The following is a 61438-nucleotide window of genomic DNA, read 5'->3' as shown; positions in this document are numbered from 1 at the left end:
AAGTAACTTTCCCACCAATTATTAAGGGAATCACTTTCCATTGCTTGTAAGAAAGTAACTACCATGGAAATGTTACATTCGAAGGAAAGTAAATTAAAATTTTCATACTAAACGCTAGAATCACATTCTAACCAATTAAATTCCTTGGAAAATGATAACTTTCCACCATACCAAACGCCCTCTTAGTAAATGTATAGGAGTGAGACTGTAACTTAGTGAGTAAGTTCAACTTAAATAATAACTTGTACAGTTGATTCGAAATGAATTACTCTCTATGCAATACCTCATAAATGTAAAAAAGGGTTTGAACTACGTAACCAATTATTCTTTTCATCTCTATAATTTACTATTTCAATTGTATCTTAAGTTGGAACTTAAAGTAATGACTTAGATGCTCCTCTATTAGGGTACCCAACGTGGTTAGGTGAGACAAAACTTTTTGAGAAATCTCATAAAGTAGTGGAGTTTAAACCTTCGAAGTCCTTTTGTAATTGAAGTCCTTTTGTAATTGAGAAATCTCATAAAATAGTGGAGTTTAAACCTTTGAAGTCCTTTTGTAATTGAATTTATGCTACGTTTGGTAAGAGTATTATTTTTTAATCTGTTTTAGAATATAAATTAGCAATAACCAATTCAATTGGTAATATTTAGCTACTCTCGTAACTTATTTATAACAAAGAGAAGAAAATTTTTCTTTTCTATTTTGAAGAGATTTTATTTTTTACAATATTTTTTACTTATTTTTCTAATTTCAATTTTAAATTTGTACTAAGGGCCAATTTATCTCAAAAGTATTTTTTGTCTCAAGAATACTTAGAAGCAATGCTAAACTAATCTTAACTATTCTTTATTTTATATCACCATTATAATACATGTAGTGGGCCAATTTAGCCTGGGGCCCAGTAAGACCCAACACCCAAAGTCAAAATGTAATGGCCCAAATTTGAGGTTATCGGAACAGTGGTTTCGGGACCACAAATCCGATGAGAAAAATTTTATTTTTCTTATATTTTTATGGTCTACAATTTCACAAAATTATTTTTTGAAAATTTCGTTCGAAAATTTCGACGTTTGGGCACTCAATTTAGTCAAAAGGACTAAATTGTAAAAAGTGCAAAAGTTGAGTTCTACATGTTAGAGGTGTCCAATTGTTATGAAACTTTAAATTGGAGGTCCTTATATGCTAATTATACCATTGGTAACTTGGTAGACAAAAATGGACATGAGATAAGTGAAATAGAAAATTTTTAAGTTAGGGGCAATTTGGTAATCTAGTAATTAAAATGAATTAAAAGGGAAAAAGATGGCAAAAATCATCATCTTCTTCCTATGAACGAAATCAGCAAGGGGGGAAGCCATAGTTAGGGTTTTCAAGCTTCCAAGCTCCATAGTAAGTGATCCCAAGCCCCGTTTTTAATGTTCTTTACGTTTTTGAGATCCCGGTAGCTTAATTTAGCTTATTTTAGCAATAATTTAACCTAGGGTTTATATTTGGAAAAATATCCATAGGTGAAAAGTGTTTATTTTGATGTTTTATGATATAATATGAAGCTAGAAATTATGTTAAACAACTTTTGCTAAGCGATTTTAAGTGAAAACGAGTAAAACGACATAATCGGTAAAAATACCTAATGTTCATAAGTACATGTTAGAGTGGGAATTTGATGTTGCCATAGAAGGGAAAAATGTTCAGAATGTTATAAAACATAAGAATAAGAGATGAAGTTTAATTTCCGAGCCTTGGGGCAAAAATGTAATTATGTAAAAGTTTAGGGGCAAAATTGTAATTTTGAAAAAGTTAGAGTCGAGGGCTGTTTTGATGAATGTGATTATTAAATAAGTTAAATTTACTATTTTAGATCAAGAAGTACGAAACTCGAGGTTAGACAAAGGGAAGAATAAAGTTGAAGACTAAGTTGGTGAATTTGGCTATAATTGGTACCGAGGTAAGTTTACGGTAAATAAATGCAATATTTCAATATTTATTATCAATGCTGTTATTTTTCAGCAACTATGAATTTATTTTATGAATTTATTTGATGATGATCTAAGCATGAAATGATAGAGAATTAAAATTAAAAAGTCCCGTTGATACATAAGGATGGTACTGGATACGAATGTCATGACATTTGGGTAAAGAGGTCCCATGTAAGACCATGTCTGGGACATGGCATTGGCACCGAGATGAGAGGTCCCATGTAAGACCATGTTTGGGACATGGCGTTGGCACCGAGATGAGAGGTCCCATGTAAGACCATGTCTGGGACATGGCATTGGCACCGAGATGAGAGGTCCCATGTAAGACCATGTCTGGGACATGGCGTTGGCACCGAGATGAGAGGTCCCCTATAAGACCATGTCTGGGACATGGCATGGGCACCAACATGAGAACATCCCATGTAAGACTATGTCTGGGACATGGCTTTGGCATGTTATTATCAGAAGAGACCCGAGTATCCTTATTATTCTAATGTAGCTCAACGGGCTTGTAAACGAATCATGTTCATGAAAGTTCAGTTTAAAGTATAAATGGCAAGCTCAGGTAAGTTGTAAGACTTAAGAACTTATTATACTATCAATTGATGTTCAACGATGCAGCAAGGATTGAGTAAGTTATGCACACAAGTATTCTAAGTAAACAAGTAAGAGAACTAGTATGAGATTAACTAAAGAGTAAACTAGAGATATAGACATTGAGTTTAATTATTTAAGTTAAATATTGTTATTTATTTGCTAGTAAACTTACTAAGTTTTATGCTTACTTCTTTTATTTCTCTTTCTCTTATAGTATTGCAAAGCTACTTCAAGGATCCTAAAGAAGTCGGAGATCGTCCACACTATCAACTACAACTGCTCGGTATTTTATATCGAAACACGTTTGAGTTATGGCATGTATAGGGATTTAGTTATTTTGTATGTTTGTAATGATGATTTTGCTAATGAGTGATGTGTAAGTATTTGATGATGTATGGTTATTAAAATGATTAAGGATGAAGGTGTTTGTTGTTATGAAAGATTAGGTGATAAATTATGCATGGAAATCATGAAAGGATAAAATTTTGCAAAGAAACAGAATTCAGGCAGCACAGTGACGTGAATTTGAAAAATCACCCAAGATAGTATAAAATGAATTAGAGGGTGAATGGTATATGGAATTAAAGCTTGTTGAGTCTATTTTCATGGAAAAATAACGGTGTAGAAAAAGGAAATTTATATTTTAAGATATGTGAATTTTAGTAAGATAGGGTCAGAACTGTTTTTGGAGTCCCCTGTTCTGAGTTTAGAAAATAATTACAAATTGTACAAAAATGGTTATGAGTTGAAATTTACATGCTTAGATTTCTTAATGAGTCTATTTTCTGTAGAAACAAGTAAGAACTTCACATGAAAATCCTACAGTGAGAAAACTTATTTTTAGTGACTAGAGGTCAGGGCAGTCAGGTGGTGAAACAGGGGAGACTTTAACTAATAAACTGTACTAATTTGCTGAACCAAAAATTCTAAAAATTTTATGGTGAGTAGATATATGAGTCTAGTTTCAAGGAAAATTTACGGAATTAAATTTCGAGTTCTGTAGCTCAAGTTATAATTAATTTAGTAACTACTGCGCGATTGGACAGATTTGCTGCGAATAATGAAATAAATTTTCAAACCTAGTTTTTATGCTCCGAATTGGTAAGATAAGCTAAGTAATGCCTCGTGCTCGACTCCGGAAACGGTCTCGGGTAAGGGGTGTTACATTTTATTGGTATCAAAGCAGGTTTAGTCGGTTCTCGGAAATACTCAATAAGAATAAGAGTCTACCTATACATGCCATACTTATATATTTTGATAGTGTGACGACTCCTGACGATTTTAAAATGTTTTCTTTTATAGTTATGGATCCTGAACGAGCTAGTACAGATGAAGTAGAGAGTAATGCGCCTATTCCCGCAGAAGGGACGGTGCCATCAAATGTTAATGTTAGTGAAAGACCTGCATCAGATAGACAGGGGGGAGGAGCTAGAGAAGCCTTCTTCCAAGCCATGACTGATTGGTTTGCCGAGTTCGTTCGTACGAATCCGGCTGTAAGACCTCCACCCCCTCAAGATTCACAGGTTCCCTATGTAGCTTCCCCAGCTGCAGGTATATTTATCAGGGAGAGACCACCTGTTGATAAGATTAGGAAGCAAGGGGCTGAAGAATTTCGGGCTACCAAAGATGACGATGCAGAAAAAGCAGAATTCTGGCTTGAGAATACCATCAGGGTTTTTGAAGAATTATCTTGTACACCGGAAGAATGTATGAAGTGTGTGGTCTCACTTCTCAGAGATTCCGCTTATCATTGGTGGAAGACTCTCGTGTCTATCGTACCGAGTGAGAGGGTTACTTGGGATTTCTTTCAGGAGGAGTTTCGAAAGAAGTACATCAGCCAGAGATTTACAGAGCAGAAAAGGAAGGAGTTTCTTGAGCTAAAACAAGGTAAGATGTCCGTGACTGAATATGAACGCGAATTTGTCAGACTTAGTAAGTATGCTCGGGAATTTGTATCCACCGAAGCCAACATGTGCAAGAGATTTGAAGATGGGCTTAATGATGACATCCGACTATCAGTGGGTGTATTGGAAATCAGAGAGTTTGTTGTTCTGGTAGAAAGAGCTTGTAAAGTAGAAGACTTGTTAAAAGAAAAAGAGAAGAGCAAAGCTGAAGCTGGAGCGCAGGATACAAAGAAGAGGCAAATGAGTAAATCATTTCAGTCTACATCTAAGAGGCCTAGGGAGCTCTCTAGCGGATCACATTTTCCACATATATATTCTGGCCGAAGCAGAAGTAGAAGATTCGAGGGTTTTAGAGCTCAAACCACTACAGTTGCAAGTACTGGCAGTACTCGACCTCCTAGACCGGAATGTCCTCAATGTGGGAGACGCCACCCCGGAGAGTGTAGAGCAGGTGAAAATGTTTGTTTCAGATGTGGAGCATCCGATCACTTTATTCGGGATTGTCCTGAAACAACTAGAAGAGAAGAAATAACGAGTGCGAGATCAGGTAATGCTCCTACCAGAGGTAGACCGCAGAGAAACCCAGGAGTGGGGGCAAGTAATAGGGGTGCATTCAAAGATTCAGCGGTTAGGTCAGATGTTAGAGCACCTGCAAGATCATATGCTATTCGAGCTCGTGAAGAGGCGTCCTCTCCTGATGTAATTGCGGGTACATTTTCTCTCTATGATACTACTGTTATTGCATTAATTGATCCTGGCTCTACACATTCATATATATGCACAAAATTAGCATTTGTTAAAAATTTGTCTGTTGAACCTACTGAATTTATGGTTAAAGTCTCGAACCCCCTGGGCCAGTTTGTGATAGTGGATAAAGTTTGTAAAAATTGTCCACTGATGGTAAAAGGTATTTGTTTCCCGGTTGACTTGATGTTATTGCCTTTTGATGAGTTTGATGTGATATTGGGCATGGATTGGTTAACTCAGCATGATGCAGTAGTAAACTGTAGACAAAAATATGTTGTGTTGAAATGCCAGAATGGAGAATTACTTTGGGTTAAATCTAATCAGACAGAGGGATTATCCGATATGATTTCAGTTATGACTGTAACACCCCGAACCCGAGACCGACACCGGAGTCGGACACGAGATGTTAACAAACTTTGAAAATTATTCCAGACACTGCCCAGTCTGAGTACTAGTCGCTTCAAAAATCATATCTTGAGTTTCACAACTCGAAAATCAGTTTTGTGATTTTTCCCTGAAACTAGACTCATGTCCCCACCTATGTATTTTTTTCTAGAATTTTTGGTCGGGCCAATTAGTACAGTTTATTAGTCAAAGTCTCCCATGTTACAGGGGTCGACTACACTGACCTTTTCCCATTACGACTGGGATATCTCTCTGCACAGAGCTTCAATACTGATGCCGTTTGTTTCTATGGAAACTAGACTCAGAGAGGAATCCATACATATATGGTATGACCCCTAATTATCTCTGGTCAATTTATAGTGAATTTCCAAAGGCGGAACAGGGAATCCAGAAACTGTTCTGGCCCTGTTCCACAAGAACCCGAATATCTCTTACTGTACTGTTCCTATAATTGTTTCGTTACTTCCATATGAAAGTAGATTCATCAAGGTTCGATTGCATAATTTATTCACTATTTAATTCCACTCCTACGAATTCTTGTGATTTTTCCAATCCACACCACTGCTGCTATCAGCTTCTGTTTTCGAAGTGAACCTTACCTAATTTGGGGTTTCATGGACCAACTAGGGCCTTGTCATACATAAGCCCACATATGATCATACTTAGCCATTCTAGTGGCTGATCATTTGCTCAACACTTCCATTCCAACTATAGTTACATCATGAAACCATCTATACATTCATAAATACGAATGGTCTAATGCCATACTCCACTTCTACAAGCCATTTTCGCATGGCTGTACACTTATACATTTCATAAAGTACTCGAAAGACAACAATGGGTAGTCCTATACATGCCATAACAAAATTCAACCAAAATAGTACCCAAAAGAGCCTTTGATAGTGTGGGCGACTTCGACTTCAAGATCCCGAGTCCGATAGCTGGAGAACCAAAAATCTATAAAACAGAGGAGCAATGTAACGAGTAAGCAATTTATGCTTAGTAAGTTTGAGCAAGGAATTCCAGCATAAACAAAGAATATCACACATTTAGCTAAACGGAATATTTCATAAAACGCAATTTATCGATATTAAACTTGCTTCACAACATTAACAACCCTTATGCACATACACAATAGACTAACTTAGCCGAAGGCCGATAGCTTGTTTATCAACTGAGCGAACATTTATTTGTAAGGGCTCGATTAAATTCAACACATACGTAACATATCCCCATATTGGGATGTTTTTCGAGTATTCGCTGGAATTTTACAGCAAGCTCATTCATTACCAAATCACGTACCTTCGGGATTTAACCGGATATAGCTCCTCGTTCAAATGCCTTCGGGACATAGCCCGGTTTTAGTAACTCACACAATGCCTTCGGGACGTAACCCGGATTTAACAACTCGCACGAATGCCTTCGGGACTTAACCCGGCTTTAATAACTCGCACGAATGCCTTCGGGACTTAACCCGGATTTAACAACTCGCACGAATGCCTTCGGGACTTAACCCGTCTTTAATAACTCGCACGAATGCCTTCGGGACTTAACCCGGATTTAGTATCTCGCACAAAGGCCTTCGGATCTTAGTCCGGATATATTCGCTTAGCACAAAGCCTTCGGGACTTAGCCCGGACAGCATTCAATTAATCATGCACATCTAACAATAATTCATGGTACATTCATATTTCATTTTCGTTTACGAAACTCAAACACAAGGCACATATTGTCCTTGCACATTCGGCTCAATAGCCACACATAGAGCATGATTTAATCACATCGAAATTTAAGCTCTCTTACTCAAGAACTTACCTCGGGTGTTGTCGAACGATTCCGCTAGCTATTCAACCACTTTTTCCTTCCCTTTATCGGTTTTATTTCCCCTTTGCTCTTGAGCTTAATCAAACAAATAAATTGATTTCATCATTTAGGCATCAAAAGATGAACAAAAGGCACTTAGCCCATATTTATACATTAGACATTAAAGTCTCATACATGCAAAAATCATGCATCAACACAACATATTAGCTAATTTCTTTGCCCTTGGCCGAATATGCATGTCCATTTTTGGGGTCGATTTCAACACTTAATACACACATATACACACTAGTAAAGCATCCTCCCCCTTTTCATCAATTTAACACATGCATTGCTCATTAACATGCAAAGTTACATTCGGCCTTAGCACACATCTTGCTAGCCGATTCTTCTCCATTTAGCAACCAATGCACATATGTGCTCACACAAAAAAAAATGCTAAAAAGGAGGTTCAAGAATCATCAAGCCATCATCACATGCATCATTAACAAGCTTCATATTTTGCATGCAATGGCATTAACACAACCTCCACCTAGGCCGAATCTTAACTCATCCTCATGCCTCATCACCACAACATCAACATCAACCAAGAATGATGCATCCATGGTCAAGTGCCATTTCCATCACATAGCAAGATTTAGACCATGGGTTAGGTAGAACTCAAGCTAACAACTAAAACATGCATGCCTCTCATGGAACATCATCAAACATACCTTAGCCTAGCTACATGCATGGCCGAATCTCTTCACCTTTCTTCTTCTTTCCCCCTTAAAATTTTTGGCCAAGGATGAACCAAAGGATGAGAAAATTTTTCTTTGTTTTTCTTTCTAGTTTTGGCAAGCATGAAGATGAGAAAAGGATGAACAAAATTCCCCCTTTCTCTTCTTTAGCTCACGGCAATGGGGGGACAAACCCTACACACACATTTTTTTTTCTTTTGTTTTCCATTTCTTTATTACCCATACTCCTTATTTTATTCTTCCACTAACAAAACATGTTTCATGACATGTTTTGCCCATCATTCCTTGTCATGGCCGGCCACTACTCATTAGGGGGGGAAATTTGACATGCAAGTCCCCCTCTTTGTCCACATGCACTAATAGGTCCTCACACATTGACCTATCACATTTTAGAATTTTCTCACATAAGTCCTATTAACTAAATTCACATGAAATCAACCAAATTGAAGCTTGAAATTTTCACACATTCATTATTACATATTCTAGACAATAAGTATCACATTCAAACATTTTAGTGACTCGGTTTAGCGGTCCCGAAACCACTTCCCGACTAGGGTCAACTTTGGGCTGTCACAACTCTCCCCCACTTAAGAAATTTTCGTCCCCGAAAATCTTACCGGTAAATAGGTTTGGGTATCGTTCTTTCATCGAGCTCTCGGTCTCCCAAGTTGCTTCCTCGATCCCGTGTTTGAGCCATAACACCTTTACTAGCGGAACTCTTTTGTTTCGCAACTCCTTCACTTCACGAGCTAGGATACGCATCGGTTCTTCTTCATAGCTCATGTCGACTTGAATTTCAACCTCTGATGGGCTAATTATATGCGATGGATCAGATCGATAGCGTCGAAGCATCGAAACATGAAAGACGTCATGAATCTTTTCAAGCTCCGGGGGCAAAATCAATCTATACGCAACCGGACCAACTCGTTCGGAGATTTCGTATGGCCCAATGAATCTTGGGCTCAACTTGCCCTTACGGCCGAACCTGAGTATCTTTTTCCAAGGTGAAACCTTAAGGAACACTTTGTCTCCCACCTGATACTCAATGTCTTTTCGTTTCAAATCTGCGTACGATTTCTGACGATCCGTGGCTACCTTCAGACTTTCACGGATTACCTTTACTTTCTGTTCAGCATCTCTAATCAAATCAACTCCGAAAATTTTGCTTTCACCGAGCTCGGTCCAAAACAATGGTATACGGCATTTACGACCGTACAAAGCCTCGTAAGGTGCCATCTTAATACTTGATTGAAAACTATTGTTGTAAGCGAATTCAATCAAAGGTAAATACCGTTCCCATGAACTACTGAACTCGAGGATGCAACATCTCAACATATCCTCAAGTATCTGAATTATCCTCTCGGATTGACCATCGGTTTGAGGGTGAAAAGCAGTGCTAAAATGCAGCTTGGTACCCAGAGCTTTTTGCAATTTCTTCCAAAATCGTGAGGTGAATCTCGGATCTCTATCCGACACGATAGAAACAGGTACCCCGTGTAATCTCACAATTTGATAAACGTACAATTCAGCTAGTTTATCCAATGAAAAATCCGTGCGTACGGGGATGAAATGAGCCGACTTAGTTAGTCTATCAACAATAACCCATATCGCATCCTTCTTACTTGCTGACAAAGGCAGTCCGGACACAAAGTCCATTGTGACTCGATCCCATTTCCACTCGGGTATCATGATCGGCTGGAGTAATCCTGAAGGCACTTGATGTTCCGCTTTCACTTGTTGACATATTAAACATCTCGAAACAAAGTCAGAGATGTCCCGTTTCATACCATGCCACCAAAATTGACGTTTCAAATCGTTGTACATTTTTGTACTCCCCGGGTGAATTGACATTCGGCTACAATGGGCTTCGTTCAGAATCATCGAAATGAGTTCCGAATTCCTTGGAACACACAAACGATTTCTGAACCTCAAACAATCATCATCATCAATTTGAAACTCCGATTCCTCGTTCGGAAAACACTTAGCCCGTTTTGCAACCAATTCATCATCGACTTTCTGAGCTTCACGAATTTGGTGAGTCAATAATGGTTTAGCTTTTAATTCAGCTACTAACACACTGTCTGGTAGAACAGACAAATGCACGTTCACCGCTCGTAAAGTAAACAATGACTTCCGGCTTAAGGCGTCCGCAACCACGTTAGCCTTTCCTGGGTGGTAATCAATGACAGGCTCGTAATCTTTCAACAACTCAAGCCAACGTCTTTGTCGCAGATTCAAGTCTCGTTGAGTCATCAAATATTTGAGACTTTTGTGATCCGAAAATACATGGCACTTCTCACCAAACAGATAATGTCGCCATATTTTTAAAGCAAACACGATGGCAGCTAGTTCGAGATCATGGGTCGGATAATTCCTCTCGTGTGGCTTCAATTGTCTCGACGCATAGGCCACGACTCGACCTTCTTGCATCAATACGCAACCCAACCCAAGTAGGGATGCGTCACTATAAATGACAAACTCTTTACCTGATTCGGGTTGCACCAAAATTGGAGCTTCGGTCAAATGAGTTTTCAGTTGGTCGAAACTTTTCTGACATTTCTCCATCCACTCGAACTTAACATCCTTTTGAAGTAGCTTCGTCATTGGTGTGGCTATCATCGAGAAACCTTTCACAAATCGTCGGTAATAACCGGCGAGCCCCAAAAAGCTCCGAACTTCAGTAACATTTCTCGGAGGTTTCCAGTCAAGTATGGCTGAAATTTTGTTCGGGTCAACTCGAATACCCGACGCGGATACCACATGACCCAAGAAGCTAACCTCTCTTAACCAGAACTCACACTTACTGAACTTAGCATATAACTGCTTATCCCGCAAAATTTGCAGCACTAGCCTCAGATGCTCAGCATGTTCGGTCTCGTCTCTTGAATAGACCAAAATGTCATCAATGAACACCACTACGAACCGATCCAAATACGGTCTGAAGATCCGATTCATCAAATCCATAAATACTGCAGGGGCATTAGTGAGCCCAAACGGCATCACTAAGAATTCGTAGTGACCATATCTCGTTCTGAAGGCAGTTTTGGGAATATCTGAATCTCGAATTCGCAACTGATAATAGCCCGATCTCAAATCTATTTTTGAGAACACTGAGGCTCCCTTCAGTTGGTCGAACAAATCATCGATGCGCGGCAACGGATATTTGTTCTTTATCGTCACTTTATTCAGCTGACGATAGTCAATGCACAACCTCATGGTTCCGTCCTTCTTTTTCACGAACAATACTGGTGCACCCCAAGGTGAGAAACTTGGTCGAGCGAAACCTCTATCCGTCAGTTCTTGCAACTGAGCTTTCAACTCCTTTAACTCGGTTGGTGCCATACGATACGGAGCTATCGAAATCGGCGTAGTCCCAGGTACAAGCTCAATACCAAACTCTACCTCCCGAACAGGTGGTAAACCCGGTAATTCTTCCGGAAAAACATCCGGGTATTCACAAACCACCGGCACAGATTCGGGTTTCTTTTCTAATTCTTTGTCACCAAGTACATACGCAAGGTATGCTTCGCACCCTTTTCTTACATATTTCTGTGCCAACATTGCTGATATTACAGCTGGCATCCCCTCTAAGTCCGCAGACTCAATTCGGACTACTTCGTTATTTGCGCATCTCAAATCAATAGTCTTGCTCTTGCAATTCACAATCGCATCATGCGCGGTCAACCAATCCAAACCAAGGATAACATCAAATTCATCAAACGGCAAGAGCATCAAGTTCGCCGGGAAACAGGAACCTCGAATTTCCAGGGGGCATTTCTTACACACTTTGTCGACAAGCACGTAACGACCCAAGGGATTTGACACCCGAATTACGAACTCAGTAGACTCAATAGGTAAAGTCTTACTGGATGCTAAGGTTTCACATAAGTAAGAATGAGTAGAACCGGGGTCAATCAAAGCAATTACATTAATATCAAAGAGGGTGAATGTACCGGTAATAACATCAGGCGAAGAAGCATCCTCGCGGGCACGTATAGCATAAGCTCTAGCAGGCGCACGGGCTTCGGATCTGGTTATATCATCTCTAGATCCTCTCTGACCACCACCAGCATTGCCCATATTTCCAGATGGTCTACCTCGAGCAGTGGTAGCACCCGGTCTCCCACTCTGATTTGCATTCTGTCCCGACAACCTCGGGCAATCCTTAATGAAGTGGTCCACTGATCCGCATTTGTAACAGGAGCGGTCAGGAAATCTACAACTCCCCGAATGCCATTTACCGCAATATCAGCATTTCGTCCTGTCTCGACGTTCATTCCCAACACTGGCGACCGAAGTGCCTCGTGTACCCACAGGGGGTCGATCACGATCTCGTCTAAAAAGGCCCGAAGTGCCTCTAAACTGGCCCGCATCATCTCGAAATCTCTTCGATGTCTGTTGAAGAGACCTCCCCGAGGATCTTTTACGAAACTCTCCAGTTCCTTCATCAACTCTTTGCTTTTCTTTTCTAAGCTCTTCGGCTTTACAAGCTCGTTCAACAAGTACCACGAACTCTTGTATTTCAAGAACGCCAACGAACATTTTTATATCTTCATTCAGCCCATCCTCGAAGCGTCTACACATAATAGTTTCGGACGAAACACATTCCCGAGCGTATTTGCTAAGTCTAACAAATTTTCGCTCGTAATCAGTAACCGACATGGAGCCTTGCTTAAGCTCAAGAAATTCCTTCCGTTTTTGATCAACAAATCTCTGACTGATATACTTTTTCCGAAACTCAGTTTGGAAAAACTCCGAAGTTACTTGCTCTCGGGGCACAATAGAAGTCAGAGTACTCCACCAATAGTAGGCAGAATCACGTAGCAAGGAGATAGCACACTTTAGGCATTCTTCGGGTGTACAAGATAGCTCATCGAGTACCCGGATAGTGTTGTCCAGCCAAAATTCAGCTTGCTCGGCATCATCGCTATCCATAGCCTTAAATTCAGTAGCCCCATGTTTTCGGATTCTATCAACTGGGGGCTTATTTGACCTTATTTGGTCCGTTACCGGTGGTATTGTAGGTGCGGGGGTAGTATTTGTCGGGAATGGAGGTTGTGGAACAGCCCTATTAGTTCGAATGTATTGGTTAAACCAATCATTCATCACGCTATAGAATGCTTGTCTAGCTTCATCATTCGGATTACTAGCATTAGGTTGAGAGTCTGCCGGCACTGTCCCTTGTGCGGGAGCAGGCGCTACACTCTCAAGATCATCAGCTACCTCTCGGTCACGATCGGGATCCATTACTATAAATAAACACATTTACAATTGTCAGAAATCACCACACTATCAAGTAATCACATAAAATGGCATGTATAGCTAGACCCAAAACATTACGGTAGTCCTAGAATCGACTAAACCGTAGCTCTGATACCAATAAAATGTAACACCCCGAACCCGAGACCGACACCGGAGTCGGACACGAGATGTTAACAAACTTTGAAAATTATTCCAGACACTGCCCAGTCTGAGTACTAGTCGCTTCAAAAATCATATCTTGAGTTTCACAACTCGAAAATCAGTTTTGTGATTTTTCCCTGAAACTAGACTCATGTCCCCACCTATGTATTTTTTTCTAGAATTTTTGGTCGGGCCAATTAGTACAGTTTATTAGTCAAAGTCTCCCATGTTACAGGGGTCGACTACACTGACCTTTTCCCATTACGACTGGGATATCTCTCTGCACAGAGCTTCAATACTGATGCCGTTTGTTTCTATGGAAACTAGACTCAGAGAGGAATCCATACATATATGGTATGACCCCTAATTATCTCTGGTCAATTTATAGTGAATTTCCAAAGGCGGAACAGGGAATCCAGAAACTGTTCTGGCCCTGTTCCACAAGAACCCGAATATCTCTTACTGTACTGTTCCTATAATTGTTTCGTTACTTCCATATGAAAGTAGATTCATCAAGGTTCGATTGCATAATTTATTCACTATTTAATTCCACTCCTACGAATTCTTGTGATTTTTCCAATCCACACCACTGCTGCTATCAGCTTCTGTTTTCGAAGTGAACCTTACCTAATTTGGGGTTTCATGGACCAACTAGGGCCTTGTCATACATAAGCCCACATATGATCATACTTAGCCATTCTAGTGGCTGATCATTTGCTCAACACTTCCATTCCAACTATAGTTACATCATGAAACCATCTATACATTCATAAATACGAATGGTCTAATGCCATACTCCACTTCTACAAGCCATTTTCGCATGGCTGTACACTTATACATTTCATAAAGTACTCGAAAGACAACAATGGGTAGTCCTATACATGCCATAACAAAATTCAACTAAAATAGTACCCAAAAGAGCCTTTGATAGTGTGGGCGACTTCGACTTCAAGATCCCGAGTCCGATAGCTGGAGAACCAAAAATCTATAAAACAGAGGAGCAATGTAACGAGTAAGCAATTTATGCTTAGTAAGTTTGAGCAAGGAATTCCAGCATAAACAAAGAATATCACACATTTAGCTAAACGGAATATTTCATAAAACGCAATTTATCGATATTAAACTTGCTTCACAACATTAACAACCCTTATGCACATACACAATAGACTAACTTAGCCGAAGGCCGATAGCTCGTTTATCAACTGAGCGAACATTTATTTGTAAGGGCTCGATTAAATTCAACACATACGTAACATATCCCCATATTGGGATGTTTTTCGAGTATTCGCTGGAATTTTACAGCAAGCTCATTCATTACCAAATCACGTACCTTCGGGATTTAACCGGATATAGCTCCTCGTTCAAATGCCTTCGGGACATAGCCCGATTTTAGTAACTCACACAATGCCTTCGGGACGTAACCCGGATTTAACAACTCGCACGAATGCCTTCGGGACTTAACCCGGCTTTAATAACTCGCACGAATGCCTTCGGGACTTAACCCGGATTTAACAACTCGCACGAATGCCTTCGGGACTTAACCCGGCTTTAATAACTCGCACGAATGCCTTCGGGACTTAACCCGGATTTAGTATCTCGCACAAAGGCCTTCGGATCTTAGTCCGGATATATTCGCTTAGCACAAAGCCTTCGGGACTTAGCCCGGACAGCATTCAATTAATCCTGCACATCTAACAATAATTCATGGTACATCCATATTTCATTTTCGTTTACGAAACTCAAACACAAGGCACATATTGTCCTTGCACATTCGGCTCAATAGCCACACATAGAGCATGATTTAATCACATCGAAATTTAAGCTCTCTTACTCAAGAACTTACCTCGGGTGTTGTCGAACGATTCCGCTAGCTATTCAACCACTTTTTCCTTCCCTTTATCGGTTTTATTTCCCCTTTGCTCTTGAGCTTAATCAAACAAATAAATTGATTTCATCATTTAGGCATCAAAAGATGAACACAAGGCACTTAGCCCATATTTATACATTAGACATTAAAGTCTCATACATGCAAAAATCATGCATCAACACAACATATTAGCTAATTTCTTTGCCCTTGGCCGAATATGCATGTCCATTTTTGGGGTCGATTTCAACACTTAATACACACATATACACACTAGTAAAGCATCCTCCCCCTTTTCATCAATTTAACACATGCATTGCTCATTAACATGCAAAGTTACATTCGGCCTTAGCACACATCTTGCTAGCCGATTCTTCTCCATTTAGCAACCAATGCACATATGTGCTCACACAAAAAAAAATGCTAAAAAGGAGGTTCAAGAATCATCAAGCCATCATCACATGCATCATTAACAAGCTTCATATTTTGCATGCAATGGCATTAACACAACCTCCACCTAGGCCGAATCTTAACTCATCCTCATGCCTCATCACCACAACATCAACATCAACCAAGAATGATGCATCCATGGTCAAGTGCCATTTCCATCACATAGCAAGATTTAGACCATGGGTTAGGTAGAACTCAAGCTAACAACTAAAACATGCATGCCTCTCATGGAACATCATCAAACATACCTTAGCCTAGCTACATGCATGGCCGAATCTCTTCACCTTTCTTCTTCTTTCCCCCTTAAAATTTTTGGCCAAGGATGAACCAAAGGATGAGAAAATTTTTCTTTGTTTTTCTTTCTAGTTTTGGCAAGCATGAAGATGAGAAAAGGATGAACAAAATTCCCCCTTTCTCTTCTTTAGCTCACGGCAATGGGGGGACAAACCCTACACACACATTTTTTTCTTTTGTTTTCCATTTCTTTATTACCCATACTCCTTATTTTATTCTTCCACTAACAAAACATGTTTCATGACATGTTTTGCCCATCATTCCTTGTCATGGCCGGCCACTACTCATTAGGGGGGGAAATTTGACATGCAAGTCCCCCCTTTGTCCACATGCACTAATAGGTCCTCACACATTGACCTATCACATTTTAAAATTTTCTCACATAAGTCCTATTAACTAAATTCACATGAAATCAACCAAATTGAAGCTTGAAATTTTCACACATTCATTATTACATATTCTAGACAATAAGTATCACATTCAAACATTTTAGTGACTCGGTTTAGCGGTCCCGAAACCACTTCCCGACTAGGGTCAACTTTGGGCTGTCACAATGACAGCTCAGAGGTGTGTTAGAAAAGGGTATGATGTTTATTTGGCGTATGTGTTGGATACTAAGGTATCTGAGTCAAAGATACAGGCAGTGCCAGTTGTATGTGAATTTTCTGATGTATTTCCAAAGGAGTTACCAGGGTTGCCACCAGAAAGAGAAGTGGAATTTTCTATAGATCTGATTCCGGGAACTGCCCCAATTTCCATAGCTCCGTATCGTATGGCTCCTACAGAATTAAAAGAGTTAAAGGCACAGTTACAGGAACTTGTTGACAGAGGTTTTGTTCGTCCGAGTCATTCACCTTGGGGTGCTCCAGTTCTGTTTGTGAAAAAGAAAGACGGGTCTTTGAGATTGTGTATTGACTATCGGCAGCTTAATAAGGTAACTATAAAGAATAAGTACCCATTGCCTCGAATTAATGACTTATTTGATCAACTGAAAGGTGCCACAGTATTTTCAAAGATTGATCTCCGATCGGGTTATTATCAGTTACGGGTAAAAGAGCCAGATGTGCCAAAGACAGCTTTCAGAACCAGGTATGGGCATTATGAGTTTCTGGTTATGCCGTTTGGGTTGACTAATGCACCTGCAGTATTCATGGATTTGATGAACCGGATATTCAGACCGTATCTAGATAGGTTTGTAGTAGTTTTTATTGATGACATTTTAGTTTATTCTCGGGATGAAACTGAGCATGCAGAACATTTGAAAATAGTGTTGCAAATTCTGCGTGAAAAGAAACTTTATGCTAAATTCAGTAAATGTGAATTTTGGCTTCGAGAGGTAGGTTTTCTCGGACATATTGTATCCGCAGAAGGCATCAGGGTAGATCCGAGTAAAATTTCAGCTATTGTCAATTGGAGTCCACCGAAGAATGTATCTGAAGTTAGAAGTTTCTTGGGTTTAGCTGGTTATTATCGGAGATTTGTATAAGGGTTTTCTATGATAGCTTCTCCAATGACCCGTTTATTACAGAAAGATGTTAAATTTGAATGGACAGAAAAATGCTAGCAAAGTTTCGACCGATTGAAGGAGTTGTTGACGAAAGCACCTGTGTTGGTACAGCCTGAATCGGGTGGCTTGAATTGATAAAGGATTATGATTTGGTTATTGATTACCATCCGGGTAAGGCTAACGTGGTAGCTGATGCTTTGAGCCGGAAATCTCTATTTGCTTTACGAGCTATGAATACCCGGTTGTCATTGTCTAATGATGGTTCAATCATAGCTGAATTGAGAGCTAAATTGACATTTCGTCAACAAATATGTGAAGCTCAGAGGAATGATGAGAAATTACAGGCTAAACGGGTGCATTGTGAGTCAGGTAATGATTCAGAATTTCAGATTGGAACTGATGGTTGTTTATTATTCAGAGGCAGAGTATGTGTACCGAAGAATTCAGAACTTGTACAGAAGATTTTACACGAAGCACACAGTGGTATTATGTCCGTACATCCGGGAGGTAATAAAATGTATAATGACTTGAAAAAGATGTATTGGTGGCCGGGTATGAAACGTGATATCTCTGAGTTTGTATCAAGATGTTTGGTATGTCAACAGGTTAAAGCTGAACATCAGGTACCTTCGGGGTTGCTTCAGCCAATTACTATACCAGAATGGAAATGGGAAAGAATTACTATGGATTTTGTGTCCGGATTACCATTGTTTCCGAAGAAGAAAGATGCCATTTGGGTGATCGTTGATCGATTAACAAAATCAGCACATTTTATCCCGGTACGTATGGATTATTCTCTAGATAAATTAGCTGAACTGTATATATCTGAGATTGTTAGACTACATGTAGTGCCTGTCTCCATTATATCAGATAGAGACCCCCGATTTACGTCTCGTTTCTGGAACAAATTGCAAGAAGCTTTGGGTACTCAGTTGCATTTCAGTACTGCATTTCATCCTCAGACAGATGGCCAATCTGAGCGTGTAATTCAGGTATTGGAAGATATGCTCCGATGTTGTGTATTAGAATTTCAAGGTAATTGGGAAAGGTATCTACCTTTAATTGAATTTGCTTATAATAACAGTTATCAGTCCAGTATTAAAATGGCTCCGTATGAAGCTTTATATGGTAGAAAATGTAGAACACCATTATATTGGACAGAGGTCAGTGAAAAGAAGATACACGGGGTTGATTTGATCCGAGAAACAGAAGAAAAAGTAAGGCTGATTCGAGATAGTTTAAAAGCAGCTTCCGATCGTCAGAAGTCATACGCCGATCTTAAACGAAGGGAGATTAAATTTCAGGTGGGTGATAAAGTATTCTTAAAAGGGTCTCCTTGGAAGAAAGTTCTCCGGTTCGGTCGAAAAGGTAAATTGAGTCCAAGATTTATCGGACCATATGAGATTATAGAAAGAATTGGACCAGTTGCTTACCGATTGGCTTTACCACCGGAACTCGACAAAATTCATAATGTATTTCATGTATCTATGCTACGACGGTATCGATCGGATCCTTCACATGTTATTACTCCAACAGAAGTAGAAATTCAGCCGGATATGACTTATAATGAAGAACCGGTTAAAGTATTAGCACGAGAAACAAAGGAGCTTAGAAACAAAAAGGTAAATCTGGTGAAAGTGCTATGGCAAAAACACGGGATTAAGGAAGCAACATGGGAACCGAAAGAGACAATGAGGAAGCAATACCCGAATCTCTTTACTGGTAAGATTTTCGAGGACGAAAATCTTAAAAAGGGGGGGAGAGTTGTAATGGCCCAAATTTGAGGTTATCGGAACAGTGGTTTCGGGACCACAAATCCGATGAGAAAAATTTTATTTTTCTTATATTTTTATGGTCTACAATTTCACAAAATGATTTTTTGAAAATTTCGTTCGAAAATTTCAACGTTTGGGCACTCAATTTAGTCAAAAGGACTAAATTGTAAAAAGTGCAAAAGTTGAGTTCTACATGTTAGAGGTGTCCAATTGTTATGAAACTTTAAATTGGAGGTCTTTATATGGTAATTATACCATTGGTAACTTGGTAGACAAAAATGGACATGAGATAAGTGAAATAGAAAATTTTTAAGTTAGGGGCAATTTGGTAATCTAGTAATTAAAATGAATTAAAAGGGAAAAAGATGGCAAAAATCATCATCTTCTTCCTATGAACGAAATCAGCAAGGGGGGAAGCCATAGTTAGGGTTTTCAAGCTTCCAAGCTCCATAGTAAGTGATCCCAAGTCCCGTTTTTAATGTTCTTTACGTTTTTGAGATCCCGGTAGCTTAATTTAGCTTATTTTAGCAATAATTTAACCTAGGGTTTATATTTGGAAAAATACCCATAGGTGAAAAGTGTTTATTTTGATGTTTTATGATAGAATATGAAGCTAGAAATTATGTTAAACAACTTTTGCTAAGCGATTTTAAGTGAAAACGAGTAAAACGACATAATCGGTAAAAATACCTAATGTTCATAAGTACATGTTAGAGTGGGAATTTGATGTTGCCATAGAAGGGAAAAATGTTCAGAATGTTATAAAACATAAGAATAAGAGATGAAGTTTAATTTCCGAGCCTTGGGGCAAAAATGTAATTATGTAAAAGTTTAGGGGCAAAATTGTAATTTTGAAAAAGTTAGAGTCGAGGGCTATTTTGATGAATGTGATTATTAAATAAGTTAAATTTACTATTTTAGATCAAGAAGTACGAAACTCGAGGTTAGACAAAGGGAAGAATAAAGTTGAAGACTAAGTTGGTGAATTTGGCTATAATTGGTACCGAGGTAAGTTTACGGTAAATAAATGCAATATTTCAATATTTATTATCAATGCTGTTATTTTTCAGCAACTATGAATTTATTTTATGAATTTATTTGATGATGATCTAAGCATGAAATGATAGAGAATTAAAATTAAAAAGTCCCGTTGATACATAAGGATGGTACTGGATACGAATGTCATGACATTTGGGTAAAGAGGTCCCATGTAAGACCATGTCTGGGACATGGCATTGGCACCGAGATGAGAGGTCCCATGTAAGACCATGTCTGGGACATGGCGTTGGCACCGAGATGAGAGGTCCCATGTAAGACCATGTCTGGGACATGGCATTGGCACCGAGATGAGGTCCCATGTAAGACCATGTCTGGGACATGGCGTTGGCACCGAGATGAGAGGTCCCCTATAAGACCATGTCTGGGACATGGCATGGGCACCAACATGAGAACATCCCATGTAAGACCATGTCTGGGACATGGCTTTGGCATGTTATTATCAGAAGAGACTCGAGTATCCTTATTATTCTAATGTAGCTCAACGGGCTTGTAAACGAATCATGTTCATGAAAGTTCAGTTTAAAGCATAAATGGCAAGCTCAGGTAAGTTGTAAGACTTAAGAACTTATTATACTATCAATTGATGTTCAACGATGCAGCAAGGATTGAGTAAGTTATGCACACAAGTATTCTAAGTAAACAAGTAAGAGAACTAGTATGAGATTAACTAAAGAGTAAACTAGAGATATAGACATTGAGTTTAATTATTTAAGTTAAATATTGTTATTTATTTGCTAGTAAACTTACTAAGCTTTATGCTTACTTCTTTTATTTCTCTTTCTCTTATAGTATTGCAAAGCTACTTCAAGGATCCTAAAGAAGTCGGAGATCGTCCACACTATCAACTACAACTGCTCGGTATTTTATATCGAAACACGTTTGAGTTATGGCATGTATAGGGATTTAGTTATTTTGTATGTTTGTAATGATGATTTTGCTAATGAGTGATGTGTAAGTATTTGATGATGTATGGTTATTAAAATGATTAAGGATGAAGGTGTTTGTTGTTATGAAAGATTAGGTGATAAATTATGCATGGAAATCATGAAAGGATAAAATTTTGCAAAGAAACAGAATTCAGGCAGCACAGTGACGTGAATTTGAAAAATCACCCAAGATAGTATAAAATGAATTAGAGGGTGAATGATATATGGAATTAAATCTTGTTGAGTCTATTTTCATGGAAAAATAACGGTGTAGAAAAAGGAAATTTATATTTTAAGATATGTGAATTTTAGTAAGATAGGGTCAGAACTGTTTTTGGAGTCCCCTGTTCTGAGTTTAGAAAATAATTACAAATTGTACAAAAATGGTTATGAGTTGAAATTTACATTCTTAGATTTCTTAATTAGTCTATTTTCTGTAGAAACAAGTAAGAACTTCACATGAAAATCCTATAGTGAGAAAACTTATTTTTAGTGACTAGAGGTCAGGGCAGTCAGGTGGTGAAACAGGGGAGACTTTAACTAATAAACTGTACTAATTTGCTGAACCAAAAATTCTAAAAATTTTATGGTGAGTACATATATGAGTCTAGTTTCAGGGAAAATTTACGGAATTAAATTTCGAGCTCTGTAGCTCAAGTTATAATTAATTTAGTAACTGCTGCGCGATTGGACAGATTTGCTGCGAATAATGAAATAAATTTTCAAACCTAGTTTTTATGCTCCGAATTGGTAAGATAAGCTAAGTAATGCCTCGTGCTCGACTCCGGAAACGGTCTCGGGTAAGGGGTGTTACACAAAATAAATAACACCCCAAAAAAAGAGATATATTAAACAGTCCAAATACTTGGCCCGAAACACCCATAATAAGCCCAATTACATGCTAGGCCTAGTACGGCCCAAGATGGCAAAACCCTAGCCCAATTCAACCCACAACCAAACAGCCCTAGTGCGCCGTACGTCCCCTCGTGCCTTTGCAGCGCACTCGACCCCCAAAGCACGACAAACACCACTGGCTTTGCACCAAAAGGGCCAAGGTTATTCTTCCAATGCCCGTTGACCTTGCCAAAGTCTGCAAACAAGAAACAAGGAAGACAGACACAGAAGTAAAAGAAAAAACAAACATAAACAGCATGTAAATCGGCTATAAAAGGCCGCATCAACCATGTATGTTTTTTACACACACATTTCGGAGAATCTAATACAAAAGAAAAAGATCAGTTCAAGGTTGATATTTTTAGTTTTTTTATTTTCACTAGTCTACTGTTTTTCTATATATATATATATATTTAGCATACGAAAGTAAATAAACAAAGAAAAAAAATTGACCTAGATTCGGGTCTTCGCTGCCGAGGACGGCCAAGGGAGCCACCTCCGATGATAGGTGGCCGGAAACCGAAATGTTTCTTGAGATTTGGGGCCTTTTGTTAATATTTTGGAGATTTTGGGGGTAGATTCGGGTTTAAGGGCTTTAAAGGAATCGGATCGGAAATTTTAGCCTTTTCCGGCGACCGCATGCGGCGGCACCGTCGCCGACGGTAGGTGGCCAACACGGTGGCCGGTGACCGGATCTGTGGCCAGACCAAGGCCGGATTGAGGGACTGGGGGAGAGAATTTTTGTTGAGACTTTCTTTTTTTGTGTGTAAAGGGTTAAAATGAATTTTTATTGGAATTTTGAGGCTTTTATAGGGTATCAAAACGGTACCGTTTTGATGTTGTCCCCAGATGCCTAAAACGGCACCGTTTTGTGCCAGTCGACCCGCGCGGTGACCCGACCCAGGGGAAGGATCCGCGTGTTTTCAATTAAGTGTTTTTGTCGTTTTCAATTGCACCACACAATTTGTTGCACTTTCAATTTGGCCCTTATCTGAACGCTGTCGTTTTGGAGGAAAGGAAAAATTATCCTTTCAGTCCCTCCATGCTACTCGCGTGTTCAGATTGGTCATTTTCTTTCTTTTTTGTTTGGATTTTGCCCCAAATCTTTGTCTTCGTCTCAAAATTAGTCCTTTTTATGTTATTTTGTTATTTTATTAATTAATTCAGTTATATTTTATTTATTTATTCCTCACTATTACGTTATTATATTATGCTATTATTTTTGTATTATTATCGTTATTATTGTTATTTTATTCATTCTAAGTTTAAATATCTTTTAATCTTGTATTATTATTATTATTATTATTATTATTATTATTATTATTATTATTGTTGTTGTTGTTGTTGTTGTTGTTGTTGTTGTTGTTGTTGTTGTTGTTGTTGTTGTTATTATCATTATTATTATTTACTCATTTATACCATTTAATTTTAGATTTAATCACATATATACATGCGTATCTTTGATTTATATATTTTTATACTTTGTAATTTATATATACATATATACATACATACATTTTTGTAATTTATACATATATATATACATAGATACGTACATATTTTTATAGCTTATATATGCACCCTTATATTTTTTATACATAGTTTATAATTTGTTTACATATCTATATATATCTATATACGTATTTCCTTTTTCACAAACACATTAATACATACTCATATACATATACTTTTTATACTTTATAATTTTAATATACATATGTATACATACCTATATATCTTTTTATGTTTTTCAATTTTATCCATTTTCTTTATTCAATTATGTATTTTACATTTTTATTGTTTTAAAGGAATGTTTTAATTTTATTTGCTTGTATACTTGTTATTTTGCATGATATTGATTTGTCCTTTTATTTATTTTATTTTGTCGCTATTACTCGCATTATTTATGCTCACGTTATCGTATTCATAATTGTCATTTATTAATGCGGCATTTATTCGTATATCAAATTTAGCATTTCATCAATTTTTACCCAAATTCATAAAAGAGAAAATTTTGAAAATAAAGGCAATACTCGTATTTGGGATCTTCGAGAGGATTGAGCTCTAACGTATTGGGTTTCAATTTCTTTCGTTGCATCTAAATAGTCGAAAATGCTCTTTAATCAAAAAAATGAATGAAAAGCTTATCATCGGGAATTCAATACGTTGTATTCTAACGCATTGGATATGACACGTTGTTTTCTCGAGATGAGGATTTTTCAAAAAAAAATAAATAAAGGCAATATTCGATGTTTAGAATTTTGAGAAATTGTGCCCTAATGTGTTGGGCTGCGATTCCTTCATCTGACTTAAACAATTGAATATCCTTTTAAATTTTATTACACGAGTTTTTTTGGACAAGCTCATTTTGAGGAGGTGAAATATCATGCCCTAACTTATTGGGTGTGACATTTTTTCTCTCCGAAATGAGAGGGTCGTAATGGATAATTTGACTTATATAAGTATTTATATACAAGGATCATATTTTTAAATTCTTTTCGAGTTTTTTAATTTTCGACACCAAGACATTAAGTAATCAACTAAGTATCAATTTTGGGCGCTACGAGGGTGCTAATCCCTCCTCGTACGTAACCAACTCCCAAACCCGTTTTCTAAATTTCGTAGACCAAAATCGTTGTTTTGATAAAATTAAATTGTTTATTAAAAACAACCATTTTCTAAGGTGACTCAATCACACCTCATCAAAAAGGATTGGTGGCGACTCTCATTTTTATTTTCATTTTTTAACATCCAAGTCAACCTCATTTTATCAAAAAAATGGTGTCAACAAAACATATTATCCTTGGCTAAGATTACTAAAAGTGTTTTTACATTAGTTTCGTATTACAATTTACAAACCAAGGCTAAGAAGTTGAGCTATGTGATAATTTGCCAGTGATTAGGCTGATGTAGGCTCCTTGGACATCTCTTTCTTGTTGGGCTTATTGAACTATTATCCTTTTTTTTTTGTTCATTGGACTGTTATTCACTTAATGGGTTATATATGATTATGCTTGCCGACTAAGGAAAAAAACATTTTCAATTTTTTTTAAAAAAAAGTGGTAAAGAAAATTTAAAATAGTGACCATCAAAGATGGAATTCTAAAAATAGTGGCTAATGGCTGAGGAAGGCAGCAGCATCAAGGCAAAGATCTAAACAACGATACGGATTTGGGATAATTATGGGAACAATAAAATCTATATGTTGGGACAGCGGTTTATAAATATTTTTAAAATTTAAAATAGAAAGATTAGCTTAGCTGTTTCGTATATTTTTGCTCTCTAAATACATGAATGAGGAGTGGTTATCAATATTTAAAAAAAAAAAAACCTGATTTTGGTTTGTAATTTAGAAGATGGGGGATGACAGCCACTTGCAATATAATACCATCATTAAAATAATAATTTCATTGAGTTGTCAAATGTTATATTCCTTACATTTCATGTAGTCTCTTGTGTGTTTTTGTTTTCCATTTTTCTCAATCACATAGAATATAATTTTATAAACACATCAAATCAAATTTGGGAAATGGTATTGTTTTAAAATTTATTATTACAACCCATTAATCACTTTTATAGTAGCAAATTACTTCGGTTGTTCTTGTGACTTTATAAAACAATATTATTCCATAAATAATAATTCATACCATTTTTAAAATAATATGATTTTCATAGTAATAAAGTTACATTATCCCGAATTGAAATTATTATTGAAATTGTCAAAAGAACACACCACAATAAATTGATTTCTTCCTCTTTAACATTCTTTTGTAACACAAATCCCTTAACAATAGCCGTTATAACACCACAGTAAATAGCAATAGTTCCTAATGCCCGATCACGAGTAAAATCCGGGATCCTGTTAACTTATAAACTTTGGGTTAGGGCCTAAGTCTTGCTTTTGACCCATCTCTTACATAGATTGTGGGGCATTTCCAGACTTGTTTGTTCTTTTTTAAGTTTGAAAGGTGAAAATGAGTTTAGGTCTGGATGCATGCAACCCTTTCCTAACGGGCACCTTTTGCTTTTACATGTATCAAAAGGTTAAGCCATTCTCTATTTAGAAAGTAGAATTATGGATGAATAAATTAATCAGAATCTTTTTGTGTTTTTGGATTATGATAGGAAGTCAACAAAACATAGGGGCACCATCCATACAATATACCAACCCAATACTCAGGACTCATAGTTGCACAATATGTTCAACATGAAAATTCGAATTATCTTTATTTGGTTGGGTACAATGAATGAAATCAGATTTGATTCTTTAAATGGATATAAATTAATACATATGAACCCAAACCATTTACGGTTTACTTTTGCAAGCATTCCATGCATGGTGTATAAAAATAATAATAATAAGCATTATCACTTGTTTCCTGCAATACATAAAAAATTAGCCTCAAGCGTTTTCTGTCATTTAGCGGTTTATCCTGTAGTTGATTCGCCACGTGATGAACGTGTATAAATAATTTTATAATCGTCAGAAGGTAAAATGTTGGTTTCCTTTTCAAAGGTTTCACACAGGGTAAAGTAACGAAACAAAAATCCCTCTTCATGCTTAACATGTTTTTTTAATAGATATGTGCGTTGAATTTCAACTTTTTCATTTTATTATAAATCTTATCATTTTGGTTTGGTGCCATTGATTATGACCCCAAAAAGCAAACACTTCGTGCATTTCATTTTTATATATAATTCAACTAAAATTTTCATTCATCATACGAGATGTCGGAAAGCATTGTTATACCATTTTTAACACATTTGGAAATATATTTAAATAATATGGTTTGTATGTTCTATAAATATAAGACTTGGATACATATATTTCCCAAAATTCAACTTATTCATTTTTATCAACAAACATTATTTTACCATAAAATAATATTAAAAGTTAATGTCAAAAATTATATGATCTCATTATAAGTTCTAATCATATATTTTTTTTTACACAATGCCTAAATAGGAGGATAATATACTTCAATGCACTTGGACTCATATCTTTTTACATTGACAAAAATACTAATGCCAATTGAATATTAGTTGACACCAAAATTTTGTTTTGCCAAATAGATAATTGCTTCCATTTAGGGGTTGATCTCATATGCTTTTGTAGTAGTGCATTTGTGGTTTTGTTGTACTAACCTTTAAATAAATTTTTTACTTTGGCTGAGAAAAAATAAATAAAAATGGTTGATGTACCAAATACCAAAACTCAAGCGGATTATTGGAACCCACCCACATTGTTTGAAAAGTCAAAAAGGGTGGGCACCGAAAGTAGAAAGTAAGATTGGTTGGCAAGTTGGGTTAAAAGTTGGCATGGGATAATTGCAATTTTGGTCCCTAATCGTATAGGGACATTGCAAGTTGATCCTTAAACCTCAACTATAAATAGGCCTAACCATTTCTTACTTTCTTCATCCCACACTTGCCATTCTCTACTTAAGGCAATTGTTCTCTCTCCCTATTTGTAAACTTTCACTTGTATTTTTGGAGTGAAATATATTTGGTAGTGCCCGAGGACGTAGGCAAAATTTGCTGAACCTCGTTAAAATTCTAGTGTTCTTTATTTTTGTTCTGCATATTTTGCAAGTGTCATTGTAGTGATTTATTGTGCTATTAAATTACGATAGAGGGATATTCTGGCTAGGAAAGATCTGGTATGTAAGCGATCCTCGTGATCCACCTCTCTTTCCTGGGAATTGAACTTAGTGTGATTTTTCAGTACAATAATTTTACTCTTTCACACGCTTCCGCGCAACAATTGGTACCAGAGCCAGGTTCGTACTTGGGGAATACGACCGTTTACGGTACTATTCACGTATACGGCACTATTCACGTATACAGTACTATTCACGTATACGGCACTATTCACGTATACGGGACTGTTCACGTATACAGTAGTTGGGACTGAGGAGAAAAATGGCAGCAGCATCGTCATCAGCAAGGACTACTGTGACAAATGCAAAATTTGAAGTAGAGAAATTTGACGGTACCAATAATTTTGGTATGTGGCAGTGTGAGATCCTGGATGTCTTATGTCAGCAAGAGCTGGATATAGCCCTTGAAGAAAAACCTGACAAGATGGATGACAAGGAGTGGGCCAAGATCAATAGACAGGCGTGTGGTACAATCCGCCTATGTTTGGCCAAAGAGCAGAAGTACTCCGTCATGAGGGAGACATCAGCGAAGAAGCTGTGGGATACATTGGAAGAAAAGTTTCTAACGAAAAGTCTTGAAAATAGGCTTTATATAAAAAGAAACTTTTTCGGTTCACGTATGCACCCGGTATGTCGATGAATGACCATGTGAACTCATTCAATAAAATTTTAGCAGACTTGCTAAATTTGGATGAGAAATTTGAAGATGAAGACAAGGCATTATTGTTGTTGAATTCCCTTCCTGATGAATATGATCATCTTACCACCACATTGCTTCATGGGAAAGATTCAATCACATTTGATGCAGTCTGTAGTGCGTTGTATAGATCTGAGACTCGAAAGAAAGATAAAAGAGATCACAGAGATACAACTGCAGAAGTCTTAACAGTAAGAGGTCGTTCACACAGCAGCAAACCTGGTAGAAGGGGTAAGTCCAAAGGGAGACCCGCCAAAGATGAATGTGCCTTTTGTCGTGAGAAAGGGCATTGGAAAAAGAATTGTCCTAAGTTACAAAAGGGCAAGTCTATTTCTAATGCATGTGTAGCGGAACATGATGAGGAGTCAGACTTTAGCTTGGTTGGCATGGCAATGGCATGTCAAACGGATGAGTGGATATTGGATTCGGGATGTACTTACCATATGTGTCCTAATAAGGACTGGTTTTCTAGTCTTGAAGAACTAGAAGGTGGAGTTGTTTTTATGGGCAATGATAGTGCCTGTAAGACAATGGGTGTAGGTACAATCAAATTGAAGAACCATGACGGCTCAATCCAAATTCTGACAGATGTTCGCTATGTACCCAGCTTGAAGAAAAATCTCATCTCATTAGGGGCCCTAGAATCTAAAGGGCTCACAATCACTTTGAGAGATGGATTACTAAAGGTAGTAGCTGGGGTATTGACGGTGATGAAAGGCACTAGAAGAAATAACTTGTACTATTTAAATGGAAGTACAGTTATTGGATCAACATCAACAGCTTCTGCGGAAGATGCAGATTCAGAGGCTACCAGGTTATGGCATAGGCGATTGGGACATGCTGGTGAAAAAGCTTTGCAGACTTTGGCGAAGCAAGGCTTGTTGAAAGGTGCAAATTCTTGCAAATTGGAATTCTGTGAACATTGTGTTCTGGGCAAGCAGACGAGGGTAAAATTTGGTTCAGCAATTCACAATACGAAAGGAATTCTGGACTATGTTCACAGTGATGTGTGGGGACCTACCAAAGTGGCTTCTTTGGGAGGTATGCACTATTTTGTCACTTTTCTTGATGATTATTCAAGAAAAGTATGGGTGTATCTAATGAAAAGAAAAAATGAAGTTTTGGATGCATTTCTGAAGTGGAAGAAGATGGTGGAGACTCAGACAGGTCGAAAGGTCAAACGACTTCGATCAGATAATGGTACTGAGTACAAAAATGATCCATTTCTACAAGTATGTCAAGATGAGGGCATTGTGCGACACTTCACTGTTCGAGATACACCACAGCAGAATGGGGTGGCAGAACGCATGAATCGGACTATACTGGAGAAAGTTCGATGTATGTTGTCCAATGCTGGATTGGGCAAGGAATTTTGGGCTGAGGCAGTTACATATGCGTGCCATCTAATTAACCGATTGCCATCAGCTGCAATAAATGGAAAAACTCCTATGGAGATGTGGACTGGTAAACCTGCTACTGATTATGATTCTTTACATGTTTTTGGTTCCACTGCATATTATCATGTAAAAGAATCTAAGTTAGACCCAAGAGCAAAGAAAGCATTATTCATGGGTATAACTGGTGGTGTAAAAGGATACCGTCTCTGGTGTCCTGATACAAGGAAGATTGTTTTCAGTAGAGATGTAACTTTTGATGAATCAACCATGATGAAGAACGAGGATTCACAAAAGGATGACAAAACCAGTAGTACTTTGCAGCAGGTGGAGTTTGAAAAGGTTAATGATGATCCAGCTAATATTGAAAGAACAAATGATGAAGAAGTTTCGACCCAAGAACTTCTACAGCAACAAGATTCAATTGCATATAGGAGGCCAAGAAGAGAGATTCGTAAGCCTGCTCGCTTTGACGATATGGTGGCCTATGCACTTCCAATTGCAGATGATGATGTTCCTTCCACTTACACAGAAGCAATAAGTAACTCTGATGGTGTAAAGTGGAAGCAAGCTATGAATGAAGAAATGCAGTCTCTTCATAAAAATAGGACTTGGGAGTTGGTGAGACTGCCCAAGGGAAAGAAGGCAATTGGATGCAAATGGGTATATGCAAAGAAGGAAGGATTTCCTGGTAAAAATGAAATTCGATACAAGGCTAGATTGGTAGCAAAGGGTTACGCTCAGAAAGAAGGAATAGACTACAATGAAGTGTTTTCTCCAGTTGTGAAGCATTCGTCTATTCGGATTTTGCTAGCCTTGGTTGCGCAATACGATCTTGAACTAGTTCAGCTTGATGTGAAGACAGCATTTTTACACGGTGATTTGGAAGAGGAAATCTATATGACTCAGCCTGATGGATTCAATGTTGCTGGAAAAGAAAATTGGGTTTGCAAACTGACAAAGTCGCTTTATGGATTGAAGCAATCTCCGAGGCAGTGGTACAAGCGATTTGATCAGTTCATGAAAGGGCAAAGGTACACAAGAAGTAAATTTGATCATTGCGTGTATTTTCAGAAGCTACAAGAAGGAACTTTCATATACTTGCTCTTATATGTTGATGATATGCTAATAGCATCTAAGAGCAAAGTTGAGATTGAAAGATTGAAGACTCAACTCAATCTCGAGTTTGAGATGAAAGATCTAGGAGAAGCTAAAAAGATTCTCGGCATGGAAATATGTAGAGATAGAGCTCATGGCAGAGTTAGCTTGTCTCAGAAGCAGTATTTGAAGAAAGTACTACAGCAGTTTGGCATGAACGAGCAGACCAAACCTGTAAGTACCCCGTTGGCTTCTCATTTCAAGCTTTCTGCACAACTATCTCCTTCGACGAATACGGAACGAGAATACATGTTGCAAGTTCCGTATTCTAATGCAGTGGGTAGCTTGATGTATGCAATGGTGTGTACAAGACCCGACATTTCACAGGCAGTTAGTATAGTGAGCAGGTATATGCATAATCCTGGAAAAGGACATTGGCAAGCTGTGAAATGGATTCTACGGTATATTCAGAAGACCGTGGATGTTGGATTACTGTTCAAGCAGGATAATACACTTGGTAAATGTGTTATTGGGTACGTTGATTCTGACTATGCCGGTGATTTGGACAAGCGAAGATCAACCACCGGTTATGTGTTTACACTTGCTGGAAGACCAATAAGTTGGAAGTCTACACTACAGTCTACAGTTGCATTGTCAACCACAGAAGCCGAGTACATGGCTGTAACAGAGACTGTAAAGGAGGCTATTTGGTTACAAGGTATGGCTAAAACCTTGGGGTTGGTTCAGGAGCATATTAACATGTATTGTGATAGTCAAAGTGCTATTCATTTAGCAAAGAATCAAGTCTATCATGCACGTACAAAACATATCGACGTACGATTCCATTTTGTGCGGGAAATTATTGAAGAGGGGAAAATTTGTCTTCAGAAGATCAAGACTGCAGATAATCCCGCAGATATGATGACCAAGGTGGTAACAGCAACCAAGTTCGTACATTGTTTGAACTTGATTAATATCCTGCAAGTTTAACAGTTGAAGAAGGCACTATCAAGTATTGTTGTCAAAGGCAGAAAGAATTGTGTGAAGATAAGATTATCCTAATCAAATCTTCAAGGTGGAGATTATTGGAACCCACCCACATTGTTTGAAAAGTCAAAAAGGGTGGGCACCGAAAGTAGAAAGTAAGATTGGTTGGCAAGTTGGGTTAAAAGTTGGCATGGGATAATTGCAATTTTGGTCCCTAATCGTATAGGGACATTGCAAGTTGATCCTTAAACCTCAACTATAAATAGGCCTAACCATTTCTTACTTTCTTCATCCCACACTTGCCATTCTCTACTTAAGGCAATTGTTCTCTCTCCCTATTTGTAAACTTTCACTTGTATTTTTGGAGTGAAATATATTTGGTAGTGCCCGAGGACGTGGGCAAAATTTGCTGAACCTCGTTAAAATTCTAGTGTTCTTTATTTTTGTTCTGCATATTTTGCAAGTGTCATTGTAGTGATTTATTGTGCTATTAAATTACGATAGAGGGATATTCTGGCTAGGAAAGATCTGGTATGTAAGCGATCCTCGTGATCCACCTCTCTTTCCTGGGAATTGAACTTAGTGTGATTTTTCAGTACAATAATTTTACTCTTTCACACGCTTCCGCGCAACACGGATTTCTTCCCTCAAAATTTGCAATGAATAAAAAAAAAAAGAATCTTTTCTGTGTTTACTTTACTTTATTAAAATACAAGCTAAACTTCATAGAACAGCACAAAGTAGAAGATCCTCAACAAGAAATGGATTTGTACAACATTATAGTAACATGTTTCTATATTCATGACATAAACAACATAAAATTCATACAAACTTTTCTTCTCTGGTGCCGGGTCTGAGACATGAATTAAAACTAATAAATACAATGTGCTATCTTCAACCAGGAACCTTACAATAAGGATTTGGATATCCATGCCTATATATAATTTGAACTTGTGGGAAACTATATATTGATGGTTTGGACCCTTTGTCCTTATCTATAACATCAAAATCTCTTGCATGGTTTTTCATCTTAAGTTTTCTTTTCCACTTCAAATGTGTAACATACCTATATCAAATAACTGTAAGAATATGTCTGATTGGAAAGCGAAAAAGAGAAAAGATAAAAAAAGAAAAAGCAATCTAATAATATGCTGTTCTTTAGCTCAATCATTAGGTTAAAAATGTTTCCTCTCTCTCCTTTTTCCTTCTTACCTGTAACCATTTCCTCCCCAAACAACCACATGCATACCAAATGCAGAAATTGCAATATCCGCTTTACTGATACTCAGCGTTGATATGCAATCAAACCAATACTAAATCTTTCTTAGCTAGCAATCTTAAATAAATATTAAACATAGCACAAGTAAAATAATTAGCTATGAATGGAAGTTTAGTTAATCTCAGCAAAGAAAACTATCAGTAAGGGTTAAGCTGAACAATGAATAGAAAGAAACTTGCATAAATTAATGTGAAGGATATAACATATGTATTTGTAAAGAGAGTAATGATGACGTGATATTAGAATCATGGTTTAACAATTTGATTTCACGCCAAGTATCCTAGTAGCTGTGGTAGGAAGGTGGACCAACTATGACCCAGTACGGAATATCCCTAAGGGTGGATGGGGGAATCTAAATGATGGGGAAATATATAACAGGACCATCATGAGATTGAGTGGAAGACAGTATCTATTTAATTAAATGTGAAGCATTTATCTCATCAGATAAAAAATGAAAGGTCGTTAAACATATAACAATGTGTGCTATACATTCCATATATAACACATCTTTTAGGGTGGGGGGGGGGGGGGGACAGAAGGATCTGCATTTGATGCACTTAGTGTAAAATTAGTGAACCATTTGATGCACTATCTGCATTTGTCCTACATGAGATTCACTATAACTCTTGGCACACCTAACGTTTCTAACAGTAGTAGTTTTTTACTATTATTAGATATGAAAAAAATGGAATTTAACATATACATACATATATATATGGAACTCCATTTAAATAACTTGAAATCTTGAATATTCTGTCAACCAACTACACAACTTGTGAAGATAATGCAATTTCTTTAAATACAAGCAGTTAATATAATCAGCTAGTTTCCTATCCAAATTTTGTTCTCATTTTTTGGTTGATTTTCATTTTATTGACCTTAAGAAGCTTGCGATATATATAAACTTTCTCATATAATTACTTGTATATAAAATGAATGATAATTATTATAACTTCTTGACCAACATTTCCACTTGTCATTAACTATGAATAGAATTTGTCTACAATATTCACTGCATAATTTCCTTGGAATACATATATATAGAAGCTGGTAAATATTGATTCTCTAGAGAAACAAAACAGCTCTACCTAGTAAATCAAATCTCGATCCTAACATAAACATATTATGTTGTAATTAATCAACTTGATTGGGATTATATTCCAGCATAAAAAAAGTGGATTAACTATGAAATTAAATATTCCGTTTGTCATTAACTTGCAATGCATGGAAGACAATTAATGTGTGCCTAGTTATCATCACTTCATTTATCTGAAAAAGAAAGAAGAGGATATATGTGATAATAAAAGAACCAGATTTAAATCCACTCCTCTGGCAGTGTGATGACAGGAAAAATAAATGTGAAATACAAATGTAGACCAAGACCATTATCATTTATGGAGATGTTGAGAGATGACCTAATAATAATATTAAGCAAAAAAAAACCTCGCAGAAGATGGGAATGTGTCAGATGTACATATCATAATGGGTCATACTAAGTAGAGAAGAAAGATCAACCTTACTCAAATCATAATCTAAACGTGGGAGCTTTGATGGGAAAAACTCCATTAAAGACGAAGATATGGTTTAATAGCTAGGAAGTTTGAGACAAGGATGAAATTACTTTATTTAGTTTCTGCTCCAGATAAGGTACATGAACGCCTCTCAGATCGCTAACCTGTAACATCCAAATAAAGAAATATGCATTCGGAAAATTAGCAGCCTGTATAACCATGCAAAACCCCTAATTTAATTAACCTAGTAATCAGTCAGTATACCTCAGTTTGAATGGTGTGGATCAGTCCTCCTCCAATTCTGGTAGTGATACAGTTAACAACATCAAGTCCTTCCTCAAGCAGCAATTGTAGCACCCTTGAGAGGGTCAAAGCTTTAGGTCCAACACTGGTGCTGATCACAACTTCAACACCGTCCAAAGATTGGCGAACTACAGCACTGCTTGGGAAGGCCTCGTTAGAGGTCATCCCTTGCTCAAAACCACTCCAATTATCCGATGCCTTCTTTAACTCATCTCTCTTGGCATTCAGTCCATCGATCCTCTTCTGCAGGTCCTTTACATAACTCACTGCTCCATTCATATGATCTGATATTGCACGCTTTCCCTGAAAACCCCATGAAATGTAACCCTAACTCATAATTATATATATGCCAAACCCAGACAGCAGTTTCTTCAATTGCAGAAGAAGCAGATACAGCAGTGCTGCTGATGTAAAAAAAAAACAGATATGAGGGGGGTATCAATTGATTGGAATACAAGCTGTTTTCGTACCTTGATGTACTCAAGAGGGAGAAGAGTTCGAAGAGAAGCATAAAGGGTGGACATTTCTTGCCTTCTTTGCCTCTCAATATCCCTATGCATAGACTTTTTCTTATCATCAGCGTTACTATTTTCTCTCTTCTCAGTTGACAATAATTTTCGTTGGCGGCCTCTACTGCTGCTGCCACCCATGGGAACATAATCCAAAATCTCATCTTGTGGGATCGTGTTTTGAGGGTCGGAACCGGAAGAAAAGTGGAAGAACATCTCATCCATAATGGTTGAGTGTGAAGGGAAATTATGAAATTTAGTGGGAAGCGAGGGAGGGAGAGTATTCTATGCTGATTAACTTTGCCCGGAATGGGAGGCAGGGTTTTCTGTAAATAAGAGTGCAGGCAAAAGCAATGGAAGGGATATGTTTGTTAGGGTGTGAGATCTTAGATGGGGCCGAAGATGTCCAGATTCCCTATAATCCTTAATCGGCTATAATATAAGATCATGAGAGATATGAACTGATATCTCTAGCCATAGTATGTAGACTCTCTTTTCAACACCGTATTTTATGTTCTACACCTAACCCCATTTTTTTTCCTTTTTAATTTTTTATATAATATATAACCACAAAATATGTTAATGGATTTAATATCATCTCTTATGGATGTGTGTATCTTCACTTTTAACGTCTCAACTTTTTATAAAATAAGAAGGTATTTTTGTCTTTTAATAATTTAAACTTAACACCTCATTTTTATTATCACAACCAAAACTTCTTCTATATCAGTTTTTTAATAAATATAATTTATTTTTATGCAATTTGTATTGTAATATATATAGGATTAGATAAAGGATGATATCAAAAGACCCATCATTTTGTTTTAAAATTAGACGTCTTTAACATCCAACTATAGCACTGGAGTAGTAGTTTTAGAAAAACGTACTTATATATCAGTAGCCAAATCATTCAAAAATTTATTTTGTACTCCAACTTTATAAGTTCAATCACACTTAAATATATTTATGTTTATAAATAATTCTAAATATAGCCTTCAAAAATCATTTTATAAGCCTTCCATTATTTCCATTAAAATAACAGGAAGGGTCCTAAATCTTGATAGTGATATTTCTTAATTCTAAATATATAAAATGGGTTATATCATAATATCATCCAAAAAGATGAAAAGATTTTATGAATAATAAAGATTCAATGTTTGAATGAGTTTTGACTTTTGCTAGCTAGTTGGACCGTATAATGTGAGATTATCATTAATTTATTCCAGTACACTTCTCATTTCTGGTTTTTGATTTAAGGGCAGTGTAGGTTTTTTTTTTAATTTATTTTTTAGAGGCGACTACTATTAATTTTTTAAAAAGTATAATGATAAATTTAGCATTTAACTTGACTTTTATTTCATTTTAATTAAATTTGATTATCTTTTAAAAAGAATCAAACCGTTTTTTTAATAGAAATGTTGATATGTTCAATGATGTTGGTGTGTAAATTCACATATGTTTTATATTAATATGACACTATTTGTTTTATATTCTACATCAATAAATAATTTAATAATTATAAAAATATTCAATAAAAATTTTAAAAAATATATTAAAAATTTTAAAAATCAATATGAAGTATAAGTGGATTGCCATACAGGCCACTGTACTTAAAAATATAATATTTTAATTAGCATTTCTCTTTATAATCAAATTCGACTCTTTTAAAAAAGTTGAGGGTTAAATTTAACTAAAAAAAGGACTAATTTGATAAAAAATGTAAATGTTAAATATACTTTCTAAAATTATTTTGAAGTAGTATATAAGTCATGTCATAATTCTAGCTTTGACAATTTTCTAATCCCTTAACCTATGTTTGGACAAATATTATTAAGGGAAAAGAAAAGAAAAGAAAAGAATGGAAGGTTAAAGAAAAATATTAATATTATTGGTTGAATAGTTAAAATTAATAAAGGAAAAAAGGCATAATGAATATTAATATTTCTTGTTTGGATAAACGGTGGAAAGAAAAGGAAATAGTTTAATTTAAATAAATTTTAAATTTTATCATTTTTATAAATAATAGATAATAATAAAAAATTAAATTATAAATTATAAATTATAAGAAAATACTAATATTCTTCATAGAACCATAACTAAAACATTAATCAATAAATTTTTTTAAAATTTAAAAAATTATACACCAAAGTAGGTAGTTTATTTTAATAGATAAAATTAAAGAAAACTCACTAAAATAAGACAACTAAACCTCTTGAGTACAACCATGATTAACAAATGAATTTTAAAAAGGGTGAATACTCGATTTATATATTACGACTTAAATAAAATTAATAAAAATTCAATTACTTTAAAATAAAATTATAATTAAACTGTATTTAAGTTGAAGTAAAATTAAATATAATTATATGTCGATCTTGACATAAACTTATCAAATTAAAATTACTTGAAAAAGTTGAATTTGCTTAATTAATTGATACATAGTGGTATCTCCAACGAAGATTGAAGTCTTTCAAGAATCGATCCCTTGTAAAGCATTGCTTGCTCAAGTCTACAGTCCATAATGAGCTGCCTCATAATATTGCTACTATCTTCAATCTCAAAGCTAAGTGGAGTGAAATATATTTATTAAAATTTTATCTCAAATTTAAAAATTGTTTTTGATTTAAATATTAAAAGTATGATCAATTTGGTTTAAAGTTTATTATAAACATTTTTTATTAATTTATAAAAATATTTAAATAAAAAAACTTTTCTTTTGGAATTTCTTGAAAGCGTTCTTTGCTGTATTGTATCTCTGTGGCTTGAATTATCGCAGTGATGGGATTTGAAGGGTTTTTTATTTCCAAAAATGGTTTTCATTGTTAAGAGTACAAGCAGCACTTAAATTTATGTCACAAATCAATCAACTTTTCTCAAAAAAAATGCATCTAGCTAAAATTTTAAACATAAAAAATATTTCAATTAAATCTTTTCTGGTGAATTACAAGAGGAGGACAAAACTCTAACAATAGCGCAATTAGCGTAATTTAAACCCAAACCATACTTGGGACGGTGAACACCCTACCTATCAAACCAACACACAATTCCATTAATTAAATTATTTTACTAATATTTTCGTTGTTAATAGTTATTGTACTAAAGTCAATTGTCATGATGCTTATGTGGCATTGTAGAACTAATAAAAATAAAAATTGAAAAAAATTACAAATCCAAATACAAAATGACACTGAACAAAAGATGTCTAAGTTATGTAAATTTAATTTTTTATTTGTTTAAGTTCATTGTAGATGTAGTTTTGTAAGTTATGAAATACTTTTAAAAGTTTTGACCGGATTTCAGCCATAAAAACCCTTAGGCAGCACGAACTGTGAAGGCTTCCTGGGTTGGTCATTGAATCGGAATAGAGGCTTTTCAACGAGGAGTGCTTACGAAGCAGTGGCTAATTTGCGAACTGATATGACAGGTAAATTATGGAAGGTTGTTTGGCAGTATCGGGGACCTTAAAAAGTGAGTTTTCTTATGGCTCGTCTATTGTAACAGTTTATTAACGAATGTCGAAGGGTGGAGGAGGCATCTTACAGGGGACCAACAATGCCCACTATGTGGCTCGACCGTTGAGGAATCGACCATGTCCTCCGTCGATGCTTCAGGGTGATCAGTGTCTAGTCTAGGCTGGTCAAACAGGATAAATTAACGGAGCTTCTAAGTCTCGACACAAAAAATTGGGTACTTGCGAACCTTCAGCATCCGACATACTTTGCACATGATAGCTCTGATTGGGATGTGAATTTTGGATTGATCTCCTGGTGCCTCTAGAACAGGAAAAACGAATTTATATTCGAACTGGAGACAATGGAGTGGGATGATGTATGGCGGATTACCCATAATTGGTTCAATGCGTGTAGGCTGATGCACTCGACTGAATTTGCAAAGGAGTGGTAATGGCTCGAAAGAGCTTTGGGCTATCCGTTGGTACCCGCCACCGAAGGAATGAGTGGAAACAGAGAGGACATCGATAGGTGGCCTCTTGCGAGACCATAATGGAAATTGGCTTACTAGATTTATAAGGAGCATTGACAACACCTCTGTTATGGAAGCTAAGCTTTGGGGCATATACGATGGCATGTGTATGGCTTGATTGCAAGGTCATTTAAGGGTAATCGTGGAGTGGCGAATCGTTTGGTTAAATTGGTAATGAGGCGAGAATTGAGGCTGCAAATGCTGCAACATCCATCGGAGGAACTGCTACCTGTGAGGGAAGAGGATGGAGCCGAACATGCTATAGTTCGAGCAATGATGTAGTTATTCCTAATTGTTCAATTTTTGCTTTCTTACCATTTTTTTTTAAATTTTAATAAATGTATAAAAATATTAAAAGTTTGTAAATCATTATAAGAATCATAATAAAGAGAAATTGTGTGTGTTTGATATATTTTTGTAATCCAAAAATAACAAACAAATTATAGGATTGCAATTAAGAATAGGCTAGATTTCACACACGCTAATAAAATTTAGGGAAAACTACATTAGTAGTCACCTAATTATTAGTAATTCTTTTTGTCACCCAATTATAAAAAAGTTATAAAATGGTTACTCAATTATTAATAAATTTCTTTTATGGTCACTTAACTATTTAATTTTGTCTTTTTTGTCACAAGTTGGCTAACGGTAGCAACTTTCTAACCCTCAACATTTACACATTTTGTAATTTGAGTGACCAAATTTTCGGGGCGTTACAAGTCTACCAAACTAAAAAAAAATCATCCTCAAAATTTCACTTGATTTTTTCAAAGCCTTTAATAAAAATAAATGTAAAAAATAAAAAAAATTTAATGATTTGTTTCATATCATCTGGGAAAAAAATTTGAGAGGTGAAAACATTTTGAAATTTTTTATGAAATTTCCAAATTCTAAATTTAGAATCACCGTTTAAATTCCTAATTGACATGTACAAAAGACTTGCTAACCATTTGTACTCTGTTTAGACCTAAAATCAACTAAATTTGTAGCTTTGAAGCAAGAAATGTAACATCCTAAACCTAACCCAGAAATTCGATTGAATTCGAAGTGTTACATTGATCGCCGAAACAACTTGTTTGATATTAGACATTAATTTTAATCATCTAAAGGACTTTATAAATATACTCGCAAAAAATTTTAAAAATAAAAAAAAATAAAATTATTTAATAAAACTCAATCAAATAATAAATAAGTTATAAAATATAGTCAAATTAAACAAATCCACCGAATAACAAATATTAAGTACATACAAAATTCTATACTATTCTAAATTTTTTTTCCCTAAACTCATAATCATATTAAAATTGTAATTGTAATTATGAACAATGAAAATATTCATCTAAATGAACAACAATTGAAAAAAAAGGGTTAATTACAAGTTTAATCTCCCATTAAAATAAAATTAAAAAATTAAAATAAATCCAAAATCCAAAAAAATATTAAAAATCTAAAATTTATGTTTCCATTTCTGAAACAAATCATTTTACCAATATTATATAATCAAAATGAGCATTGAAGACAATATATGGGAGATGTATTGAACCAAATAGTTGGAGGGGGATATTATTATAAAATTCAGTGTTGGTAACTTTCAAGATAGCGTCGCCGACATCACATGAATAATATACAATTGAGCTTAGTCTTTGTTTGCATTTTTAAAATACAAAAGTTAAAAAGGACAATTATTCTTACTTTAGTTTATTATCTTAGTCTTTGTTTACATTTAAAAAGAGAATCATTCTTACTTTACCTTTAATTATTATCATTTCTCTTCTTTTTCCCCTTTCAAGTTAGAGGTAATTTCTTAATCAACGAAAAGTTTTGTTTAAAATAGATTCTTATTCTTCGTCTTGATACTAAAATAAATAAATAAAAATCATGTTATAATGTTGTCATCGTTTAATTATATTTAAAAAAACAAAAATAAAAAATAATACAAGAACACAACACTATAATTATCTTGCATATATCACTTGGTCCAAATAATGAATGAATATTTTAATTTATTATTTGGGTTCTTTTTCCTTAAAGTCTTATTTGATTATTTAATGTACACTTAATTATTACATAAATATAAAAATGTTTATTATAGCGTAAATAATTAGTACAAATTTAATTTAAAAGTTGAACGATGAGTAAAACCTAATAAATAAAAAATATAATGTCAAATTTAGTCTTTAACATTTATGTCAAATATTTGTACTAAAGTGTAAATATTTCAAAATCAGTTTAAGTTTTCTATAAACTTTGTTTAAGTGTGAATGAATCTGATATGAGGAGTGTTAGTACAACATGTTGCGTACTAAATATGTGTTATTCGATAAAGTATACACACTTACCATGTTGACAATTTGTGTTGATTGATAGGTAAACTATGTTTGCATATTGAATTATCACATAATTATCATGTGAGGTAAGTTAATTATTGAATTTGTATGAACTTACTAAGTGTAACACCCTTAACCCTTATCCTTCGCCGAAACAAGGTTAAGGAGCATTACCGGAGTTTATAGAATAAATACAATTAATTCATCCCAATTACTATTCATATCAGAAACCAATCATATTTAATCATATTGTCTCTTAAATGGACCCTCGAGGCCCAATTTATACATTTGAAACAAGTCCAGACTAAATCGGGAACTCAAAAAATTTTTCGTGAAATTTCAAAATTTTTCCTAAGTACAGGGGACACACGCCCGTGTGGCCAGGCTGTGTGGCTCACACGGCCAAGTGACATGCCAGTGTCCCAGACCGTGTGTGCATTCGATGTGAGGCACACGGCCGTGTCCTAACCCGTGTCCATACCCATGTAACTCTTTGACTTGGGTCACACGACCTGCCACACGCTTATGTACTAGGCCGTGTGGACAATTTTAATTTTCAAAATCTAGGTGCAGGGGTCACACGGCCAAGTCACACGCCCATGTGCTAGGCCGTGTGACACACATGGCTGAGACACACGGGCGTGTCTCTGCCCATGTGATCAATTCTGAGCATTTTGTTTCTCAATTTTAATGATGCAGAGGACACACGACCAAACCACACGCCCGTGCGCATGGCCGTGTGTCACACACAGCTGAGACACACGTCCATGTCTCCACCCGTGTGAACAAAAATAGGTCATTTTCAAGGCCACTTTTCTCACCCAATTTGTCTTCCACCTATAACAACACTTACATACAATTCACTAACCAATTCAAGGCATTAAAAAACCAAGTCAAACTAAGTCTTATGCATGATATATCATCATATTTATTCAATTAACTAACTTACCAAATTGAACAAATATTCATTTAAGCATATTTATATCTAATATGTATATTAATTCAAGCATACAAACACATGCCAACATAATATAGTCTCATACACATATACATCAAAATATGCTTAACACTAACCATTCCAATGGCTAGTTACAACCAGAATCTTTCATCATTATGTTTAACTTAGCTTATACATGCCATTATACCAAAATTAACTTGATTTATATACCGAGAAGTCCAAGGGATAGTGTGATGTGTCTCCGACCAAGTTCCAACTTTCACGAGCTTCCGAGTACTATAAAACAGAGTAAGTATTTAAATGCTTAGTAAGTTAGTATAACAGAATTTAACTTACCATTCATATTTTTTTAAAATAGCATAGATAATACATCCAATTCAATAAAATTAATAACCTAAACACACAAACATCCCTATCAAACATGTTAGTTACATAATTCATATTAATACCGATGAATATAGATGAGCTCATCAATGTCTCATTTCCACATACATGTGTTTATCATTTCAAGTTTCCAATGAACATGTACATATCATAACAAATTATTTTAAATTCAGTTTAACCCAAGTCAGAATTTTTCCCGTTGAATTTATTGGAAATATCGATAGATACACATGTAGTACACTTAAAATGTACAAAATTGTAATCCGTCAATTCATATTCAGGGGTACCTATTAGGGCACATAATCAGGAAGCACTCTCTCTCGAGTCATATAACAGGAAGCTCATGTGAGCCATATAACAGGAAGCTTATCCGGACTATAACAAGAAACTCATAAGAGTTTAAAACAGGAAGCTCATTGAGTTTAACAGGTAACTCCGAAGAGTTATTATCAAGGAGTTCCGGATTGTAATACCCCAAAAATTTTTACAGTAAGATATTATCTTTGATATAATAAAATAAGGAAATAAAGCGACAAAAAGGGGAAATTTTGGAGTTATGTCAACATTGGGAAGTATATTATGACATATTAGTTCAAGAAAGGATTAAATCGCAAAAGTGAGAAAAGTTTTGTTACCCAAGAGTAAATACTCAAAATTTAAGGGGTTAAAGTGTAAATATGAAAAATTTGAAGGGCCAATGGTGTAAATATTTTAAGGGTGGAATGATAACAAGGATTAGGACCAAACTGAAAAAGGTGAAGAAATTTGAGGGACTAAATCATAATTTTACCAAATTAAGTGATGACTCAAGGATGAAATTTTAAAAGATTATAAAGGGAAAAATGGTCAATTAGAAAAGAGAGAAATCTAGAAGATAATAATGATGTTAGAGATATTTTAGATTAAATAAATAAATAAATATTAGTTTATTAATATTTTAATTTAATTTTTAAATATTATTTTATTATTTTATTATTATTTTATTTAATATATATATATAAGAAAAGGAAGATGAAGAATCATCCAACCCACCATTTTTCCCATGCACGAACGTGAGAAAAAGAGAGAAAGAAAGAAAGTTTTACTTTCTTTACAATTTGGTCCTTCCACCAAAAATTCACCATTTTCATCTAGAAATCAAAAGAATTTCCATATCCATCAAGAGAGAAAGATAACAAGGAGACTATGGAGAGCTAGAATATCAAGTTAGATTCAAGAAATAGAAGCTGGAGGAGAGAGAAAATCAAGTTAAAGACTGAAATCAATATGACAAGGTAAGAACATGAAGATTTTAATATATTTTTTAAGTTTGATATTACTGAAAAAGTATGGAAATGATGTTAATGTAAAGTTTTCGTATATATGGTCCTATGTTCTTGATATGTTAGTGAAGAGAAAATAAGAGAAAGTGATGAGAAATAGTGTAGAGAAAGAAAATAAGGGTGTTATAAACATGGTAATGGTAATAAACATCTTGCACTAAAACAGTTTTGGACAGCAACAGTAGGCTAACTTTAAAAAATCACCATAAATTATGGAAATCGAATTAGAGGATGAAAAAAATATGGAATTAAAGCTTATTAAGTCTAGTTTCTCATAGAAGAAATGGTGTAAGTAGTGGAATTTTAAATCATGAGTTATAATAAATTTTGTGAGATAACGTCAAAATGAATTCGGATTCCCCTATTCTGACTTTGGAAAATCATCAAAAATTTAATAAAAATAATTAGAGGCTTAAATTTATATTTTAAAATCCTTAATGAGTCTATTTCAATATAAATAAACAAGAACATCATACGAATTCTGTAAAAAGAGATAATTAATTTTTAGTAAAGAGGGGTCGGAACTATTAAACAGTGAAACAGAGGAAACTTTAAAGAATAAACTGTACTTATTGGCTAAACGAAAAATTCTGAAAATTTTATGGTAATAATATATGTGAGTCTAGTTTCATATAAAATTTTTGGATCTCAATTCGGAGTTCTGTAGCTTAAGATATAATTAATTTAGTGACTATGACTCAAGTGAATAGCTTGTTATGAGTAAACAAGTAAATAGTGGTATTATGTATATATCAATGATGTGGAATGGAGTGGAGGAGGAGGAAAAATATATGTGAATATTCGGCTAATATGAGTTTATTTTAAAATAACTAATTTACATGTTTTAGGTTCAGGGACTAAATTGAATAAAAGTAAAATTTTAAGGGTAATTTTGTAAAAATTTCAAAAATGACCAAATTGCATGAAATGAATTGTTTTATTATTTAAATTAATAATTTGAATGAAATATTAACTATTCATAGCCCCTCCCCAATTCATAAATAAGAGGATAATACATTTCAGCGCACTCGAACTCATATACTCCTGCATTACCAACAATATTCATACCAATCAAGCTAAAACTCAATTAACAATTGTGGGCTAGTAATTAACCATGTGTTTATTATAAATAAAAATATATGCTGATTTTTTAGTCAAGGGAAATTATTATTTCTTGATTTTTGTTGTGTGTTATAAATAATTGAAAAACAAAAGTGCCCAATTATATAAAAAGGCCAAAGTTTATGCCACGTAATCACATATTTTTAAAAATTAACAGCATCAAATTATACAAGGGAATTAGCAAAAAATATATCCATGATTGAAAAAGTATATTTTGGAAAGCAGATGAATAAAAAAATGAAAAATGATGAAATTAATATTAGAGAAATTAAATTTAAAAAAAAACATAGTACAAATAAAATGTGTTCTCTCAAAAATATAAGAACAACACAAAAACAATATCTTGGAAAAGAAAAAACAAAAATAATAAGGAATTAAAAATGGTGAGAAAATTTACAATTTTATATTGACATATCCATGCCAATGTGCTTTTGGAAGTTGTTGAATTGTCTGAACGTAATTTGATGAAATAAAATAGGCAAAAAGCAACAGCAAATTTTCATACGTGAGACGACAAATATACAATAAAAATCATTGGATGTTTTAGGGAAAAGATTAATGCAATTTTCCAGGATTTGGTGGTTGAACTTGAGCCGTTATACCAACAGTGTCAACACACCATCATTATTTCTTTTTGGTGGAAAAGAAAACGACACAAATATAAAAAAAAATTTTAAATTAAACTAATCCCTCCCATGATATCCTCAAACAATCTTAATTTTGTTCTCCTATCTTTAACTATCTTGATAAGGTCATTTGCGACTTCATTTTTTTTTTAGGAATATGTTATAATCTCCATACCCCTATGGATGCCAAGAGTTGGTGAACTTTTCCAACCGAAACAAAATTGGAATCTTCGAATGATATACCCTGAATGGCGTTAACACCTTCAAGATTGTCAGTTTGAATTAGAACACTCTCAAAACCCCGATCCAATATAAGTGTCAATCCATCCAATATGCCTCATGGTTCCACATTTAGCACATTACAACTACTCAAATATTTGCTGAAGCCAAAGATCCACCCTTTGTTTCGGTCACACACTAATCCCCCAGTTACAGCAAACTCAGCATCGAACTTAACTGAACCATCTGTATTCAATCGCACCCAATTACTTGTCAAAGGTAAACTAACGGTTGGTCTTTGTGTCTGGAAAGTTGACGCTTTAAAAATAGAAGCATACTGCTTTGCCCAACTATAAGACTCTTTGATGATTGCACCAGCACTCTATAATATGTTTTAAAAAGTGAAAAGATTAGTTTGAATTTAAAATAAAAAAATAAAATATTTTATTTAAATTTAATTATATAAATATTAATCTTAATATAAATTATATCTAACTTGGTTGGAGTTTGGATATGATTTTAAAAAAATTGATAGGATTGTCTCAACCCAAAAGCTTCAACATAATCTTACTTGAATTACTATTTATTAAATAGAAATGTTTTTATTAAATTTAATTATAAAATAAATATTATTTTTAATATTAAATAATAAATTTAGATTAGATTGAGTTAAGATTGGTGGGGCAAAAAAGACATTCAAGTCATGTCTTGACTTAATTTATGTACAAATTTTAAGGTTTAAGTTTACAACAACAATTACAAGTAATAGGTATTCAAATCAATTATAGTCAAAATGAAGCGTTACAGAGCACAATCTAACTAATATCTTAAATATATTCGGAACAAAATTAGAATAGTTTTGAGAAAGACTCAAACATAATGAAATTGGAGTGAATCCACCTATATTACATCTTTATTCATCATTTGTGTTTATATATAACAACCATCATCCTAAGCTGAAATAATATAGTCAATGATTTCTGCTAAGATAAAATGGTTTGGACAAACATTTACTTCTAATCGACACAAATCTCTTTCCATAGCCTATTTATATTAAATTACAGTTGAAATTAAGAAGTTAACTGTAAACCATTCAATAATATGTAGAGAGACCTAACTTAAATATAAAGACAGATAGTGACGTCCACAAAATCCTACTACTCTAACTCCCGACTTTTACTTCTCTCCAACGCCCATTTACTTTTAATTTTCTAATCTTGGTTCTGGGCTTAATTTGTTTTGGAGCCCTAATAGTTATGAATAGAATGTAAAAATATGTTTATTTTAACTAGTAGATGGAACAAATACCACAATATTTTCCAGGCAATAAATCTCGAATCTGTTGGAATAATTTTGCTTTATCAAAAAAAGAATGTGTTTAAGTTTTCTGTTTAATAAACTTAAGTTTGTAGAATAGAACAATTTGGATAGTGAAAATGAATGTGAAAAAGCCAATGGTAATAAGTACTTCAATGGAATAACATATAGAAAGAGGATGTGATGGACGAAAACAAGGTAGAAGTCAGATTAAGCCAACACTACTTCACTATCTTTTGATAGTTTCCATTGCAGCCCACATATATTGAAGCTGCTTGTATCAATAAACCCATCCCTTTCCACAGCACCAAAACACTTAAAATTACGGGTGTCAGAGGTAAAACAAACCTCGTTTTGATTAAATTAAAATGACCAAAATTAAATTTATTGCTTAATTAAACCACTTTTTAACACAAAATATGTATACAAGTTTATATTTAAAACCCTAGTAAATAATATTACTTTTGATACACAAAGCATTACACAAATTAAGAATTATTTTCTTTGGGCGTTGCTTCGAAGAATGACCACTAGAGTCTAGCTCTTGTCTTAGCGGTATTGACTAAAACTCATTTCATGAGTTTGAATCATAAGTAATCTTATTTCTATCTGTGGTATATGAGTTGACAGTGATTTGCTCTTATTAAAAATGTATAAACTAATCGTAAATATACCAAAAAAAAGAGCGACACACTTTCAAAGCTTTATCTTCAAACTTTGAAGAGAGCCTAAGAGCATCCCACGATGCCTAAACGAGTAAAATAATGACTACTGAAGAGTTTTGTGTATGGAAAGATTCAAACTCATAACCTCTAGAACATGACAGATGATGGGTGCAAGGATGATATCACTTGCAGTAAAATGAGCCATCAGACCGCGGCCCAACCGCCCACATTCAAGGACAATTTATGCCAAAGCTTTGCTCTTAAAATTGCCAATAGTTCAGTCCAACTCAAAATTCCAGTCACTACTCACCAATTTGATCTCTACCATGAACGGATTGAATCTTCCTGCAATTGAGATAACAATATCATATAAAGCCAACAAAAATTGCGAATAACAAAGATAAATTTCAAATGCTGATTTGATTGCTATTTTATTTTTGGTACAGTATGAGTGTAGGAGTGAAAAAAAAATTGCAGATGCTAAATTCAAACCTCATGCTTACTAAATGTTATAATCAACATCGATAATAGAAGTAGTAATGATCACAAAGCAATAAGAAAGAAAAATAAAAATACAGATTTTATTTGGAAAATCATTATCGAGAAAAACACGAGCAGAATAAAAAAAATTCACTATGTTGAAAAACACACAACAAGAGAAGTTCGATTACATCTATTTAAGGATTAAACAACCCTGTTATAATCAATGTCTAATAGAAAAAGTATACTCTTGTACGGATTCAACTTGTGCGGTAAGGTTCTATTTTGCCTCTTTATTTTATTTCTTTAACAAGTGATAAGATTTGAGTCACACATCTCTACCACTAAATATTTCTGCCTTGAACCATAATTTCAACACATAACTGGTAATGGCTATACAAGCCCAAATATGCCCGGGCCCAAACCAATAAACGGGCCCAAAGCATTAAACAAGCCTAATACAGCAAAAAAAACAAAAAGCAAAAAAAAACCTAGCCCTAAGCAGCAAGCCACCAGCAACAGCCCCCAACACCTTCAGCAAGCGTCCAAGCGCCGCACGTCTCGGGCTGATCTCTCCTCCACGCACGCGTTTCTCTCCACGAACACCTACAAAAACACGGACTCAAAGAGTCCCGGAGAGAAGAAACAGCAAAAAAATAGCATTTAGATTTGATTATTTTTTCGATTTCGGGCTATAAAAGGCCATTTATATTGTGTAAATGAGGGGGAGTTTTTTTTGGAGTGTAAAAACAAACGAAAATAAAGAGAAATACTGAGATTCAAAGATTTATTTTCGAAGGTGAATCGTGTTTTTATTTTTTATTTTTTCTTATTTATTTTTCATTTAAAATATAAAGAAAAGGAAGGAAAAACTTACCCATACGCCGAACCCGCCGAGTCGTGGTCATCTCCGTCGCAATCGGAGCCTTGGCGCAAAGGGGAGCGGCGGTGCTCAAAGGGTTGAGGGAACCCTAAAAAAATCCTACAGAAAAAGAAAGAATCTGAAACTTTCTTTTAGTTTTAATTTTGTTTCTTTTAAAATTTAAAAGCAAAGACGAAATGGTGCCGTTTGGGGAAGGGGGGTCCGCGCGTCAGACCTTAAATGGTCTATTTTCGCATTCGGTCCCCCTAGTCTTGCGGTGTGTTTAAATTAAGCTTCTGATTTCTCTTAAATTTTCCCGCAAGTTTTATTTCTGTTTCAATTTGGCCCATGTTGCTGTGCAGCGTTTCGAGAGGCGGGAATAATTTCCCTTTTGGTCCTCCATTGTCGCTTGCGCATTCGAGTTGGTCCTTTTTTTATTTATTTCGAATTTGCCCCCATTTTTCTGTCTTTTGTTCAATCTGGATCATTTCTTTTTAAGCTATTTTATTTTTAAATGTTATTATCGTGATTATGCTCTACCATTATTATTTTTTTGTTATTATTATTAACATTATTATTGCCGTAATTATTATTATTTCTATATTTTGATACGCATCTTTTATATAGTATACATATACATATTTTTTATATTATATATTTAAACTTTATAAACGCATGCATATATTTTTGTTGTACGTTGTTATATTGTTTTTTCATTTTTATATACTTTATATTTTATAGATATACATATATATTTCTTTTATTCTGTAAATATATACATATGCATTTTTTTCTTTTATTTTATTTTGAATATATGTTTTCTGTTTGATTTATTGGATATATTTCATTCCTTCTATTTGCATGTATACTTGTATATATGTTAGATATACGTGTACATATGTTTGCAGCTTTACTGTTATATTGCATTTGTATATATATTTGCAAATATTTATTCGTGTATGTGGTAAATTAAAGTATCTGTATCATATTGTATATTAACTTTAACATACCCTTTTGAAAATATATTTTGGTTTTAATTATTCATCAAGTGGCCTGTTACTTTCTCAAAATGAAGATTTTCACATAAAATAAAATTGATATTCAAAGTTCGGGGATTATGAGGAATTGTACTCTAACGTATTGGGACTCGATTTCTTTACATGACTTGAACAATTGATTATCCTTTTTTAAATTTCATCATTTGAGTTGATTTAAAAATCTTTTTAACCTTCGACACTAAGGCATTAAATGATCAATTTGGTACCGATTTTGGGCGTTACGAGGGTGCTAACCCTTCCTCATGCGTAACTGACTCCCGGACTCGTTTTCTCAAAATTCGTAGACCAAAATAATTTTTAAGGTGGGCCGGTCACACCTTAATAAAGGATCGGTGGCGACTCCAGTTTTATTTTTAAAAGTCGACAACCAAAATTTTTGTTTTCAAAAAACGGTTTCGACAATGGCAATAACTACGCAACCGGTCCCTATGATTTCAAAAAATTGTTAAAAACGGTAACAAACTAGTGCAAATGAAACAGAGAATAGAAGATTGATTGAGTATGAAACCCTCAATTCCATTAATTGTTCTTAAGCTACTAGCAATAATCTATGATAAAATTAAGAAGAATAAAAGATAGGTGATGGAAGAAAAGATGATAATATCTAGGGCATGAAAGAAACAGCAAAAACATACCAAAGAATCAAAAGTCTGAACCTTCAACAACAAGCAAATTTAACTGTGTTATCAAGATGGAGAGCTTTACCTCTGCCATGTAATTCTCTGGTTTTGTAATGATAATGGTTGCCTTTTTGCCTATGTTACTCAAGGTCGAGCGTGAGTATCGGATATAGATATGTTTCTAATACAACCATCTTCAATGTTTTAGAAGTTTTTCATGTATTTGAAGGATTGTAAAGGGCATATCCCCATTCTTATGTCAGAATATGAGGCAAACACGGATGGTCCAAGAAAAATCAAGAATCAGATCAACATAGATTTGTGCCCTTGAATGGAATAGCCGCCAGCAAAACTTAGTTCCAGCAAGAAAAAGTAGAGAATTACCAAATAATAATCCAGAAATGGTCATCATTTTTCTGAATCTAACAATATCCCATTACAGTAATGCATGGTTCCTTCCCCTTTTATCTCATTATTAAATAAATTTAAGACGAGCACTACCTCATCAGTTACTGGCACAGGACATCCTTCAACTGAGAATTCAAGAACGAGCCCATCAACTTCAATTAAACTACAGCCTGCAACTTCTTTTCTGATACCTCTTTCTTTCATTAAGGCTCTAATCCTCTTCGCATCATCAAATCTCCCAGCTTTGGCATATATTTCACACAAGTTAATATAAGATGCATGATTCCTCGGTTCCAGACCAATCAAATACTGTGCTACCCTTTCTCCTAATACTAAGTTCCCATGAATCTTACAGCCTCCAAGTAATGCTCCCCAAACAAACACATCTGGCTCCATTGGCATACTTCTAACAAGCTCTCCTACCTCTTCAAATAATCCGGCTCGACTGAGAACATCAACCATGGAAGCATAGTGATGAAGTTGTGGTTCTACTGAATAAACACGCTTCATCATATCAAAACACCAGCGAGCTTTCTCTACCATGCCAGAATGAGCGCAAGCTGACAATAACCCAAGAAATGTGACATGATTAGGCTTCACTAGCACGGCTTCCATCTCTTTGAACGTGTCAAAAGCCTCTTTACTATAGCCATGCAATGCAAAAGCAGTCCATGCCAAGGTAGCCCTTTTAGGCATCTCTTTAAAAACCTCATATGCCCTCTCAACACTACCACATTTACCGTACATATCAACCAATGCTGTTCCAATCACCACATCACATTCAATACCGCTTCTCCTTAAGTAACCATGTATCCATTTCCCGTGATCAATTGCACCAAGGTAAGCACAAGCTGAAAGTACACTAGCTATTGTAATTTTATCGGGTTTAACCTTATCATTACTTGAATTCTGCATTTCATGGAACAATTGCAAGGCCTCTTTTCCCTTTCCACCCTGAACAAAACCCGTTATCATTGAATTCCAAGTGATAATATTCCTCGTCTCCATGCTTCTAAACAATTCTAATGCCATCTCAAGATTCCCACCTCTCAAGTACCCAATAATCATCGAATTCCAAGAAACAATATCTCTTTTCAGCATTTCATCAAACGACTTCTGGCACTGTTCAAAAACCCACATTCAGAATAAAAATTTACCAAAGAATTTTGAACGTAAACGTCAGAAAACAATCCAAATTTAATGGCTTCTCCATGAATGCTACACCCTACACGACTATCAAGCCTAATGGCGCATTCCTTTATAACAAAAGGAAACGTAATGCAATCCGGTGAAATGCCATTAAAAAGCATTTGTTTGAAGAGAATAAAGGATTTTGAATTGTGGGTATTATCTGCGCCACTGATTTTGGAAGCGTAGGCTCTAATCATGATGTTATATACAGAAAGTGTTGGGTTCTTTATGAATTTGAAAACACTGGTGGCGTAGCAAAGAGAGCCGGACTCTGAGAGGGCGGAAGCGAAGAGGAGGCGAGTAATGAGATATTCTTGATGGGGTTTGGGCAGTTTTGGAGAAGTTATGATGTGGGCATGAATTTGTTTGAGCTCTTTCAGACTCTTGAACTCTTCGATTAAGCGAAAGACGGTGTTTTTGACATGTGGGCATTTAGGTTCCACCATATTTTAGTTCAGAAAATGGAATAGCATTGGGATTCAACGTGCACAATACGTAAAACACATTGTCTTCACTGCTTAAACTTCGCCTGTCGTCAACTGAGCCAAGGTGTAGTGGTAAAAGAGCTGCTTTCAGATCCTGGTTTATCTGGATTCTGAAACCTGACACTTGTCAAATTTATGCATAAATTAATTTTAATTCGATATAGGTAAACCTAAATTTGATTGTAATTTAACTTGGTAATTTTTCTCGCAAGGCTTGAAAATTTTTTTAAGTTAGGTTAAGAAATTCATAATTGTTTTTTTTATTGGGGGTTTAAACTTGTTTTTATTAGCCAATGTTCTCACATTAACATTTAAATTATTATTTTTGTTCAAATTAGTCATTGAAAATCATATAGTTCAAACCTCAATGTAGATACAATTATCAAGTTCATGGCATAATTTACACCTAAAAAAAAAAATTCAAACCTCAATGCAAGAAAAAGGTTGTCAAGTTCAATTTCAATGTGAGAACAATTACTAACACAATTTAATTTAGACATAAAAAAAATATCAAGTTCAAGCTCTAAATAATGACTTAATTTAAATATTGTATAAAACTTTGATTTTCATTATATCAATAAAAAAAATTTATTTTCAATCAATTGCACATATTTAGGAAAATAATATATTTTATTCAAAATATATATATTAAATTATATAAAAATTGAATTAAATCAAATTTTTACATAAAATTATATAGAATGAATATAATATGAAAAAAATTATTTTAAAAAATTTAATTTTTTTAAAAACAAATGTAAGAATCTTAAAAGAAAACTTTACAAAAACACTTGGTATCATACTAGATTCTTTTATAAAGCGTTTTAGATAAAATAATTGTTTTAAAATGTCGATCATTATCTTATACATTGTTATTTAAGGGGAAAAAATCCACAGGTCTAAAATTATGTCATTTATTTTTAGGATGTAATAAAATAATTAAAAAGTTAATTAGTATTATCTTATATCCGTTTGTGGACAAAAGTGAAGTCAGAGATAAATTTTTCTATAAGTCCTTGCTTGCCCCTTTAATTAGGAGTGTTTAAACGGTTAACCGAATCGAATTAATATTAATTAAATTAATCAACCGAACTGAAATTTTTTCAAAAATAAATAAATAAAACTGAAATATTTCGGTTAATTCAGTTGGTTAATCAAATTAACCAAAATTTAAAGGTTTTTTTTGTTAAAACAAATATAAAACATTTCAAAATAATAATATTCATTTGACCGAATTAACCGAATTAGTAATAGCCTAATACATATAATATATAATATTATTTATTAAGTTCGATTAATTACCCAATTTTGAACTGAATTAACCGTTAACCACAGTTCTAAAAAAATCTTTAACCAACCTCCAACTGGACTAGATCAGTTAATCGATCGATTAACCAAATTACATCAGTTCGGTCGGTTAATTTGATTTTAACTGAAGTTTAAATACCCTAACCCTTAACGACACTCCTGCTTGTGGAAGTTTTTACTCTACTAGCTATGGATAAAATAATTATCTTTTAAATATTTGTGAAAAGTTAAAAAAATTATTTAAATTATTGAAAAGTAAAGACCAAATAAATTCAATTGATATTAGAATAATTTAATATCTTACATATGATAAATAAATTTTAAATATTTATTAAATTAAATTAGATCAACCAATCGAATAAATCAGACTAGAAATCAACTATTATATTAGTCTAAACAAAAAGATTAAACCAATTTTAGAGTGAAGCGTTTAAGATCAAAATTAAATCGTGAATCGTGAATCGATTTATTTCATATTTTTAATTAGTCCAAATTAGGAAAAACATACATAATAACTTATATATAAATTATATAAAATCAATGAGACATTCGCCGGTAGATAAAGATGGAGGGATTTAGCATTACTAAGGTTTGATATTTGAGTTTCAAAGTCTTACCCTATATTGATGTTATGTGAGAATTTTTAGTCTGATTAATCGATTTTGTTTTGATTTTTTTTAATTCTTAGTTCGTTTATGTTGTAATAATTTTTTAAAGGTAATTATGTTGTAATAGTTAATTTTATTTATTCGTATAAACTTTCAAAACATTATAAATATAAAATAAAACTTGTAAAAATATTTTACCTTCAAAAATATTATAAAAAAAATTTATAAAATAAAAAAATAATATTATATATATATACGAGTTCATTTTTTATAGTATAAGAATTATATAAAATATATAATAAATTTCAAATTTTTATAATATATACTAAATCATTCATCAATCAATACAGATCACGTGACACCTTTTCCTTGATTTGGTATACAACTTTTTTATGGTAAAAATAAATAAAATTACATCAAATTAAAAAGATCAAAAGCACCCATTGCTCTGTCTTGTTGAAAAATGCCTGGAACTTCATTAGGGACCGAATCAAACATTTGAAGACTTGAATTCCATGTAAGACTCAACTTGGCCAAGCAATCTGCAATTGCAATTGTATTATCTTCTCTAAGTATATGTCGCAACCACCATTCTCCTGCAGTTCTCAAGAGTCGTCATACCCCTCGAACCACCATTCTCCTTCAGTTTTCAAGAGTCGTCATACCCTTCGAACCCCTGTGATGCCTAAATCTTCCCCACTATTAACAATCAAGGCTTTGATCACATAATTAATATTCCATCTAGAATACACTTAAAATTCTTAATAGACCAAAAGAAGAAGATTGATCTAACAAATAAAAGGTCATAAAACGTTAAATTTGCTATGTTCATGGTTGCAATTTGATTTACAAAGATTGGGGAAAAAAATAATAAAAGGACACTTTGTTACAGTTGCTGGAGAAAGAAAAGTGATGATCTGAAATGAAGTTTGTAAATTATTAAAAAGAAATATGCAGGGAAAATAAGTTGAAGTCCATGAAGCTCTTAGCCTTGATGGACTATTGTGGCTTTCGTGGTGCAGAAAGAGTGGGGTGTGGTGCAATCCTAAAGAAAGCCCTCCACCCCACGGCCTGCACTAACCTCTCGGTAAATCATGAGTGCTTCTTCCATTACTTGGGCTTGAGCCAGCAACTGAGCTCTTTTCTTCCCAGATGGATGCGTAGAGAGATAATCTTGCAGTGTTGAATCCTTTGCAACCTTTCCTAGTTTCTCATACACTTTGGGAGCAGTTCGAGGATCATAGCCAGCAGATGAAAGCAACAACAGTCCGATGTAATCTGCTTCAAGTTCCATCCTGTAAAAGATGAGGATACGGGTTAAGCATTGAGAAGACCATGAGAATGGCATTTGAGTAGCAAGGACCTCGAACCCGGGTGTGACTGCCAGAAATAGATATATGTGCAACAATGGGCATGTTGAACTTTTATATGTTTCCCAATGCATTTGGAAAACATCATATCTCCATAATCATGTCAGATACTAAGGCAATAATAATTTTGACAAAAAAATCCATTTAATAAATAAAACCAACCCGACTTCACAAATGCAGAACCACACAGCCACAAATAGACCTAAAATATTTCAGTAAAAGAAGTGGATCAAGATTGGAAGCTCACAAAAGTTCCCAACTCTCACTAGACATTGGATTAGTACATGGACTCTTCTTTCTTATTCCAGGGAGAAGGCCCTACCATCTTCTGGTATAGGCCAAACCTATAAAGGCTTTCACAGAATCAGAGATTGGATAGTATTTTTTAAGGAGATTTTCAGGAATTTTTTAGACTTATCATTTCCTTATAGGATCAAGCATGTTTATTCATACCCTTATTGTTGCGCCTTATCCATGCTATTCGGACTCATCAGTTTTCCTAAAGTAATTTGTCCAACATTGCATCTGACACATAATTGGATATGGGTATGGAGCTATGATGCTCAAAGTATATGAAAAACTTGCAAGAAAAAGTTGAGTGAACTCGGGTGAGATGTATCATATCTGATACTCACTCAAGTCCAGATAACAATAGGATCTTACAGCCTAGGGAAGATTACACTGTAGCATCAAACTACAGATGTATGCATATACACATATAAGCTATGTTGCCTGAACTCCGTTCTTAAAATAGATGTATTTAACACATATCCTCACACAGGTATATAAGAATATGATCCCCTAAAGATCTTCCAAATACATGGAAAATGTAAAAATTTTGAGCATACCCATTTCCGGTACTCACACCATGCGTCAATGACATATTTCGTACACATAAGGTCAAAAACTGTACACATGCATTTAGCCATTATAGTTAGTGTATATAATCTTTCCTATCTTCCAAAAAAAGAATATAGAAAATATATACAAACCTCCGAGAGAAGGGGAGCCTAAAGAAAAGTGTTGACATTGTGTTGACCAGATCAGGCATAATGAACTGATAAAGTATCAATTGTAGAATGCCAAACCACAAATTCTTGGTTATTGATTCGGCTATATGCCGAGCCACTGCATGCGCAACCTAATCAGATCATCACAATGAAAACATATCATTCACAAATCCAGCAGAGAGAAAATAACAAGCTGAACTTAAAAGCAATGTCTACCTCATGTCCAAGTATGGTGGCTATCTCTGAATCAGTACGAAAATGCTTGAGCAACCCTGTAAAGACCACAATCTTCCCACCGGGTAAACACATAGCATTAACAACAGGCTCATTGATGACCAAAACTTCCCAATTCAATCCTTCCAAGTGAGTTGTTGTCGGTTTCGACTTCGACCCTTTATCTCGACTTTCCTTCCTACTTTGTTGAACCCATTTATCATCAAGAATCTCATCTTGATGAGACCAATTGATCCCCAACTCTTCTTCCCTCCCACTGAATGTCGTCATTGCGTCATGTTTAAGTGAAGTCTCCGGTGATGCATACTCCAAATCACTCCATATTTGATCATGGCTCAACCCTTTCTGCAACGAATCGATAATATCTTTGGCAATCAGTCTCACTCGAACGCTTTCAGGGTGAATAGCAGGCAATATCTTTCCCTTAAACTGAGCTTTGAGTTGCTCAAATTGAGTCTCCCCCAACTTTTTCTCCATGTCTTTAGACATGAGCACGAAATGTTTTCGCTTTGTGTAAGGAACAGTTTCTAGGTTACCAAAGTATACAGTAATCAAAACCCCTGAACCAACCAAGACAACGATCAAAACATTCCTAGGATTTTGGATCCACCTTCGAGGACCCCGCGGCCTAAAATGGTGAACCTGATGCCGATCCACAAAGTAAAATCTCTTGGAAACATTAGAGAAGGGATTATAATGATACCTAGTAGATATTCCCAGTCTTTGTGAGATAGAAGAATAGGAAGAGAACCCAGAAAACTTAGTAGATGAAATCGAAGAAGACCCAAAATTGGGGAAGATTATTGATGAGGAATCCCGGAATGGAGATCTCAGAAGAGGAGTTGAAGTGAAACTAGGGCGCAAGCTGCTGATTAAAACCTTTGCCCGTCGGCAACATGCCATCACCCTGACGTTGAAATTGAAAAATAGCACACGAAGGAAATACAAGTCTGTTGTGTCTTATTATTTTAATCTAAACAACGTTAAAAGAGGTCTGGAAGGGTATGGACTAATCTGGAATATTTACAGAGGGAATGGGAGTAGCCGCACGGTTAGTTTACTTTCAATGGTAAATTTAAGGTTCATACAGTTGTTTCTTTTGGTAAAACTATTTATTTCCAGTACGAAAAGTGATGTGCTCAGTCAGACGTGTCTCGTGATGGGCTCTAGACCTTTCGATGGCCCGGGACAGGCTGACTGTTCACAAAATTTTAGAGTGGTTTGATAGGCCCGGGCCCAACCCGAAAAATAATCTAAAATTTTATCAAGTTCTGTTTAAATAAAAATACTAAAATTTAAACCTGATCTAATCGTATTAAATTTGTTTATATAATTTTTTTAAAATATAATACATTAAAAATACTAAAAATGTTAAAATAAATATTTTTCAATAATTTTAAAAAATATTTATACTTAAAAAACACCAATATAGGTACAACTTAGCAAGCAAAATTAACAATAAATTAATATTTATACAATATCAAAACAATAAAAACAAAATAGTAATAACATAATAGTGAAATGGCAGCAAAACTATGAAAAAACTACTAGAGGCCCGACTTTTTTAGAATATCATTTTTATTATAGGTTTTGATTATATATGTTGTTCTTGATATAATGCTTAAAACTACCCATAGCTCCTCCCAACTTATAAATAGGAAGATAATTCGCTTCAGCGCAATCAAACCTACATCCTCTTACATTAGGAACAATACTCATACCAATTGAGCTAAAACTCAATCTATATATATATATTTATTTTTAAATATAAGTGTCTATTTAATGTAAATATAACCATCAATATATATATATATAAACTGAATATATTTGACTGAAGCAAGTCTTAACATATATACCAGTTTTAATGGTAGCATTGCATTGGATGACAGACTTTTTTGGTTAATATCATACCAGAAATCTGAAATGTTAGTATTTTAAAGGGAGAAATTTCAAATTAAATTTAAATATATATTTAATTATACATATTTAAAGAAATAAATGCATTAATTTATTTTTATATTAGATAAATAATATAATTTGTATATGTAATATATAAACATAAATTAATGTTATATTACTAGTTATGTCAATAAATTATGAGAAAGTGATCAAATCAAAATTATATATATAAAATTGTATATTATGTGATTTTGGAGATTTATTTCTGTTTTAAATAATCATATACTTTTGAGAAGATAAAAGAGACTCACTGTATTTGACGGACTTTCAATGTAAGTCTTTTTCATTTTATAATTTGGAGGTGAAAGTGTACATGAGTTGAGCCAGGTCAAATTTGATATGAGTTCGGTTTAAGCATAATATTAACATGCTTATACTTACTCAAATTTGACCCAAGCTGAAATGTGAATCCAAAAATTTGCTCAATGCCACCTATATCTGTAGATGGTTAACCCCAATTCATTTTAGACATGTCTATATTATTTTTTAAATTTATCTTGAAAAATATATTACATTCTTATTTATTAAAAATTTATTATATAGGTAATGTATTTTTTAATGTTTATGTTACGATATTATATATTACCATAGATTTAATTTTTATATATGGTAAATTACATTATATATATAAATATAACTTAACATGATATAATATATATTATTACAAACTTAGTAAATAGGTTGAGTAGGAATTAGCTTTGAATGTTTGTGTAACACCCCCTAACCCTAAACCGTCGCCGAAATAGGGTTACGAGGCAATACTGGATATCTTGGACAATTTTACAAATAATTCTTAGGTAAGTAACGAACATATATAAAGAATCATAAATTCATATAAATTTAGGCTAATTGGCTTCATTCATTTTTATTTTATTTTTTAAAAAAATTTTCGATAGTATTTCTATTTATTTTTATAATTTGAGCTGGAGCTCATTTCATATTTTAAATGAATTTAATTTTTTTTTGTCCAAAATCATCCCTAAAGCTTAATATTTTTACGTAAACTCAAAGTTAAGACAAATCTTTGGCCTAGATTGTAATCCAGGTCGAACAAACTATTTAAAGGCAAGCGGTTGGTAATTTGTCCAATTAAAGCACGTAAGAGGTCCCTGTATTATAAGGA

The 61438-nt window shown here is 34.6% G+C and overlaps 2 protein-coding genes, 1 long non-coding RNA gene and 1 pseudogene across 3 annotated transcripts; all 4 read right to left on the bottom strand.

Moving 5' to 3' along the window:
- Nucleotides 1–32865: 32865 nt before the first annotated feature.
- Nucleotides 32866–36315, bottom strand: LOC107890830 (transcription factor bHLH126). The gene is made up of 4 exons (XM_041101086.1): nt 35763–36315; nt 35254–35595; nt 35100–35153; nt 32866–33265 (listed from the first exon to the last, which is right to left on the bottom strand). The coding sequence occupies exons 1-4, from the start codon at nt 36024–36026 to the stop codon at nt 33230–33232; spliced, it is 696 nt and encodes a 231-aa protein (XP_040957020.1). The 5' UTR covers nt 36027–36315; the 3' UTR covers nt 32866–33229.
- Nucleotides 36316–49470: 13155 nt separating this feature from the next.
- Nucleotides 49471–50679, bottom strand: LOC107890829 (uncharacterized). The gene is made up of 2 exons (XR_001682064.2): nt 50080–50679; nt 49471–49808 (listed from the first exon to the last, which is right to left on the bottom strand). It is a non-coding gene; the product is annotated as an uncharacterized lncRNA (long non-coding RNA).
- Nucleotides 50680–51401: 722 nt separating this feature from the next.
- On the bottom strand, nt 51402–54107 carry LOC107890828 (pentatricopeptide repeat-containing protein At5g66520-like; annotated as a pseudogene).
- A 2418-nt stretch (nt 54108–56525) lies between these two features.
- On the bottom strand, nt 56526–59431 carry LOC107890827 (mitochondrial metalloendopeptidase OMA1). Its single transcript, XM_016815403.2, has 3 exons — nt 58339–59431; nt 58105–58253; nt 56526–57037 (listed from the first exon to the last, which is right to left on the bottom strand). The coding sequence occupies exons 1-3, from the start codon at nt 59257–59259 to the stop codon at nt 56788–56790; spliced, it is 1320 nt and encodes a 439-aa protein (XP_016670892.1). The 5' UTR covers nt 59260–59431; the 3' UTR covers nt 56526–56787.
- Nucleotides 59432–61438: the final 2007 nt, after the last annotated feature.

Source organism: Gossypium hirsutum, chromosome D09, assembly GCF_007990345.1.
Source record: "Gossypium hirsutum isolate 1008001.06 chromosome D09, Gossypium_hirsutum_v2.1, whole genome shotgun sequence".
NCBI classification, from domain to species: domain Eukaryota; kingdom Viridiplantae; phylum Streptophyta; class Magnoliopsida; order Malvales; family Malvaceae; genus Gossypium; species Gossypium hirsutum.
Note: the sequence above shows the minus strand (reverse complement) of the source record. Positions and strands in the feature narration are given on the sequence as shown.

Excerpts from the sequence above, each read along its gene's own strand:
- LOC107890827 (XM_016815403.2), bottom strand. The coding sequence starts at position 59,259 with ATGGCATGTTGCCGACGGGCAAAGGTTTTAATCAGCAGCTTGCGCCCT. Across the intron at positions 58,254-58,338 it reads CCACCATACTTGGACATGAG|GTTGCGCATGCAGTGGCTCG; the intron begins GTAGACATTGCT and ends TGATCTGATTAG. Across the intron at positions 57,038-58,104 it reads AGGCTCCCCTTCTCTCGGAG|GATGGAACTTGAAGCAGATT; the intron begins GTTTGTATATAT and ends CATCTTTTACAG.
- LOC107890830 (XM_041101086.1), bottom strand. The coding sequence starts at position 36,026 with ATGGATGAGATGTTCTTCCACTTTTCTTCCGGTTCCGACCCTCAAAAC. Across the intron at positions 35,154-35,253 it reads TCCACACCATTCAAACTGAG|GTTAGCGATCTGAGAGGCGT; the intron begins GTATACTGACTG and ends TGGATGTTACAG. Across the intron at positions 33,266-35,099 it reads TGGAGCAGAAACTAAATAAA|GTATGTTACACATTTGAAGT; the intron begins GTAATTTCATCC and ends TATTTGATATAG.